The sequence below is a fragment of the Rosa chinensis genome, chromosome 2 (genome assembly GCF_002994745.2).
Source record: "Rosa chinensis cultivar Old Blush chromosome 2, RchiOBHm-V2, whole genome shotgun sequence".
NCBI lineage: Eukaryota > Viridiplantae > Streptophyta > Magnoliopsida > Rosales > Rosaceae > Rosa > Rosa chinensis.
The window spans coordinates 29,230,143-29,292,835 of NC_037089.1; the positions used below are offsets into that span (position 1 = coordinate 29,230,143).

Sequence of the window (62,693 nt, forward strand, 5' to 3'; positions counted from 1 at the left end):
TGAGCACGAACCCCCACAGTTCGGCTTTTTGGTCTCCCCTATGAAAAAGAAAATGGGGGTAGAAGAAGGGAGGTTGCAAGTCCCCGCGAAAAAAAAAAAAAAAAAAGAATGAAAAACTTCAAAAACAGGAACTTTAATCTTAAAAACTTACTTATTGATTTGAGGCTTGAGAACACGCGTGTGTTGATGCAGGCGTGCTGGAAAACAGGCTGCGTGGATGTGTGTGGCAGGCGAGCTTTGGGTGAGGCTAGCTGAACGCGGGAGCTGCGGGGGTAAACGGCGGGTGCTGCAGGGGCTGCAAGGCTACAGGGCGCGCACGCAGGGAGCAACGAGTGTAGGGGGCGTAGGAGCTGCAGGGGCAGCGAGTGAGCGTAGGGCTGCGGGGGCAGCAGATGCAGGGTGGGCTCGCAAAGAGTAACGAGCGCAGGGGCGCGAATGAGCTGCGTGGGATTTGGTGAGAAGGGTTTTAGGGTTTTGGTTTTTAGGGCTAGGGTTAGGGCTCGTGCTGATAATGTGTTATAGAGAAACGGGAAATGAGAGAGAATTGCTGTGTGTTCTCATTGATAATATGGGCCTCTTCATATAGAGAATTATAATGTATAGAATCTGAATTGTACAAGGAAAGGTAATTATACAATCAATGAATATCTCTAAGATTCTCTGAGATTATCTTTAATTAAAACCCTATTACCACTAGGTTAAGTAACCTAAAGTTTGGGCTAAACACAAAGTAGAGATTTACTTAAACAATCCTCAATTTATCCTGAATTCTAAGTGTCAAACCTCAACACTCTTCCTAATTCCATATTAATTTCATAACTACCTTACAAGTCGATGTCTAAATCCCTCTATTCAACTATTGGGGCACGACATAAAACGACATCACCTAATACTCATGCGGGTACAATCGGAATTTCGATATTTTCAAGGTTTCATTGTCGGGTCAAGGCTACTTGTTGTAAGGCCCGTCTGCGAGGCCCAAAGTTCCACTCCAATAAGACTCTCATAAATTATAAGAACATAGAAACCCTAGAACCAGCTCCCTCTTTGCGCCGCGAGAAGAAGAAAGAAACACAGAGAGACTCCATTTTCTTCAGGTATTCGCTTTCTTTCTCTTCTCCTCTGTTTTGCTTCTCAATCGAATCGCTGCTTCATCCTTCTCTGTCTTCGTTTCACCTCTGTTCCCTCACTCCGTATTTCTCAAACCCTTCATGAACTTACTGTATGAACTTTCAAAAATTGCATACTGAAAAAGATTGAATTCGATGTAAAGGAAGAATCTTTTGGTCTTCATATGGATTGCAACTGATAAAGTACAGAGAAATTAACCCCATTTATCTATTTTTCGAAGATAATTTACTCAAGACCATAATTTGTTATTTTGATTTTCCGAGCTGATTGTTCATCTCAATTTAATATCTAGATATTGGAATTCGAAATGGACATGCTTGAGATTAAAATGAATTTTTTTTTTTTTTTTGGCATTGTTTGCTGATGTGAGTAGTTTAACAGGTAAGCCATGGTGAAGCACAACAATGTTATTCCCGGGGAGCACTTCAGGAAGCACTGGCAGAACTATGTCAAGACCTGGTTTAACCAACCCGCAAGGAAGACCAGGAGGAGAAATGGTGAGTAGCGGGCTTTGTTATATTGCATTTTTCTGTAATTTGATGCATCTGTTATTTGGCTGAATTTAATTTGTTGTTATTGTAATATCACCAGCTCGCCAGACAAAAGCTGTGAAAATCTTTCCTAGGCCTACTGCCGGACCTCTCCGTCCAGTTGTTCGCGGACAGACATTGAAGTATAACATGAAAGTCAGGGCTGGTCGCGGATTCACTTTGGAAGAGTTGAAGGTTAGTTTCCCTGACCTATTCGGATTCTGCATTGAATTAAGTGTAGAGATTCTGGGCCATCGTTAACCACTGTTGCAATTCAGTTCTCTTAGTGGTTGCTTATTTTGTGTTAGTGGAGACTTCTACTTTTATATCAGAATGCCCATGAAGTCACTGAAAAGTTTCTTGCGTATTGTCTACTCACCCTTTACAGCGATTGGATGTTGTTGACCTGAAATAGGATGTATGTGTGATTTTCAATATGAGTCTTCTAGAACTGGAACTTGTGTTTCTTGTTTGTATTATACCCCAAAAGTGGATAAATCTGATTGTTACTGTATAAGATATAATAGGATTTCCATTGACCTGCATGAAAGCTGCTTTTGTTCTGTATTTGCCACTTTAGTATTGCAGAGATTAGGTGGTGTTGTACTTAGTTTGTATATTAAGTCTTCTAAAGATTGTTTTGTATTGCCATTTCTCTCACTTCTTCTGAAAAAGTGATAGTTCGATTGACCTTTATTTTTGAAGTACCTCCTGTTCTATTGATGGTTATGCAATTGATAAAACAGTTTTCAGTCTTAAAATAAGTTTTCCTTAGTTTTGGTGTATTTAGTATTTGCTCCTGATCTCATCACAAGCATTTTTGTGTTATGGGATTTAACAAACCCTTCTTATATCAGGCTGCTGGTATCCCAAGGAAACTTGCACCAACCATTGGAATCTCAGTTGATCATCGTAGGAAGAATCGTTCTCTTGAGGGGTTTCAAGTTAATGTGCTTCGTCTGAAGACATACAAGCAAAAATTAGTTGTCTTCCCAAGGCGTGCTGGCAAGTTTAAGGTAATGTAATTGGTTGAAGTGGATTAGTTCAAGAATGATTGTTGGCTAAGTGTGTGATTTCTCAACTATGTATGTACTTGCTTTGCTACAGGCTGGTGACTCTGCAGCAGAGGAACTTGCAAATGCAACCCAGGTCCAAGGTCCTCTGTTGCCCATCCAACGCGAGAAACCAACTGTTGAGCTCGTGAAGGTTACTAAAGATTTGACTGCAGTCAAGGCATATGACAAGCTTCGTGTGGAACGTGTGAATGTACGTCATGTTGGGGCCAGAGCAAAGAAGGCAGCTGAGGCTGAAAAGGAAGAGAAGAAGTAGAAATCCTTTTTTTAATATTTTGCAAGGTTTGGTTATGTTTTGCAAGATTTTGCAATTTAAGCTTTGACCTATTTACTGTGGATCCATAAGTTTAGAATTTTGTAATGTCATCTTTTGAGTTTTTATTTGAAAATATGATGAGAAATTAGACGTTGATCTTTTTGGTGATAAAATTCAGGCCATTTGCAAAAATCATAGTTCTTCCAAACTGAAAACCAAGTCATCCCAAATCAGGAAAAAGGAAAGAATAATGCTCAGTGATTGGTTTCCAATAATTGAATAGGACAGGCAGAATTTCATTTTCTGTCGTCAACATTTGTAAGACAATTTGTTTTCATATTTTACCATATAATTCAATTCCAAATCCAATTCCAACGTATAAAACACAGCATGCAGACATTCTGTGAGATTTTAGACAAGCATTTCGACGTTAAGGAATCAAAGGTGTTGGACACCTTCAAAATTGTTCTATGATACGGGGCGCACCTTGCAAAGTGCTTACCGACGAATGGATTACATGCCTGAAGATGCTACTATAGTACAACTTGAGACGGAAAATGTAATTTGGAATGTCTAAAATAGAATCAGACAAATGTGAAGGTTACTTTGTAGCCTAAAATGACGTGAAATATTTCGCCCTGATGCAAGACAACTACGTTGATTCATGAATCAGCAAAACGTTAAACCAAGTAAAGATCAAGTTATTCAGCAAGAGTACACAAAAGACAGTTCCAAATAAAACATGCCAGATAGTTTCTACTCTTTTCTTAATATTAGAAACATGAAAATCCTATGGATAGAAATGGCGATTCAAAAACCAAATTGGATAGGTTAGGCGCATTCACCTCTAGGATTAGAAATGGAAATTCATAAACAGACTTGAAAGGTTATGTATCAACACATTCTACCTAGTCTGCTTCTTTGGACACAATTTTTCTCAGTATGTCATCCTTGCACTGGTTGGCCGTCATGTCAATAAAGATGGCATCTGAACAACATAACTTTGAACAATCCCGCCTAAAACTTGCAATTACCAAATCATTATCAACCTTCTTGAGAGCTGCAGCAAGTGCATTCACATTTGAACTCAGAGAATTATGAGGTGTACAACTACAATCCTGCCTAAAACTTGCAAACACCGAATCATTATCATCCTTCTTGAGAGCTGCAGCAAGTGCACTCACATTTGAAATCGGAGAATTATCCCTCCTAAGGGAATCATGACTCCACCCCCTCCTAAGGGTGTCAACAAAGTCACAAGGCAACTGCTCAGCGACATAGCTCCTCCCCAGAAAGTCAAAGAGTGTATCCAAAGACAAACCAAAGTTCACATAAAGCAAACATAACAGAACAACCAATCGAAGGATGTATAGCGGATAATGCTTCTTCCAGTTTTTGTCAGACTTTTCAAGCCATTCAATCATATCCTTCTTTTCCGATATACAGTCATTAATCGTAAGTTCAAGGATGCCTTCGAGAGAAGGTGATCGATCTTCTTCCACAATGAAATTTAAGCGGCTATCTTCATCCTGGGATATCAGCCATTCAATAAAGCAAGAACTTGTAGTAAGAACATAACCTTGAGTAAGAGCTGCCCAAATCAGAAGGCGTTCCAGAATATACAAGAAGCAACCAGGTGACATGTAGTCATAAATAACCCTCCCGTTGACTTTAACTTCCTTACGGAATGGCAACATAATACTCACGTAAATAATTTCCCCACGTCCAAAAGTCTCGCAAAGAAAAATAATGAAGGCCCTCAAATTTGAGTGGGAGTCTAGCTTTTTGAGAAGCTTAGCATATAGTTCGCTATTCAGCTTACCAGTCCCGAGAATGATCATTGCAATCCTTCCAATATCCCCAAAAGACGGCTTGTTCTTTGACCGGGTATATTCAAATACTACTTGTCTCAGAGCATTCTTTAAAGCATCAGTTCTTCTAAGAGAAATCATACTCTCTCTCAATGAGTTCCTCCCATCTAAAGGAAACATGTAAGACACCAAACTCTCAGTTGAAAAAGTTACAAACCTCTGTAGTGTTATGGTATCTTGATGCCTAGGCTTCAGACATTTGGAATCCACAAGATACACTGCAACATCATAGATCAAGGTAAGGGACTTGCTTTGGAAGAAGGCTGAATCAGAATTCTTGACAGGGAACTTGTAAAGAGCTTCAAGCTTTTCCAAAACCTTGATTCCAACAGAGATCATTTCTGAACTCCAATATTTCTGCGCAGCTGAAATGAGCTGCTGACCATCAATGGAGACCAACTTCCCGTGATTTTGGAATTGTCTTCTTTCCAGACATCTTACCCAATCAGCACGAGGGAGGAGCAACACATAGACTGGATTCAGATCATGATATAGCCTACACACACCTAAGCAAGTTAAACAACACTCTACATATCCCTTGCATTCTGGAGTTTCCAAACATCGCACAGATTCATATATGTGAAGAATCTTCTCCTTCCAAAAATTCCAAAAGTATACCAGTGAATCAATGGAAACCTGATTTTTAGATATTTTCTCTTCTGACTCCTCTACAAGATCACCAATCAATTCTTTTTCCCATATATACTTATCAGTTCTTTGAGAAAGATGTGCATCCAAAATTTTTCGAGCAGATAAAACTTCCCCTCTGATACTCTGGTGTCTCTGAGAAGAATTCAATTGATTTTTCAGCACAGCCAAGTTATCCTGCCTATTTAATAAAATATCAACCTCAGTGCAAACCAACTCATGAAAGTTGTCTGTCTCATTCTTGGCGCTTTTGCCAAGAGGGCCTCCTGTTGTGGAAACTTCTTCAGAGGCCAGCCCTTGCTGCCAGATGACCAAAGAGACATGGCAAGTACGTAGAATATTATTTTCAATGAGGCTTCTTTGAACTTACCTGCCTTTCCAAGGAAATCAGATTCAAGTAGAATTTCACCTTTAAGCTGTGCGATGTTTGCAGCTTCCAGATAATTTCCAAATTCTTCCTCCAACAACAAAAGCTCATCAAGGCTATCCAACCTCTTCAAAAAGTCCCGCACCAAAGTTATAGAAGGAAAAGCTTTAATAAACTTAATCATGGATCTGTTATCATTCAAATCATAATAGTGAAGTGCACAGCTCTCTAAAAATTCAAGCTGCATTCTATTTATTCCTTTTCCTCTAGTAGTCATAGCAGTGTCCTCTTCTGCATGCTGTTTCCAGTTATTGATGTACTGCAAACCCAGTTCAAATAGTTTTCCCTTTTCACAAATAGTGAGACACTCTGCGAAAAAATTACCCTTAGCATAGACATCTGCTGCCTCCTTATATCGTCCTGCTAGAGAAAAACATTCCGCGGCTCTCTTCAGTTCAGACTCCCCACATTTCAAATATATTCTAGCTGCACCAATTAAAGACACAAATTAAGAAAATAAAATTGATTTAACCTTAATTCAGAACAAAAATTCCCTAGAGATTTCAACATTAAATGGGAGTACACAGCCATGCAAACATGGAATCAAGATTTTCAATTATACAATACAATGAATACAAAAATCCAAGGAACAAAGGATAAAACTAACAGAACCACAAGAATACTACGATTTGAAAACATGAGGCAGACTAAGCAAAACAGATGTAAATTGTCTTACCAGCTTTTTCATACTCCGGAAACCAAAAACCAACAGAACCACTAGAATACTACGAATCAAAAACAGGAGGCAGACTAAGAAAAACTGATTTTAAATAGTCTTACCAGCTCTTTCATACTCCCCCAGATCAGAAAAACATCTGGCAGCAGAATCTGCCTTGCCTATAGCGTTAAATATTTCAGCAGCTTCCCTGAGAATAGATTTAGCCTCTTCAGGATTTGACGTTCGTATATGGGCAGCAAGTGCTTTAAGGCCAGCTGCTTTAGACCTTCTTTCCCAGTAAGTGTCACCTGCTCTTTCAAAGCACATTGTGGCCATTTCGTAGTTGTGTTCATGATATAGCTGCAACAAACAAAAGAACGAATTAGGAAAGTATAATTGAAAATACTGGTATTTGAACTGTAATAAGTACTACTACTACTACCACCACTACTACTACAGGAAAAACAATTTCTGTTATAGTTAATCTCTCCTCTTCATCATTACTATTTTCTCATTGTTGTACAGAAAGATTAAGCAAACCTTAATGCCACGTGACTTCCACTCCTCAGGACTGCTTGCAACTTGCATTTCATGTGCAAGGGAATCATCCAGTTGCTTAACTTGCACAAGACATTTCTTCTTCCAGTAGTCAAACATTGGTTTGGACAGCTCTTCCATATTTTCACAAATCCACAATCTCTGCCTCGTGCGAGTAACGGCCACATATAGTTGCTTCAGTTCAGAGCATAAGATATTGTGTTTGGCTACATCGAAACCAGGAAAGCCCCTGGGTAAACTGTGGTCGAGTAAATCTAGCTCATTCATGTAATCATATATAACCCTCCACTGGTTTTTTGAAGGTGATGAGCCAAAAAAGTTGTATAAGAGGACATCCTATACAGTGGATAGACAAATGTTAGGACTTTTTCAACATTTGAAAAATCGCGGCAACTAATAACAATCATATTCTGATCCAAAACCAATATATAACAGGAATTCCATTGGAAAATGTAGCGAGGAAAAATTCTTCAATGGAAACAAAAGGAAAGGGGAAAAAAAGATTCATGCCATAGCAGAGCCATACCTAAGGATCACGATAGGTTAAAAAACAAAAATAAAAGTACTAAATTAAAAACAGTGATTACTTCTGTGCAACTAAAGAAGTTAACAGATACGGTAATCACCTGAAACTCAAGGCCCTTGCACTCCACAATTGTTAGAACAAGAGCATGCTTCCCTATAAATTTGGATATCTCTTTTCGAGCACTATCATCTCGGACCAAAATTACCTGCTCTGCACCAAATCCAACTATATTCCCAGTATTTCCAAAAATCTTTACGATTGCATTTTCATTTTCTTCAGATTCAAGCAATACCGGAGCTTCCCCAAATATCAAACTACTTTCAGGTTTTAAGACATCAATGGAAAGGGGAAAGAAATGATATAGTAGGTCAATAATGCTTTGTGATAGCTTGAGGATTCCATCATGGGTACGAAAGTTTTGAGTCAAGTGAAGAATTTCCGAGACTTGGCCTTTTTCCTTACTTTCATCGTGCTTATTGGTTCTTGACTCCAACACAAACTTCTTGTAGAACAGATGTCGTAATTCTTGAAACCTGAAATCAATACCCCTTGCAATTGTTTGTGCAGTGTCACCGGAAAAAACAAAACCATCTTCAACATTGTGGCACATATGTTTAAACAAGGCAATTTGACTCATTGTTAGATCTTGAACCTCATCAACATAAACAAAGTCCATATGATCCCCCTCATACTTTTCATGCATCAGTCGATGGTGAAGATCAATTACAAAATCAGTAAGATCAAATTCCCCATTTTCCATCTTCATTTTTTCATACATCTGAAAAATATCATATATAACTTCTCTCTCTTGCCTGGTTAGAATGGAAACTCGGATCTCTGACAGTTGTACATAATCCTCTCGACTGAGTTTACCATCACATGCTTCTATAGCTCCCAAGCCACCTTTTATATGGGAAATAATCTCTGTAAAGACTCTTGAAGCATCAAGCCTCTTTGTTAAATCGGTATTAAAATGCGGCCAGTATAATGAACTAAACCTCTCATAACTGACTTCCTTTGTTCTTATAAAAGTCTGCAAGGCAGCTGATCTTGAATTCCGTAGATGACCATGAGTAAGCTCAGTTGCATCAAGGAATCTTTCAAAGTATGAGTTGCTCAGTGTTCCATCAAGCATAATCAAGAACTTATGAAATGTGATGAAAAGAGGGTAAGAATGGGGAGGAATTTCATGAAATGAATCTTGGATATCGTTGAATTGAGCTTCATCCTCATCAAAATCAATCATATCAATCAAACTGCTTTCAGTCGAATGACTTCCACCACATGCAAAACTGTGGACACAAGGAAAAAAAGTCAGAATATATGAAAGAAACTCTTGAGCAACAGAGATCATATACTAGAGCACAATTTCATCCTGAACTAAAATTCTAAAGATTCTATTATGTTAAAATAAGAATCCGGTCATTAAAACCAAACCATGCAGATGAGTTAAAGCAGGAACAGAATTAATTCGAAAACTATGTACTGAGAGCAACTGTGCATTCTAACTACAGTTCTAAACCCATTGAACCTATTTAATTCAATCTCAAGTTTAGTATATTTGAGAAAAAGTTTAAGCTTTGAGTGACTTATAAGCCAAGATACCACAGTTTTTCGACAAGAAAGATGTCATTTTATAATTCACGATACAGTACTTTTCACATGTTAAGAAAATAATAGGCAGAAAATAAATGAATAATCGTCGCACCTTTTCAAGTGTAAGACATGTTGCTTGATGGCATAACACAGCTTAGGACTCACTGTAACGAAAAGCTGGTGTAGAACTTTCTCCTCAGTAGCTGCTGAACTCTTTTCAATCTTGCTGCTTTGACTAGTATAGTATCCTTGCACTGCCAACTGGTGCCACTGTTCTTTCTGAAATAATTTCATTGTCAAAACAGTGGTTTTCCCAGTTCCTGACCTTCCAACTATGAAGGAACTTCTATGATGAAGGATAATCTCCATTTCTTGGTCCGTAACTTCAAATGGAAGATCCAGTTCTCTACCCTCACAATCAGACAGCAAGTGGTTTACTACCCCAGATGATAATGAGTAGAACTTCATCAGCAACAAACTTTCGCTAACCCGTGAATTCTCAGCGTAACTTCTACCATCACATGTGTCACCAACAAAATCATTCTGGATTTTAGTGAAGCTAAAATCCTTAAACCGCAAAAATTCCAAAGAAGGTGGCCAGCTCTTTGGAATTTCCAAATCACTGATCACAAAACAAAAACAAAGAAACCAATAATTAATATGAAGAACAATTTGTACAATTATATCATTTCAATGAGAAGAGTTGCTACTTTTTTTGTTCAATCAGAATACAAAGCTTTATTGTTCATCTTGTGAGCGTCCCGTTATTCATCTAAAGGGAGAGTAGGTGCTATGACTTGGATTATAAAATCATACATAATTAGGAAAACAAGAAGATAAATGACATACCCCTCAAGACATTTCTCCTTACAGAGATTAATGAAAGCATCAGTATATTTGTTCATTATACGGTCCAGGCGATTGACCAAAGTTGGGACATCCCCTATGGGCAATATGTCCCAAATCTTCAATACTTGAATGTATCTTGAGTCCTTTGCAATGTCTGTTGTACAAACAACATACAGATTTTCAACCTTAAATTTCTTCAAGATCAGTGAAGAGCTACCACAAATCATTTCTGAACTCTTCTTCTTTGGTCTCCAGCCACTGGCAAGTTTCAGTAGAACATTTAGTACCGACCTCTTCAAACGGACTGATGTCAGTTTCTTGAATGACTTAAAAAAGTTATCACTAAAAAGCACCTGAAGATAATGTAAGAGATGATCCAATTAAACTTTTGAACAGTTGCAATTAAGTTCTTGGAAAATTAAGAGGAAGGATATGTTGTTGGCATTAAGGTAATCAAGATGTAATAACAAGAGCTTTAATTACCTTCCATCTAGCACTTCTGAAAAGTATACTGTCAGCATCAAGCAAATCATCTAGTTGGTCGTACTGTTTCTTAACCTCCAATATGGCCTTGGCTAGATCCTTGTCTTCATCCACATTAAAAAAGCAATGGCGATTTTTGGCATCAAGGACCACGGCCTTCCAAACAGACTCATTATGACATAGAATTTTTTCATTCCCCAAAATCCATAGACAGTGCCTAAAATCATCAGAGGATCAGCAGCTATTTCCACCAACCTACTAAACAAGGATGCAGAAGCATACAAATTTATGTAAAACATACCTAGCCCTTGTAAGAGCAACATTAATTCTTTGCGGTTTTGAAACAAACTCAAGTGACCGCTGATAATTGGATCGTACAGTGGACAATATAATGATGTCCTCTTCCCCACCCTGGAACCCGTCAACTGTCTTTACCTTCACTTTAAAGCCATCAAGATTGTTATACTTCTGTGCAAGTTTGTCCTCGATTGCGACTACTTGAGCAGCATATGGAGATACTATACCAATACTGAGTTTCTGCTTTGATTCAACCCATTCTGTATACAAAGTGAAAGACAAAAGTGAATATCAATCTTTATGAAATAAGCTACACAGTTTAGATCTAACAAATGAATGATCCTTTATACATGTCACCCAAATTGCATTTATGTAACAATGATACTGTTTACAGAATGCATAAGAAAATTACACGATGCTAATATATACAAAGAAAACATTAGCTGAAGGGAATTACTGAGGCAATGTAAACTTTCAAATTAAAGTATATGCATATGCCAAGACCATTTGAATACACTGACAACAATGCTACTGTATCAGAAACTAAAGTAAACTATCACATAAAAACAAAATCAATTAAGCAGACAATTATTTAAAATATCGATATGAGCACATAAAGAAGAATGCAGCTAGACATACTTTTGTAGAGATTCCGCAGTATTTGTGAAACAATAGCAACCTCCACCATATTCTTTCGACTACGTCCATCCTCATCCTTCTCTTCTCGTCCACCAATTACGTTGATGAAAGAATAAGGACCAAACATTGACCCTTTAAGATAGTGTTTCTTCTGGCTTCTACTTTTAAGATTTGGAGCATCCAGGATCATGTTATTGTAGAATCTAGAATTTGGGAAGAAACTTATTGATGGATGCATCCTGTATTGCATATTTAGAAGGTGTTTCGAGCGACCAAATGAGCTTAACCTCTCGAACAAACTTCTTGCAAAACCTGCTTCATCAGATACCTACAGAAGAAAAGAAAGGAGAAATAAAATGCACACAAATAAGAAGTGGAATAAAAACTTATAAAGAGGAGTAAATATTGTTTATAACAAAGTGGCATCAGCTTACAATGCTCTTCACTGTAGCTGGTAACTGACATTCATCCCCAACTAGAACAGCATGCTTCACACCCCATAGTTGAAGGGGGATTGTTGATTCAGACTCTTTCAATTGTGCAGCTTCATCAATAACAACAACGTTCAACGGCTCCATTGCCACTTTATGCAACTTATATGAGCTGGATGCAGTGCAAAATATCAAGGAGGCATTTTGAAAACAAAATTCCATTAGAGACTCTTGCTTCACAAAATTCGGAATGTGAAGTTCACTAAGGGAGTCAAACAGAGTGTGCAAGACTTTAAGGCATTCTCTTCTATTCATGAATAGATGAAATGAGTTATCAGCATATGTCTCCCATATGTCGTCAATGTCAGAACAAGAGAAAATGTCTTCAAGTGCTTCAGAAGCAACATTATCTTGAAACAACAATGATTCAAAGGAATCAACCAAGTTGATAAGCATAATCATGTTTTGGACATTATCTCCACAAATGTAATTTTTCGCCATGTGGGTACATAAGATAGCAATACAATTTCTTAGAGGTGATGCATTAGAAACAAATCTGTCTCTAATAAATTCCAGAAATGATTTGCACTTCTCCTCGCCAACTTGAGTGTCACACTTGCTTTCTTTTCCTTTCATTTGACCTAAGGTCTTTGGTTCCTTCTCTATGGTTAACTCATTTACCAAAAAGTTATGGTAGTGAGAAACACAATCTTCAAGAAAATCTATCATGGAAGCAAAGCAATGCCTCCAGCCAGTCTGTGGTCCTAAGCACTCGGCAAGCCTTTTGAGACGGTAATCTAGATATATCTCTTCAATATCTGAGCCAACTCTGAGTCGCTCCTTATTCCCAAATAGAAGAACTTCTCCGAAAGAACAAAACAAAGAACTGGACTGTACTTCAGTCAACATCTTTACAACACGAGAAGCAACTTCAGTTATTGCAACATTTGTTGGGGCACAAACAAGAGTCCTACAATTCATCTGTAACAAGGTTACAAGTAGAGTCGCAATTGTTTTAGTTTTTCCAGTACCAGGAGGACCCCAAATTAGTTCAACAGCAGACTTCTCACGACAATGCAGCATTTCAAGGCAGGCTAAAACAGTCCCTGTTTGGGATTCATTCAGACCAGATGATAAACTCTGAACTAACCCCTTATTCACGATGTCATTATTCTTTTCAGAGCAGAGATTTTCATGAGCCTGTAATCAATCATAATATCTTCAGTCAGTTCCAGCAATAAAACAAAGGATTCATCTTACATATTTTGATACACAAGTAGATAGAGTTGAAGAACATCAGATATGTGATAAAATCTTCATGAGCCTGTAATCATATGGAATAATTAAATAGAGTTGAAGACCATCAGATATGTTATTTAGATCAGTCAAAGAATCCATCTTACATATTTTGATATGCAAGTATTAAGGTTAAACCAGGGAGGAAAGATTTGTCATATTTCTTCATGAACTTTAACCAGGAAGAAATTGTCTTAATATTAATATGGTATATCATCAAGTGATATAGTAAAGGTTATTTAGCTGTGAAAAAAGCTAAAAACACTGAGTACTTACTAAGATGTTGGGCCAGTATTACATTACATTATAGTTCATGTACCACAAATAGTTCCTATGTTAGTGAACGTAATTCTAACTCAACCAAACAAAATATACATACTAATTACAATCACAAATCTCTTACCACAGAATCAGTGCACAGAACTTCCTTGATAATGTTCAGGTTTTTGGACATGTGCAAAGCTTTCCATATTCTTCCATTCGGGATTAAGTTCACTAGAAAAACCATAAACAGTGATGCCGAACCCTTTACAACTTCAAGTTCTTTGGAAGCCTTGATTTTAAAATAAAGAGAAGTACTTTCATCCTCGTTCTCATTTTCTGAGACTTTAGTGACTGATGCAAAAGCCCATGACCTCCCTACCCTTTGTAAATCTGAAAAACTTTCAGGTTTAGCATTTGCCAAAACAAAAAGATCACCTGGCAAAGTTTCATATGGCTCTTTGCCACGGTCATTTAACCTGTTTCGCCAATAATCAACCTTGATATCATATAGCTTTGTTCCATATGGCTTCACTTTTTCAAAAGCAACTACTTTAGCAAATGGTGCTCTGTAAATAGTTTCCATACTTGCATGGACCTGCGCTCTTGTTTCTTCCAATAAAGGATACAGATAACACCCGAGGTAATGCTCCACAGAGTGAAATGATTCAGGAATCTTTTCCACCTAGAATAACAAAGACTTGCTGTAAGTACGCCTCATTTGATTCAAACCTCAAACAAATTGTATTCAATGTAAACAACTGCGGAATTCACTAAAACATACAGAAGGATGCAAGGAGAGAGTATTACATTACAATTTCAATCTGATATTTCTGATAAATAGACGTCTTCAGATTATACTTTTAAAACGTTGGATCCAAACTTATTTTGTAAAAGCATGAATTTTTTTTAACCAATCCTAAAGGTGTTTTTTAGCCTGAAGTGAATCTAAATTGGACATGTATAAGAAATTTTAAATTACCATAGCTTTACCCGAATAGAATATACATAATTGAAACATAGCCATTTGCTCATTTCTTTTTTTAAGTGAAGAAACTACTGTATATCTACTCTCTTTTGAACAGTCACGAGTGAACCTAAATTGAACAAAGTGCATATTTTGTATCGTGGTCTCACTAGCAACAATCAAGTCTATAAGACAACTACTACAGATCCATGACCGATCATCATCGATGCATCTGCATTTCCCACCTTAACACTTCAGTCACAAAACAGAACGGATATCTATTGCCATCTAAGATAGAAATAAATGATATCCATTGACAACAATTCATCACACTCTCCGCAATACCAGATCTCAGTGGTCACACTATTGCCATATATTTGCTCATATTTGAGTACCAGATGAAAGAAAGAAAAGAAAAAGTGAAGAAGATGAGTGAGAGCAAAGCATGAGGAATAATTAGCAAACTGAAATGGTAGGCTTAAAAATTAGACATTTTCGAGTCAAGGCCACCGAAGAAAAACTAAAAAATTTGCTACAACAATAAAGCCACCTTCTCTTGTAACAGTCATCAAAATTCACCACAAAAACCTTTACTATTTCACTTATTTACTAGCAGAGCAACAAGAAAGATGACAATGGAATATAAAGACCGTACCTTTCTTCAATAATAACAAGAAAGATCAAGACTTTCTAACAAGAAAGATCAAGACTTTCCAAGTAAAAGTGGAGGCTACCCTTCTAAAGATTATTATTTCACTTATTTCTTAACAGAGCAACGAGAAAGATAACAAAGAAACATAAAGCCGCTACCTTTCTTCAATAAAAGATCAAAAACACAAAAAGATAAAGACTTTACAAATAAAACTGGAAGCTAGCCACAAAATACCTTGTTCTTGAAGAGACGTTCATTGAAAATGTTATCAAGGGACCAAGAAAACACAGTCTCAGCCAAAAGGTTGGGCTTTTTAGGCTTTTTCTTGTGTGAACCTTCCATCATCTCCTTGTCTAACTCAAAACTCCCTTGCTTTTGTTATCTGCATTCAAAACAAAGCATATATTACCATGAGAATTATCACAGAAAACCCACTTCCTCACCACAACTTTATGTGAAGGAAATGAAAAAAGAGAGAGGGATTTTGAAAAGAGAGATAGAACAATCTGTAACAAAAGGCAAGATACATTACATTTCAACTCTTTGGGCTTAGAATTATCATCCAGATATTCAAGAGAGAGGTAAAATTTCTGACCAGAACCCTTGAGAGAGTGAATGCAAATAGAAAAGGTTTGTGCTTGGAGGGGACGTTCTTCTCCCCTTAGACCATTTGACCTCTCTATAAAGGTGTTGTCTTTTATGCTTTAAATAAAAAATGAAGATTTATTCGGACAGGTTTTCTTTTTTCGTTTTTGCTGAAGGAGGTCATTGGGAGTCGGACAGGTTTCCCCCACAAAATCATGATTTTCTTCATTAATGTCTAGTTCGTTCTTAACCCATTTTCGTGAAAAATATTGAATGTACTAAACCACAGCTACCACCTAACACCTTTTTTATGTACATAGTCACTTTAACCTTGTATTTGAATAACACTTTTTTTTTCCTTTTCTCATTTGCAATAAATTAAGTTCAAATAAGATGATTTTGAGATCAAATTCTTGTTTAACATATCGTGTCATTTCATATTCGCATTATATTTGAATTGAATATAATAAAAAAGTAAGTATTATGTCTGTGCCTGGTTGCATTTGTGTTGTGTGAAAATATCTCGAAGGGTCATCATTAGAATTCTACTGAATACTTGTTAACTATTTTATTGTATGTATAAAACGAATGATATAGTGTACATATTTTCTATAAACACAAGCAATATGCAGTGCATCTATTTACACATTACTAGCTAATTCATGCCTAATTATTTGCTTTTAAAGATTATAAACAACTCGTAGGTTGAACAGTGCCGAAAGTCTTTCCGATTGCATTTGTACAATACGATTCCACCACTTGATTCCGACAAGCCAAATTTACGTTTTCAAGTCTTATCCCACTGCATGGATTTGCTGCACTACAAGTGAATTTTACTGCAACCGCTGTTGCTGATGTTCCTCGAATGTTTTGATACAATACATCACTAATTTTCACACCTGATACCTATTGAATCGAGATAGAAGTGTGCATTAGTACTTAGATTATTGAACTTAATTTGGGCACATGATAATCAAGTTCAATCAATTCTCACCTGAGCAGGGCAGTTAAGGTTGTGTGGGCAGTAATTTTGGTCAATTACAATAGGGTTTTGGACATCAATCATTTCAACGTCAAGAAATTGGACACCTTGGACAAACCCGTTGCTACGTCTCGCCCAAGATTTTATCCTCACACCATTCTGGGTGCCCTTAAAAATCGCATTTTTGACCGTTACATTTTGTACCCCTTCCTCTTCCAAGTCCTTGGCTAGGCTCCCAATGCTGCGATCACCAAACACATGCATTAGGCCATTAGCTAGCTAACATCAACATTATAAGAGGTTTAATTTAATATGATGAACCTGTAACCTTGAAACTTTGACATACCTAATGCCATGGCCAGGTCCGCATGATATGTGTTCCATCCATAAGTCCTTGGTGCCGGGGCCAATAGAGACACAATCGTCCCCAGTTTTGATGGAGGTGTCGAAGATTACAACTTCGAGAACTGGACATGGATGCCATCGCTGTTTGGGCTATTGCCAGCAGCAATGACTTTGACGCCTTGAATGAGAACGTCTTGGCAGCCGTTTATGACAATGTGGTACATGTGGCTGTTCAATGACATTAGCCCCTCGACTCTAATGTTTTTGGAGTTCGTAAAACTCAAACCCTGCAATTACACATAGACAAGAGTTTAAATTAAATATCAATACTAAATAGAAATGTACAGTACGTAGCAGATGATTCTAGTTCATATACTAACCGTGGCGCCATCAGGACAATTGGAGGCTTTGGTGCTCAATTTGCAAGCCCACAATGCAGAACCCTTGGCGTCAAGTGTTCCTCCAATAATGGTTACCCCGCTGACTCCTTCAAAACCGAGCCAATTGTTGGCTTGGCCTAGGACTCGGTAATCAGGTGAAGCTACAAGCGTTCCATCAATCTGGAAAGTAATCTGTGGGCTCTTGCAGTCACCTTTAAAGGTAATAGAGTTAAGCAAATACCTCCCTTTTGGTACATTTATCTAGGCTGAATCTGGGGAGGCACAGGCAGCAGCCCATGCATCAAGAAAAGCTTGGGTTGAATCAGTTACGCCATTGCGTTTAGCTCCAAAGCTTAAGACATTGTAAACAGTTGTGGACTTGTGGTCTCATCAGCAGCAGAAGCAGACGACTGGTATAAAATATGTAGAACAAGCAATACAGCTGCGTAAGAACAATGTGTATGCTGCACCATTTTTTCTTCCTTTTCTGTATGAGATTTTGGGAGAGAGAAGAACTAACAGAGATATATTAAGATCAAGATCAGCGAGTATGAAGTTGAATGTGGAGGGAAATGACGCGCGAGTTGAAGATAATGGTAAGCCTAGCCTGGGTATTTAACTATTTATATATGGTTGAATGGTTTGTAGGATACACGTAAATGGATTATGGTACATGCATGAAAGTAACTGGGTTGATAAGCATATATAAAGGAATATATATGCATGCATATACATGGAAATCATACTAAGAAAGCAAACTGCGCAGGAAATTTACACACTAGTTGGTGGCCACTCTTCTCTTTTTGGTTTTATTATATATGCCAAGCACTAGTCAAGGGAGTCTTCGAATGAATGCTCCCATCATTTGATTGCTTGCTGCTTAATGAAGTAATATTTGAAACTTATATATGACTAATATTCTCATCCTTAGAACCCCAGAAATTGTACATCGACATTTAATATTGACACAAAGTTAGGAAGAGGCCGTTGACTTGTTTTTGAATTCATCTCTCACGCGCTTCAATTGGATCACTAGCTAGGTTGCTTCAAGTTCAAGTACAGTCTATAACGGCCGGTAGCTTAGGTGTGAGATTAACGCCACTGTGAAGTGCTAACAAAGTTGCAAAAAATAAGGGTGTCTCATTGATTTCAAACTCGGACCGTTCTAATTTCATGTGACTTTAGGATCCTAATTTAGCTGTAGGCCTGTAGCAACCAAATTGGACATTGAAAATCAAGTGAAAGGCGGATATGGCCTCTTCATAAATTTTTTGATTTGACAATAAGATATTTCTGTATAATTCATTAATTCCTCAACATTGAACCTCTCTAATTTCTTGAGGAGACGTTTTTTTTTTTGAAATAGAAGTTGATTTCATTAGATCAACAGCCAATAGGCTAGAGTCTACCATAACTTACATAAGCAAACTCGGCAAGAAAATCCGAACTAAACTATCTAAGCTAGAGCAGATCATTAAAATCTCTGGGACGCTCACATTTAAGCGAGCCTATACAAGAATAGAACAAACCTCGCCTCCTACGGAAAGGAAATCATTCAACTAGCCCTAACTTGCCAAGCACGCAATTGTGGTACAAACTAGAAACTAGAAACGTCATAGAAGACTCATAGAAGCTTGTCCTCGCTCACATAGGCTCATACCCAACAGAAATAAATTAGTAAATAACAAGCTCCTCCCTTTTCGAGTTGGAGCTCATACCAGCAAATACCCTCTTCACTTTCCCCTTCTTGGAAGCTTGTTTCATAGAGACCAAGGCCTTCTGCCCCATCAGCCCAAAGTTGAGCCCAGGCCCAGATACCCAGGCCCAACCCCAAGCCCACGAGGAAGACCTAGCAGAAGCCCAGCTCCTCTGCTGCCACTTCGCCGCCATCAATTCCGGCGGCCTTCCTGCCCATCTCATCAAACCGTCCACCGACGTCTGGATGAAAACAGCCGGCTGAAAATCGCCGTGAGTCACCGCCTGAAAACCACCGCCCTCCAAGAATAGCCTCGATCGACGTCTCAGAACGGTGACGTCCAGATCGAAACATCCCTCTACATAACCCAGCCACCGGCCTTGACTACTGCCGCGCTCAGAGCCGACAACCACCGTCGACGATGTACGGCGCTCGAAGACCGGATCCAATCCAGCAAAAAACACGGTCAGCGAGGCCTCCAACCCAGAAACCTCGCGCTGCACCGCACGATCAACGCCGAGACCCCGCCCCGCGCCATCGCATCTTTGCCCTCCACGATCGCCGCCTTGCCTGAGGAAAGATTGCCTTGCCTGAGGGAAGCTCGCCGCCGCCAAATCGAAACCTAGGTTGCGAAAACCCAAGTCGCTCCGAGAAACTCGGAGACGCCTCATTCTGCTTTTTTTTAGGAGACGTTGAACATGGAGAAAATTCATAAAACTAAGAGGAGTTAAATTTGCATTCCCCAAATTACAAACCACACTCCCTTCATAACATTAAAATATTATCTCAATCAAATTTTATTGAACTTCCAAGTTTACCCGTCCTAAACATATTTTTGTCCTCATCAAATCTTACGTCTTCGTCTTCTAAAGCTTCTTTAGAATTGCAATCATTATCATCTATGCAAATCCTCCTTCCATCAATCAATTATAGACATTTACTCATGAACCCAGCATCTCCAACATTGACCAAATTTAATCAAAGAAAATTCAACAAAAGGTATGAGGGAGATGGGAGTTGATTTGAGCTTGAGAAGCATTTCCTTTTGTTTTGTGTTTAATTTGTGTTTCTGGGTTTGGAAAGAGAGAAGACAGAGAGAGTAAGGTAAGCATAAAGCAAGATTTGGGAGCAGGCAACAAAAATAACCTTTCTTCGAAAATCTCATATGGAATTGAGATCTATAAGAACTTTAAATTGCTAGTTCGATCATTCCAAGAATCAATTTTTCTGGAAAATTTAGTTGCAGAAGCTAATAAGATCGATGGCAACGGAGCTGCCAAATTTTGCGAGGTCGATGAACAGGGTATCGCAACTATCTCGAGTTGATGGCAATGGAGCCGCCGAATTTGCAAGCGATGAGGTAATAAGACATGGTCTTCAACTAGGTCTTGAATATTTGGTTGGTGGGGGGTAATTTGAATACTGGGTTTTGTAATCTTGACTCTGTTTACTGAGAAAACAAGGATATTCTGGGATTTGAGTGAAGAAGGGTGATGGTACCAGTACCAGTGGTGAGGGATGGAATGTGAAGCACCCATTACCCCTTTAAAGCGGCTTTATACATAAAACTATAGGAGCCTCTGGTTTGCCGATGGCAAATTGGCAACTCTATTGGATTGTACTACGATTGTTTGGTTATTGGTAGTACAAATACTCTGCTGGAAATACATGGAGGGTAAATTTGAGAACTTCAAATTAGAAACCTTGAGAAATAATATAAAAATATAAAGGGAGTATGGTTTGTAATTTGAGGAGTGCAAATTTCACTCTCCAAAACGAATCACATTAATTTTCTCGACCCGGAGTGCTCACTTTTGTTCAATTTCTTAATTGTAATTGTTGGAAAAGGTTTCCATTGCCACACCCCATTATTTTCTTTACTCACCCTACTTGCTCATTACACCATATATTTTAATTTCAATTATTAAATTTAGTTATCTAACCCATTTCTCTTTCCAAAAATATCCTTATATAACATATACAATTAATAACTAAATATTTTTAACGAAAATATCTTATTTAATTTAAACCGATAAAAAAGTTAAAATATATTAAAATCTCATAATAAAATCATAATCTAATTTATTTCTAATTTTTTAAATTTTTTTTCTTTCAATTTCAATGTTCTCTTTTTCAATCCATGTAAAAGGATTAGTAAATTTACAACTATAGGCAAGAAAGAAGAGATTGTTTTAGGGAATCAGAAATTGAGAGATAATCGCTGTGTATTCTCATTGATAATAGGGGCCTCTTTATATAGAGGATTATAATGCATAGAGTTAGAATCATACAAGGAAAGATAATCTCTAGATTCTTCTAATTAAACCTTATTACCACTAGGTCAAGTAACCTAGAGTTTGGGCCAAACACAAATAGAGATATCCTTAAACACTCCCCCTTGTGTTGTCCAAACGCGGTGCTTCTCTCGTTGCCTCATTAAAAACCTTGCCGAGTAACAAAAACCCAGTGGGACAAAAATAACCTCGGTCGAAGGGGAAAAAGAGCACAACACACCCTTCACGTTTCGAGATGAACATATAGACATCTCCCCCTGATGACTACGATCATGGGAGTTCAGATAATTTCCGCAAGTCAATTCTTGCCACATGTTTCTCGAACGTGGATTTGGGCAATGACTTAGTAAACAAGTCTGCCTCACTGTCCTCATATCGAGCCTAGTTCACTTTGATCTCGAGGAGAGTCTGTTGTTGCTGATTATGCTTGGTGTTATCGCTTTTGATGTAGCCTTGCCTCATTTGTTCAAAACAAGCAGCATTATCCTAAATGCTCGTAGGCTCATCTGTGGTAGACTTCAAACCACAATTGTTCGAACAGGCGTAATTATGAATCCAATCCATATTCATTCACGAACCACTTCATGAAGAGCAATGATCTCTGCATTGTTCGAAGATATAGCGATTAAAGTCTATTCTGTAGACCTCCAAGATATCGCGGTCTTTCCCATGGTAAAAACATAACCAGTTTGGGAGCGACCTTTGTGTGGGTCAGAGAGATACCCAGCATCAGCAAAACCTTCCAAAACACATGTTGTTTTGGGATAGGGATAGTGGACACAGGCCAGTGTTGGCAGCGTACCTGGTGTGTGATGGGTCCGAATCCATCATCTCTTTATAAGGATAAAACAAGCCCATATCAATCATACATCTCAAATATCGAAAGATATCTTTTACACCAATCCAATGGCGTCGCGTTGGCGCAGAGCTATATCTAGCTAACAAGTTCACAATATATGAGATGTCCGGTCTTATGCATTGGGATAAGTACAATAATGCGCCTATTGTACTAAGTAAGGCACTTCTGCCTCTAGCACATCTTCGTCATCATCCTTTCGACGAAGAGGATCATTTTCAAGATCAAGACTACGGACGATCATGGGGGTGCTTGAAGGCTTGACCTTGTCAAAATGTCTAAGCATCTATCGACACGATGCTCAAGTTCTAAACCGAGACATAATCGTGTTCTCCCAAAATCCTTTATCTCAAACTTCGGATTTCAAGTGTTCAGCGGTTTCCCTTAACTCTTTAAGAGCTTCTAATGAAGATCATGTCCAACATGAACCGCGATAGAATCCGAAACTTGTTATGGAAAAGCGTGGGCATATCCCCTCCCAATCAAATAGTCATTTTAGTGAGCATTTCAATCTCTTTGAAAACGCGCTCCATGGTCTAGAGCCATTTGACTTGGGTAAATGAAGTTCACCATGAACCTTCATGTATAGTCCGTATTTAGATCCCTATAGAGATACGTAGTGACCACATTTGTAAGCTGCATGTTCAGTTATTCGGAAACTACCAAACTGATAGGGTAGTGGAGTACAATGACATCCATTACGAGAAAATGTGTCTCATCGTAGTCGATTCCATGGCATTTTTGTGAGAAGCCTTGCGTCATAAGGCGAGATTGCCATCTCTTTTTCTCATCACGCTTTCTAACGAAGACCCATTAGTCAATAAGTTTTATTTTAGGAGATGTTGGCATCACTGGCTCAAAAATCTTCCTCTTAGCCAGAGAATCCAACTTAACCTGGATCGCATCTTTCCATTTAGGCCAAATCTCTCTACGTTGGCATTCATTCATCAACGGAGCGTGGTTCGATATCATTAGACTCAACAAACTTATGCGTAACGAAATGCGCAACTACATCATCAATCATGATGGAGTTTTTATCCAACGTCTCATGTACACTAGTGTAAGTTTCATAGAGCTCTATATTCTCAGGAATAGGTTCTAACGTTGAGGCGTCCCCCAACGATAACCATAACCCGGAAGATACTCATGAGACGGATTCTGAGTCTTAATGATCAAAGGATTGGAATGTGCCAAAGTATCCTTCGAACCTACGGGCCTCCCACGCATCCTAGCTGGGGCCATGGCCTGTAACGCCAAAGTGCCACTCTCTTTGGCGTTGGCGCCATGCCTACCTCCGTGTAGGGTGACGCTACGTCCTCTCGTAGGGACGTACGTCCTTGCAAGCATGTTTGCAGCATATTTGTGTGATCTCGTCACTTTAACAAGGATCGAGATGAGACATAGTGGGGACAGACTACGACAATTCCTGTCGTTCCTGATAAACATCCGTGTTCTTATCTCCCTCTAATGATGGGAAGACTGTCTTATCAAATTGATAACCCGCAAATCTAGCGGTAATGAGATCGCCTTGCAAGGGCTTTAAGTGGCGGACGATTGTTGGAGTCTCAAATCCAATTGAGTTGCCCATTAGTCTGTAAGGACCCATCAGAGAGCGCTGTGGCGGCGCAATCGGCACATAAATGGCTCACTCAAATATGCGTAAGTACGATACTTGTACCCAGTCACTAGCTGTAATGCAAAGGTATATTGAGTAGCGGTGGGTCGTAGACGAATTAGCATAGCTGCATGCGATATTGCATCACCCCAAGCGGATATAGGAAGATTGGTGCACATTACCAATGTTCAGACTACCATCGTAGTCGTTTCTGCGAGACCAATTGGGTGTGTTCCTGGGAATATAATGTCCAACATTAGTCCCAATGCAATAACCATTGAAAGTCTTCGATGTAAACTCTCTAGCAATGTCAAATCCAATTGACTGAATAGGATGATTCGGGGAGTGGGCCCGTTGTTTGTATGATATGTGCTAGGAGTGTAGCATAAGAAACATTTATATGTGGACAATGGCACAACACGTGACCAGCGTGTTTGCGTGTCAACCAACATCATGAGATATTTAAACGTCCGCAAGTTGGTTGAATCAGTCCACAAAATCCCTACGGATTCGTTGTAAGAACAGAATGAGTAGTGACATATCCTTTGCATAGGACGGTCTCAGTCCTAATTACCTTAAGGAATGGGCTTTGTAAAACGAGCGAAAGGCTTTAGAAGCAACCAATGAGGATTTTGGTTGGGCCTAAGCGTCTGTAGCGCTATTAGAAGCAAAATGTGTGACTACATCTCCCATTATAGCGTTGGGGCCATAGGAATGAGTATGTATGGCGTCATTGCCATTGGGAGGAACAACCATGGCGTCATGCTCATGGTTGGCGCCTTTTATGGCGTCATCACGAGGGACTTGGGCGGCCCTATGGCGTCCCAAGATAGCTGCAGCGCCAGATGCTGCGGTGGCTGCTGTCTTACTAAGTCCAGGAATTAATTTTCGATTCTTGCTTCTTCTCACTCTGAAGAATGGATGTCCGTGTGAAGTCTTTAGTATAAGGATCATCATATTATGACTAGGATGACCTATCCTGTCGTGACAAAGCCAATATATGTCTAAATCCAAGAGATATTCTCTCATAACTTCATTGGATTTAATAGCTCGAATAGTGACATAGAGTCCACTAGAGAGACACATAAACTTCTCTAAGATGCACCTTTATTTGCAATCGTTAGAGGCATTTGCAAAGGAACTCATTTTCGTTCTCTACATGCGTTTTCGCATGGAATCCATTGACTATTCATAGGTGCAATTTGCTCTAGAAGCGTAGAGAGTTTATGTGACAATAATCAAGGTGCTATTTAGCAAGGGGAACTTGGGCTATTCCATGTCCTTGAATTCATATTGATGGCTTAGCCATCGTATTCACAAAGAATAAAAATGGAGTCATAATGAAAGGAACTCAAAATTTTATTCATAAGCCAACGGAGTTACATCATTGTCTCTTTGACCAAAAAAAATCTAATCCAAAAACTAGCTAATGCAAAACAATGGTAGTCATCTAACTTCTTTCGGTAATTCCAACGCATATGTGACCAGGTGAGTAGAGGGATGTCAGTGGAGCAAAGCTCTCTCAAGTACCACTAATCTCAAAACCTTCCTAGACATCACATTTGTATTGAGTATGCCTACTAATACCATTGGCATCTACTACAAAATAATATGGCAATTGCCTATTACATCTCTTGGAAAATAAAAAGACTTAATCAAAATCGCCAGTCTCTGGATCTTGGCCTTTGAAGTCTTCAACCCTTAGAGCGAGATCGTCATCTTGATCTTCTTGCTCCATGTAATTTGCTTCCCTTGCTTCACGATACGTCTTGTACGCGTTAGCAACATTCTGGGGTGCATTACATACTTTAGCCCAATGTCCGGACGCTCCACACCGAAGACAAGCATCATTGTGGTCAGGTTCCCTTGATCGAGGCGCTTTAGGAGCGCTTTGGGGATGGCTATTCCATTTGGTGGCGTCACCACCATAGCCAGAGGCTTGGCCTCTCTCTCTCTTCACACGTTTACCTCTACGGTTCCGTGCACGCCTATCTTGGCGATTTCCTTCCTCTTTGGGGCGAGATTATGGACCAGAACTTCCAGAATAATCATTTTCCTTAGGGTTTTGCTCCTTGCGCACTCCTTTAGGGGCGCGACTATAATTAGACTCCGGAATTGGCTTTTCTCCCACGGGTCTAGAGTTATAGTTCTTCACAAGTATGTTGTCGTGCTTTTCAGCTACGTTCACGGCTCCAATAAGCTCATGAAATCTTGTGATGCGTCTAGCATTGACATCAATCCGATGGTTTTTAGCTACCATCAATGCAGAGACAGGGAAGGTGGAGAGAGTTTTCTCGATCAACATCGTATCAGTGATTTTCTGTCCATAGAATTTCATCAAAGACTTGATACGAAGTGCTTCTGAATTGTAGTCAAGTACAGACTTGAAATCACAGAAGCGGAGGCTATGCCATCTCACTTCTAAGTCTGAAAGCAGGGAATCACGGACGTTGCCAAAACGCTGCTCGAGTTCTACCCATAGTTTTCTTAGGTCTTCCTCATTGAGGTACTCATTTTGGAGCGCGTCATTCATGTGCCTTTTCATGAGAATGATGCCTTTTGCTTCATTAGCCTCTCTCGTAGCTCTATTTGCTTCAAAAGCAGCAGCTTGTTGAGGAGTAAGCACGTCCTGAATTGGCTCTTGGATCGTACTCAGGATCCCATTAGCCTTCAGATGCTGGCGCACATCACGGACCCACTTGTGGTATCCTACGCCTGTTGTCTCTAGTGGAGCGAAGCTCAACTTGTTCAGGTTACTCATCCTGAAAAACAACAAGAAAGTAGGGTTAGTTTCAGAGCAAAATAAGCTACCACGAAAGCAAAAAATCTCTGAGCGTAGTCGCTTCCAAGAAATTAGGAATTTCCGAGCGTAGTCGCTTCCAAGAAATTCAATTCCAAGAGGGGTTGGATTAGATCGAGACAATGATGTTTGTGGTCGATCGTATTCTTCTCAACAAACTCTAAGTTTGGAGGACTCTACAAGCTCTAAGGTTGGAGTGAGCACGAACCCCCACAGTTCAGCTTTTGGTCTCCCCTATGAAGAAGAAAGGGGGGTAGAAGAAGGGAGGTTTCAAGTCCCCGAGAAAAGAAGAAAGGAATGAAAAAAAACTTCAAAAAATGGGAACTTTTAGAAAAGTTTACCTTGAAAATTGGCCGAAAATTTTGACCGGAAAAGTTACTGTAGATGGCCTGAAAATTTTGCCGGAGGTCGCCGGAAAAGTGGTGGTCTGACGGTGGTCGCCGGTGGCCGGAGCTGAGGTGGTGGTGGCTGTAAGCGGAGGTGGCAGAGCCTTGTAGGGCTTGTGCGGAGCTTCTGCAGGGCTGCTGCGCGGCTCCTGGAGGTGCTAGGCAAGGGCTGTCGGCAGCTGTCGATGGCGTGCAGGGGATCTGTCAGCAGATGTTGACAAATGCTCGGCAGGTGTGAGCGGGGGCTCGGCAGGTGTGTGCGGGGCTGTCAGCAGGGGCAGGCACACGTCTCGGCAAGTGTCGGCGGGTGCGCGCTGGGCTTCTCGGCAGATGTCGGCAGCACTCGGCAGGAAGCGTGCAGGGCTCTCGGCAGATGCCTGCAAGGCTGTCGACAGAGGCTCGGCAGCACTCGTCAGATCTCGGCAGGGGCGTGCAGGGACCTCGGCAGGTGCCTGCTGGGGGTAGGGGCCGGTCCGATTTTTCCGACGGCATGTTCAGGGACTTTCCGGCCGGTTCCGGTGGTTCCGCCACCGGTTCTAGGTTCCTTGAGGCTAGGGCTTCAATATGTGGGGCGATGGATGTTGGAATTTGAGGGCAACGAAATTAGGGTTTCAGGGTTAGAGTTTCGTACTGATAACGTGTTTTAGGGAATCAGAAATTGAGAGATAATCGCTGTGTATTCTCATAGATAATAGGGGCATCTTTATATAGAGGATTACAATGCATAGAGTTAGAATCATACAAGGAAAGATAATCTCTAGATTCTTCTAATTAAACTTTATTACCACTAGGTCAAGTAACCTAGAGTTTGGGCCAAACACAAATAGAGATATCCTTAAACAGAGATTGATTTTTGATTTTGATTTTTTTTCTTTTCGTGTTTTAAATTTTTACTTTTAGTGTTCACAAAAGGTATTGCAAAGACTTTGATGAAGTTAACACTAATGATTTTGTGAAATTTTTTTTTTATATCAAAAGGGATGATTCATTCATTATCCTTATGTATTTATTTTTTCTTACATATTTGAATTTTAGAAAATTAGTGTACTTATTAGTCATTTTGCACTTGGGTAATATAGTCTTTAATAATTCAAATGTTTGTAAAGTGAACTAAGAAAATGTAGGGTGGCAATAGCCGCACCCTTCCCATATATTTACTTTTGATTTCTTATCTATCTGTACTATATATTATTAAGAGAATATGCTTTGTCAGTCAAAATAGAAAAAATGTATCAAAATAACCCTGAAATATTAAAAACTTTACTATTCACCTAATGGTTAGGATAATATAGGCAAATTACAATATAAATAGAAAATAGAAGAAATAAATAATGGTGAAAATGAGAACATATAAGTGTGGCGAAAAAACTACAAACTCCCATGAAAAACTGCTTAATTACTTCTCTGAAGATGGAATCAAGCAATTACAAATCACAGCTCAATCATCATTTAGTATCATCAATGTAATTGATATTTCCGTTGTAATCCTATCCCTATATAAAGGGGTTATGAATGAAATGAGTATACCAATTCCAATTGTCATTTTACTTTAACACGTTATCAGCACGCTCAGAGCCAATAGCCAAAAGAAAAATTCTAGCTTCAAAAAAAAAAAAAAAAAAAACCGATCCAGATCTGCCTAGTCCACGCCTGTAGCACAGCTGGTGAGGCTTGCAGCAGCACAGCCCAACCAAGCAGCAACCTGCGCCGATCCCAGCAGCAGCTGCCCAGCCAGACCGGCCTCAGCCTCCAGACTTGGCTCCGGCCTCTCACCAGCCCAGCGTGCCGGCACCTGCACAGCAGCCCACCGCTACACGGGCCTCACCTGCGCAGCCCAGCCCTGCCCCGCGCAGACCCCTCCTCCCATCTGCCCCAGCGCCGTCGCTGCTCAGCCTCCTCCCCTCCTTGCAGTAGCCCGACTCCAACAATCTGCCCAGCCTACGCGCCCTTCTCCGCAACCCCATCGCTGCGGTCACCCAGCCAATTGCTCACCGCACCCATCTATAATTCCCATCGCTGCTACCAGCCAAGCGACACCCAGCAGCCCCGGCTAGACCTGTAAATGGACCGGATTTTGATCCGGACCCGCTCCAGATCCGTAGCTATTAAACGGGTTTGGATCGAACATTTTGATCCGTTGATCCGTTAATGATCCGAATCCGTTAACCCATTTAATAAACGGATCGGATTTGGATTTAGGTCGATCCGATCCGTTAATGATCCGACCCGTTTTAGTAATAAAAAAAATATTATTTTTTATTAATATATTATTATTTTTTAAAAATATAAAATATAAAATATTAAAGATTTCTAATATTACTTTTTTGCAGAAATCTAAGAGGCAGTCTTCGTAATTTTATTTTTGGTGATACTCTTCATATAGATCATGTTATTTTAATATTTTATTAATATCTTATGAGATATTATGATATAAATTTAATATTACTATTTAAAATTTAAAAATATTTGAAATTATAAACGGATCGGATTAGCGGATCGGGTATCCGTTAATCCGACGGATACGGATTTGGATCGAGGTATCAATGATCCGCCGGGTTAACGGAGCGGGTTTGGATCGAATTTTTTTTAGTAAACGGATTTGGATTTAGGTCGATCCGATCCGAACCCGGTCCAATTACAGGCCTAGCCCTGGCGTTCGATCATCCTTCCAGTAGCCCCCGCGCGCCCACAGCCGCAACAGCAACAATCCACCGCGAGCAGCAATGCAATCCCTACATTCCCGCGACCCCTCGTCTGCGCAGATCCCCGTGCCGGTGCACCACAGCGAAGCCTCACCTAGCAAACCACCGCCTCGCTTAGTCAACTGTGGTTGTCTGCAAACCAGAAAAAGAGAAAGAAGAAAACCAGAAAAAGAGAAAGAAGAAGAGAGAGAAAAAAAAAAAAAAGGAGTGTGACCCGGCCAAAGAAAAGAGCCGACCCAAAAAAAAACAAACAACAAATTAAGCCCTGTGACCCAGAGAAAAAAACCAGATAAAAAAAAAAGGAAACAAGGCCTGCGGCCCAGAAAAGAAAAAAAAGGGCAAGCTAAGAAAAAGAAAGAAAAAAAAATGCCCCGTGGCCCACTGCTGAAAAGAAAGAGGAAGCGGCCCAGTTTTTTTTCTCAAGCCCAAAAACATCGCTACACACGTCTGCATCAACACGCGCGTGTGCTAGGATTGTTTTATTTGCTCGACAACAAGTATGTTCTGTTTTATTTATTTAATTTCATACTATGGTATATTTAATTATTTGTAATTAGAATTTTTTTGAGCATGCTATTTTATTGCTTGTTATATATGTGATATATATTCATGAAATTTTGAGCATGTTTTATTTTATTTATGCTTACATAATTATTTCTAAGCATGTCTTTATGCTATTGTTTATATTTTATTTTTACACATGATATATGTAGCATATATTTTGTTGTATATTTGTGCAATTTGAGCATGCCATGCAATTTATTTTTGGGTCCTTGACCCAAAGCACCAAAATAAAAGAAAATTATCCCACTTACCCCAGCAAGAGATTTTTGTTCTCACCTACACAATTTAATGAGAAAAGACCATTTTGCCCAAAGCTTAATTATCAAACTACAACATTAGCACTCTCTTTCCACTCTCCTCCCTCTCTCACACCAGATTCTCTCTCTCTCTCTCTCTCTCTCTCTCTCTCTCTCTCTCTCTCTCTCTCTCTCTCTCTCTCTCTCTCTCTCTCTCTCTCTCTCCTCTCTCTGTCGCCGAGATATCAACGCCGGAGCTCCGGCAAAACCACAATGGTATCATTACAAACCAAAAAGACGCCATGGCAAACTTTATGAGCTCGCCAGCGCCGTTGAAGAAGAAGACGACGGTCAAAGATGTTGTTTGAGACGAAGGTGTGGCTGGGCTTCGCCGTGGCGGTGATCGTCTCTCTGCGAATCTCTTTCGGTTCCTCCGACGAACCACGCCGTCCGATTCAGACCAGATGATTTGCAGAACGGCGGCAGGGCTCTGTCGACGACACCGAGCGCCCCACAGTATTCCTCTTCCTAGGCCTCGATCTCAACCAGATCGACGTTATCGGCGGTGACGATAAGCACCTGGCCATAGAGAAGCTGGCAGAGCTTGGTGTCGTATCTTCTTCCCGGCCTTGGAGAGCTTGCCCATTGGCTTCTGGTTCCGATTCCGAAGAGAAAGATGGATAAGAGCTTTTCGGACTCTCTCCACTGCTATACCTGCAGCGACTCTGACCGGGTCCTTGATTGGGTCGGGTCTGTTGGTGCTTGACCCAAATCAGTTTCTTTCTTTCTTTTTTCTTTTTTTTTTTGTTGGTGGTAAAATATGGCAGAAGCCCAGAAAGAAAGAAAAAAAGGGTTTTATTGGGGCCAATAGACGTTTATTGCCTCCCAATAGACGTCTATTGCCTCCCAATAGAAGTCTATTGCCGGGCAATAGATGTTTTAAATTGATGTAATCTCTTCGTTTTTTTTTCTTTAATCAAATTTTTATCTATCTAATTTTAGAAATATCAGTTTTCATTCTGCAAACGAAAGTTCTATTGGGGGCAATAGACGACTATTGGGGGGCAATACATTGCTGATAGTCGTCTATTGGGGGGCAATACATGGCTGATAGTCGTCTATTGGAGGGCAATAGACGTCTATTAGGGGGCAATAGACGTCTGTTGGGGGGAAATAGGGGCAATAGATGTCTATTGGGGGCAAAAAAAACCTTTCCGGTGATATTTTCAGCAAATTCCGGTGGGCGGCGGCCGGTGACCGGAATCCTGCGAAAGTTAGCCGGTGACCGGATTCCGGCGGCCGGTGATGGGCTCCGGCGAAGTCTCCTATGGTTTCTCTCTCTTCCATTTTTTTTTTCTCTCTCTCTAAGTAACAAAGGGGTGAGGGGTAAAATGGTATTAAAAAAATTAAAAACAAAAAAAAAATCTTAATGGGGTATTAGGGAAGACTCCCTTAGAGTGTATTGGGTAAGAAAGAATTAAAAAAACTTAATGGGGTAAGTGGGAAAAAAATCCCTAGAAATGGGGTAAATGGACAAAAACCCTTTATTTTTTATACATGCTATGTTTTATTCTTTATTACGTGCTATGATTATTCTTTATTTAGAATGCTATACAAACAATTGATTTTGCCATGATAATGAAGGTTCAAGCGCATTATAAATACACACTTACCGTGATAAAGCATTTTCACGTAGCATCGAAAAAAATGTGACCATTACGAATCTTGGTTCTTGAAATCTAATTCATAATTTTGGAAAATAATTTACGTGGATGTCTTTATGACTGCATAATTTATATCTTCTCTCTTGTTTATATAGATGGCTGATCCAACTCGACCTGAATTTGACATCTTGGACTCAGAAGGACTTGAGTACCACCGTTGGGTTTCTGGCAAAAGACTACATTGCCACCATTACCGACCCCAAAGATGATGAACCATCTAATAAGGTGAAAGCAAATGCCTTAATGTTTATGAGGCGACATATTGATCCTAGCCTACGCTGGGAGTACCTTCAGTTGAAGACACCCAAAGAACTGTGGGATGCCCTTAAGGGACATTTTGGGAACATTCATGACATTTTGCTCCCAGAACTGGCCGTTCAGTGGAATGGAATCCGCTTGCTTGACTACAAAAGGGTCAATGACTTCAACAAGGACATGTTGCGCCTTAACTCAAGTCTCAATTTCTGTGGAAGGGAAATCACAGAAGATGATATGATCTACAAGACTCTTACCACCTTTCCTACTTCAGCATTTATACTAGCGAACCAGTATAAGTTGGAGTATGACAACAAAAGAATCACAACTTTCAATAAGTTAATAAGCCTACTGCAAGTGGCTGAGAGACATAATGAGGTTCTCTTGAATAATAATGTCAAGCCCATTGGGACAAAGAAAATTCCTGAGGCTAATTATGAAAAAATGAAAGGTGGAAATAACTCCAATGCAAGGGGGTTTAGACATGTTGATCCCTACCCATGTGGCAACAATGCACCACATAGAAAGGGACATGGGGATCATGGAAACAAGATGCAAAAGGAAAGAGTTGACAATGAACCATGCTATAAGTGTGGATTCATTGGGCATTGGTACAAGAACAGCTAAGCAAACAACAGAGTAGTAGCCACTTACAAGAGGTATAGAGAGTCTAAAGAACAAGAGACTCACTATATGGAAGAAGGAGGTCATGACCTAGATGTCAACCTTACAATTGCAGACTTCAATGGCAAAGAGGAACTCGTTAAGTCAATGGATGCTCTCAATCTTGACTAATCTGTTTTTTTTGCCAAAGACAGTGTTGTGAAGGCATAATGCCTCACTTTTAATTAGACTTTTGTTGGTCTTAAAGTTTATTTTCAATCATGGATTGATAAATAAGATTTCTGAACAAGACCTTGATTTGATTATCGTTGGCTTATTAATAAATTTTGAATTTTATTCTGAAGCACTGAATTTATTCAAATTTATTTACTATACACATATTTACATGGTTCGACATAGCACTATAAAGATGTAAAGCAATACATCTAGAGAAAAATTATTAGAATGAAAAGAATACCATTCTACGTAAATAGAAATACTCTAAAGAATATGAGTTATATTTTCTAAATACCTCCCATTTATTTGTAGGAATGAATGGAGGAGAACTTGAGTGCTTAGATGATAGTGGGACTACCCACACAATATTAAGAAACAAGCAATTATTCATTGAACTAATAGCTTATAATTCCTCTGTGACTACGATGATTGGATTATCACAACTAATAAAAGGGCGAGGAACTGCCAAAATTTTTTGCTGCCTAATGGCACAACATTTAAAGTCACAGACGCTCTATATGCACCAAGAGCTAATCAAACCTTATTAAAGTTTCAAATATATTCGTGCCAACAGTTATCATGTAAAAACACACTGTGAGAATGGAACTGAATACCTTGATATTACATCTAATAACTGTGGAAGGAAACACATATTAGAGAAAATTATGAGTCAATTTAGTGGACTGTACCTCACTACGATTCGGATCATTGAATCCTATATTGTCACCAACAATGAAATGTGGGACACTGACTCATACAGACTTTTGCATGACCGTCTATGGCACCGAGGTCGTGACATGATGATCCGTATTTTTAAAGAACTCACATGGACATCCCTTCTTTCGAGTGAAAAATGGGAGAAAAATCCGCCACACTGCAAGGTGTCGGTTCTAGTATTGCTCAAATGCAGTCATTGCCTTCTGAAGTACCAGAAGCACTACCTCCCTCCCATTATGCCTCATTGACTATTTCAAAGGCACATCACTCGTTTTGCAAAGCCTGCTCTTTAGCAAAAACAGGATCGAGACCTTCCTATGCTAAAGATACAAAACAAAACATTCCATTCTTACAAAGGATACAAAGAGATGTCTGTGGACCTATCCATCCAGAATGCAGACCATTCAAGTACTTTATGGTTCTGGTGGATGATTCGACAATCTGGTCACATGTCGTTTTATTGTCCACAAGAAATGCTGCAATACTCCTAGCACATATTATACGTTTAAGGGCTCACCACCCTGATCACCCTATCAAGTCTATAAGGCTTGATAATGCTGGAGAGTTTACATCAAAAGCATTTGATGGTTATTGCATATCTATTTGGATCGATGTAGAGCATCTTGTACCCCATGTGCATACACAAAATGGTCTCGCATAAGCCACCATCAAAAGGCTACATATGGTGGCTAGGGCATTGGTTATGCGCACCAACCTGCCTATATCTGCATGGGGTTATGCAATATTGCACATAGCTTTACTTATTCGTTTCAGACCCACAACTAGCTAACCATTTTCTGCGTACCAGTTGGTAACTGGATATGAGCCTGACATTTCACACTTACACATATTTGGTTGAGCAATATATATGCCTATTGCACCCCCACATCGCACCAAAATGGGTTCTCAGAGACGATTAAGTATTTATGTTGGATACGAATCCCCAATAATTATCGGTTATTTGGAAACCCTTGACAGGCGATCTCTTTACCGCTAGATTTGCGGATTGTCACTTTGATGAGACAGTCTTCCCATCGTTAGGGGGAGATAGGAAAAAGGATTTTCCAAGGGAACGACAGGAATTGTCGTGGTCTGTCCCCACTCTGTCTCATTTTGATCCCCGCACTTCACAAAGTGAAAGTGAAGTCAAAAGAATAATCGATCTTCAGAACGTAGCAGATTCGATGCCTGATGAGTTTACTGATATTGCAAAAGTAATGAGATCACATATACCAGCTGCAAATGTGCCTGCAAGGTTAGAAGTCCCCAACAAGGGGCATGGTGCCGTAGATAGAGGCACTGCAACCGCACTTAGTGGAGGTGTGGTTGAGGCCGTGGCTCCCCAAAGGAAGAGGGGGAGGCCACTTGGTTCGATTGACACTCACCCAAGGAAGAAGAGGGCGAGTAAGGCACAAACCAATCATCAATGTATAGAATCCCTCTCATGAGATTGTCTCTTATTATAGTTATGACCATGAATCAATACTGGAGGACGCTCCGATGTTTGAAATGATTCCAGAGAACAAAGAAATCTCAAAGGATTATGAGAGTGCGTATGAGTTGATAAAAAGATCTTCCATACACATTGATGATATATATATACTGTTGCTCAAGGAATCATGGAGCACGATGATATCGAACCACGCTATGTTGAAAAATGTCAACAAAGAGCAGATTGGCCTAAATGGAAAGAATCAATCCAGGTAGAATTAGATTCTCTAACAAAGAGACGGGTATTTGGTCAGGTAGTGCTAACCCCACCAAGTGTAAAGCCTGTAGGACATAAATGAGTCTTTGTTAGAAAGCGTAATGAGAAGAATGAAGTCCTGAGGTATAAGGCTCGCCTTGTGGCCCAAGGTTTCTCATAACGCCCTGGAATTGACTACGAGGAGACATACTTTCTCGTAATGGACGTTATAACGTTCCGCTACTTAGTTAGCTTGGTAATTTCCGAAGGACTGGAAATGCAGCTCATGGATGTGGTTACTGCATATCTCTATGGGGATCTAGATTCAGAGATATATATGAAAGTGCCTAATGGCCTTACATTACCCAAGTCAAGTGACTCTAAACCACGGAGTGCGTTTGCAATTAGGTTGAAACGCTCACTTTACGGATTGAAACAATCCGGGCGGATGTAGTATACCCGTCTAAGTGACTACTTGATTGAGAAGGGATATAAGAACGATGAATTATGCTCCTGCATATTCATAAAGAAAACAAGTTCCGGATTTGCAATTGAAGCAGTATATGTCGATGATATGAACATAATAGGTACTCTTGATGAAATAAGAGAAACCGCGAGCTACTTGAAATCCGAATTTGAGATGAAGGATCTTGGGAAAACTCGATTCTATCTAGGCCTTGAACTAGAACACCGAGTTTGTGGAATACTAATCCACCAGTCTGCGTATGTCCAAAAGTCAGGCGATATAACATGGACAAAGAGCATCCTACTAGCACTCCCATGATCGGTCAAAGCTTGGATGCAAGGAAAGATCCATTTTCGTCCAAAGGAAGATGACGAAGAGGTGTTGGGAGCTGAAATTCCCTATCTAAGTGCAATAGGCGCATTATTGTACTTAGGCATGTACTCGACCAGACATTGCACTCTCAATGAACTTGTTAGCTATATTTAGCTTAGCGCCAACGCAGCGTCATTGGAATGGTATCAAGAACATTTTCCGATACCTAAAAGGAACCATTGACTTGTGACTATTCTTTTCCTACAGAGAGACAAGAGGGACCGTATATGGAACTGCAATCCCTAAAGGAAATGTTGATGGCGAAAGCGCCACTCACTACACTGAAACACCAAATGACGTTTTGGTTGGTTTTGCTGATACTAGGTACCTCTCTGACCCACATAAAGGTCGTTCCCAAAATGGTTATGTATTCACCATTGGGAACACGGTGATATCTTGGAGATCAACCAAGCAAACCCTTGTGGCTACCTCCTCGAACCACTCAGAGATCATCGCTCTACATGAGGCGGTCCTTGTGTGTGTATGGTTAAGAGCTATCATCACACATATTCGAGGGACTAGTGGTTTGAGTTCTACCACTGAAGAGCCTACTTGCATTTATGAAGATAATGCAGCTTGCATCAAACAGATGAAGCTAGGATATATCAAGGGTGATAATACAAAACACATATCGCCAAAGTTTTTCTACAATCAGCAACAACAGGCCCTCCTCAAGATTTAAGTGAATCAAGTAAGGTCTGAGGAGAATGTGGCAGATTTGTTCACCAAATCATTGCCTAAGGCCATATTTGAGAAACATGTGAAAAGCATAGGAATGCGAAGACTTTCCAAGCTCCCCTGATTAATGTAAGTATCAGGGGGAGGTGTAGACGTCAGGGGGAGTCTAACACACACATGTCATACTCAAATGTAAAAGGTGCGTTGTGCTCTTTTCCTTCGACCAAGGTGTATTTTTGTCCCACAGGGTTTTTATTGTTACTTGGCAAGGTTTTTAGTGAGGCAACAACTCATGCACCATTTCGTCTTTGACTTGGCACAAGGGGGAGTGTTAAAGGGAAAGCACATTATGAGCCTTCGTCAAAGAAACAGACGAAGAGGGAATCAAGCAATTACAAATCACAGCTCAATCAGCATTTAGTATCATCAATCTAATTGATATTTCCGTTGTAATCTTATCCCTATATAAAGGGGTTATGAATGAAATGAGTAGACCAATTCCAATTGTTATTTTACTTTAACACTGAAATATTAAAAACTTTACTATTCACCAAATGGTTAGGATAATATAGGCAAATTACAATATAAATAGAAAATAGAAGAAATAAATAATGGTGAAAATGAGAACATATAAGTGTGGCGAAAAAACTACAAACTCCCATGAAAAACTGCTTAATTACTTCTCTGAAAAACTTCTTACTCCATGTTTATAAAAAATAAAAATAAAAATCTTTTCTTACACACAGTGTGTAAGGCCCGTCAAGTTATTATTAACAGGATGACCTAGCCGCTCGCTCTGCTAGGGTTTTCGTAGAAATTTTCTTCGACCAAAATCTCCAAAACTTTTGTCTGGACTCTATGATGCAGACTCCTACTGGTACTATGGCTGTTCGTCCTCCTTCTGATTCCGCCAGGGTGTCTTTGGGCGAGGCGGGGCGGGTAGCATTGCAAGACAACAACTGGTATATGGTTGGGCGACTGCTAGGATCGAAGTTGTGGTTTCCTAGGTTCAAGGGCACCATTGCTTCGATCTGGCGTCTCAAGTCCGGTCTCTCTGTTCATGATGCCGGAGATCGATTCCTTTTCCAATTCACTCATGAAGCTGATCGTAATAGAGCGCTGCATGGCGGGCCGTGGTTCTATAGGAACACGATGTTGTTGGTAGGGGATTATGATGGCGTTGGCTCAGTGGAGAGGGTTCCCTTGTGGAAGATGGAGACCTGGATTGCGGTCCAGGGTTTGCCATTGGCCCTTCACAACAAGCATGCCTTAACCCTAATTGGATATGCGGTTGGTCAGGTTATTCGATTTGATCAATCGGCTCTTCGTAGGAAGGAGGATGAGCAGAGGATCCGATTGGTGTTGGATACGCGTCGGAGGGTGCGTACTTGGATGCTCTTTGAATTCTCTCCCACGGTGCAGCCTGAGATTACTCTCATTTATGAGAAAGTTAAGGGATTCTGTAGGGACTGCGGTTTATTTGAGCATGAGGCTTCAGGGTGTGATGGCTTTTTGTTGAAAGAGAAGGCAGAGATTCAGAATGGGCCTCCAGTAGCGGCGATGGTCGGGTTGTCATTAGACGTGGGTGTTCTCCCTCTGGAACCAATGCCAGCTCCTATGACGGAACCGATGCCTTCTGCTGAGGTTGGGGGAATGGTTATGGAACTGGAGGTGAAACCTGATGGTAAGTTGCATGGTTCCCATTTGTTGGGAGTGGTGGAAGCCCATGCGTTTCAAGGTAGTGACGTGCTGCATGGCTCCGAGATTGATGGAAGTACAATATGTGCATCCTTAGGTTTGATTGAGAACAATGGTGTCGGCTGGTTCAAGAATTGGCAGAAGCTACTCCCAAATGGTGCTAAGTCAGCCACCCTGCCAACCAACGTTTGGACCACAGTGAAGAAAGGCCTTCTGAAGCCGGGGGTTGATTTGGGTTCGACTGGTATAGTTGCTGCTGGTACCAAGAGAAAAGCGAACTATGATTTGCTCAAAGCAGGTAAGAAGATGTTGTCGCTTCCAGCTCCTACTCTTAGGGTGGATGAAAACATCGCTTTGGTATTACAACATAAGAATGGGCAGATTATAATCTCGCCCAAGAAAAAGAAGAAGTTGGGTCGTCCTAGAGGTAGCAAGAATAAGCCGAAGGCTGCTAGGACTTTGGATCCGGGGCTGCCTGAGAGCAAATCTCGCAAATGGAAGAGTCATCTTGACTCTGGTGCTGCGCATGAGTCCGCAGGTAGCTTGTCCAAGGACCCGGTTATTGCTGAGGCTGAGGCATTGGATACAGAAGGTGATGGAGTTGAGGGTGAATTTTCATCCTCTTCTCCTAGTACTCTTTAATTTCTTCTTCAGGTCGCAGGAGCTATTAACTCTGTTGTTCTTTTAATCCTTCGGAGTTCTTAGTTCTTATTTAGAATAAAAGTGCGTAACTTTAAAAGGTGGGTATACTTGGGGTATTTGTTTTCTTATTCTATCTTTAGAGTACTCTGTAAACGACGTTTTATGTCGACCCTTAGGGGTACGTCGTTTTTGTACTGCTTGCTAAATTATAATGAATGGATGACCTTTTTACTAAAAAAAAAAAAAAAAGAGTTATTATTAACAGTGTTGGAGAGTGAAAAGACATATAAACTTGGAGGTGGATCCGTGGCATCACAAATTATAGTTAAAATTATTCTTCAATTGCCAACCATTAGATTAAAAGACAATCAATGGATGAGATAAGTCATAAAGAATAAAGCATTGTCTATCATTTTTCTTTCCTTTTTAATTAATTAATCAAATCTCTTTATTATTTTGCTCTCTCACTTAATTAATTTAATCACAACTAAAACTCATTAATTAAAGAAAAATAAAGAAAGACAAATCTTCAGAGAAATTATTTTCTCTTCTTCAATGATGTCTCTCTCCATGCTGTTAGCCAATTAAACACAAGAACATTCTCCTTTAACGCCTTTCACTTTCATAGCTATCTCTATGTTGTGTTCAAAATCCTCTAACTAAAAATAAAGAGTGATATTCCAATTATTCAATACAACCCGATTTCCCAGATTCAAGAGAAGTTCTTCTATATCTAATATTAGGTCTATTGCTTCATCAATCGATCTCCAAAAATATATTTTCTTCTAAGTAATACCACTCTGTCAAAGGAAAATCAAGAGCCGCCATGAGCTGTAGTTGGGTCGTTTGCAAAGTTTGATTGTATTTTCATTCGAGTAGGAGGTAATGATATTTTGGCGATGAACTGATGTAACCGAATAGTCTTCTATTTTCAAAGCTAAGAATTACTCTGTTTTGGAATATCAATAATTACCAAAATTAGTAATTTCACCAATATACGTCTACACCGTCAAAATAAATTAAAATTGTTCAAATAAAAAGTCATACAAAGTCCTAGAGAGAGAAAAAAAAATTAAGGGTAATGATATTGGAGATTTGCATTAGAATATGATGAATCTTGATTGTGCTCTGCCATATTGATGAGGAAAGAGGTAGAGAAGAGATTGAAACTCAATCAATTTTCATCGTTCTCTATCAAGGACCTCATCTGATCAATTCGTTTTTCTTTTTTCAGTAGTAGATGAGTTCCAATAGAAAAACAATTGAAAGATTTGATTCCTTAATTGTATTCCAAATCAGAGTAGCAATTATTCATTTTTATTATGTCACAATAAAGAATTTTGATTAATTAATTAAAAAGAAAAGAATAATTTATTCTTTATGACTCATCTCATCCATTGATAGTCTTTAATCTAATGGTTAGCAATTAAAGTATACTTTTAACTATAATTTGTGATGCCATGGATCCGCCCCCTATAATCTTTTATACCATATACTAATATAAAATTATATTATATTTATTGGCTAAAAAAAACTATATTATGTTTAAGGGATAATAATGTAAATAATAAAACCACACCATATAAATGCTGAGAAATTCCCTCCATAAATAAGTACATTTTCAAATAACTTCTCATGAGCTCCACTAAATTTGCACGTGTCATCTGCACTAATTTGCCCCACATCATTTCCCATGCCCATAGAAAGTGCGTGATTTTTCCAATTTGCTAAGTTGTAGTACATATTGAGAGTTTTTGTAATTTTAATTTCCTCTAATATTTTATCTTTACGTTGAAAGATGTAGTGCTTATATATGTATGGTAATTTAATTGAAATCGATCACAAAAAGAAGAGCTAATTGAGAAAACTTTACAATAATGTTGATGAAATTTGAAGGATACAATTAGTCTATATAAAGGTGAACCCTCAGTTTTCCTTTTTATTGTCTCTTCAATAAACAATACATGAAAGTAATATGATCCGAACTAAACATTCGATGCAAGTGAAAAGATGACAATGAACAAGTAATGTTGCAATATTAGACATGTGAAATGCGCCAACTCAATATGTTCTTAAAAAAAAAATGATGATTTCATTTTACTATTTTTTAAAAATCTCAGTCATATATATTTAATTTAAAAACTGAAATTATAACAATTTAAAACCATGCATATACCCAAACTAAATAAAACAACCTTAGATATAAACTAGGGGTGCTAACCTAAAGAGGTGAGCCTTTAGGGTTTTGGGCGGAGTATGGTAGGTGAAAACTTAAGTCCCTAAAAAAGAGACGGTAACGAAATATATTAAAATATTATTTGGAGCACATGGATTTACATCATCTTAAGCCCCTAAATTCTGAAGGCAAGCCCGGTCTTGGCATAGGGTTCTAAACTTCTAACTACTACTTGTTACCAACCTAAGAAGCTAACTAGGGTGAGTTAGGGCGGCAATAAAGCAGAGGTCCGAAGTAAGAATGAGGCTTATGCTAGCCTAGACTCGAAGGAGTCTTTGTGCCGCACGGTCAAATTTTATAAAAGGAAAAATTCATGAATAGTACCTGAAGTATGGCCCACTATTAATTTCAGTACACCAAGTTTCAAAACATAAACTTTGGTACATGAGGTTTCAAAACTGACCAAGTATACATACACGACGTCAATGGCGCCGTTAGTTTGGTGACAGCTGTCTTATTTTAAGGGGTAAAACGGTCTCTTCACATTTTTTACTCTGAGCACCCAGCTATCTCTCTTCTTTTGTTTTGGGCACCCCCCCCCCCCCCTTCTCCCTCTCAATTGGAAATCTGAAGCAAGTTCAAGGATCTTATGCTACCATTGGCAGCGGACCACTACTCGGCTACAAAGGAGGAGTTTTGGCTCCATAAGCTTCCTTCACTCTAACTCCACCACGAAACTCCAACTGACGCTCCTTCCTTGACAGGACCCGCCCCAAACTTCACCTTGAAATCCGGAGTGGCCCTGCGGGGCCCACCTTAGAAGAAATTCTACCAAAAATTTGGCAGAACTTCCTCTAAAAGTGGACTACCCAAAATCCTGTAGGAAGACAGTTACACTTCTAAAATAATCCACCCTTATTCTTCTGGAGCCACCCTGCTCCCTATATCACAACATCTCCCATTTCACAAACAATTCTGAACTTAATAATATTAATCTCATAGGTTATCAGAGCAATCTAATGTACATGCGTACAAAAGAATCTAATACAAAATAAATGACCGATACTTTTATAATGCGGAAGCTTTGACAGCTATGCCTCAACCCCATATACGCTCGACCTCAAGCTAAACTGGCCTGCAAACTGGGCATTTAAAACTGAAGGGCCCAGGGGAAAACATTTAAAAACCGTTAGAGTGAGTGGACGAAAAATAAGTAATTTCGAATGTATAAGTAAAACTTAATGCTTTCCCAAGTTATTCTCTAAAATCTCGCATGCAGTAACAATCTTGAAAACACTCTTAATCATCCTCTTTACTGAAATCTCAATCACGTAACAAGAACATCTTGAAACCTCTTAAAATCTCATCCTCAATCCTTATAAAAACATCCTTTTCATGAGGCTCGTTTGATGACTAGAAAGGACTGCTGTCTAGTCATCTCATGCCATCTAGGAGGGACTGCCACCCAGATGACGCATCGGAAGGGACTGCCAACTGGAATAGGAGGCGGTGGATAGAAGGGACTGCCAACTAGCCACAGGTAGTAGACGAGACTGCCGACTAACCACAGGTAGTAGACGGGACTGCCGACTAACTACCTCATGTCATCTGGAAGGGACTGCCAACCAGGTGATGCATCGGATGGGACTGCCAACCGAGCTGTAGTCTGGAAGGGACTGCCAACCAGACTATTACCTAGAAGGGACTGCCAACTAGGTAAGATACGCATGCGCCAAAACTGGCCTCCTTAATAAACTGAATAGCCTCCTCAAGAAACTGAAAATAACCTCAAAATCTCAATAAATCCTCGAAAGCATCCTCGAAAGCATAAAATCAAATACTCTGTAAATCAATAAATGCTTTCGGAAAGAAAACTCAATCTAACTTCAAGGATGATAAGTACGAAGCTCAAAGCTCAATAAATCTCGATAATTCAATCATGCTCAAAAATTCAATGAAACATTCGTACTCGTGAATCCTCATAAAAACCGATATTCGAAATCCATAATTCTCATAATATTTTCTGAATCAGTCACTTCCCGAAAATCATTCCTCAACTCAATAACTCATGAATGACTATCTCAAAAATCTACTAAAAGCCCTCGAGAAGGAATTTCAATACTAGTCTCGTAATTCATAAATAAATCTCGATAAACTAAATCTCATAAAACCATAAAACTCAATAATTCAAATTATAAATGAAATCTCAATCGGAAAAATGCTAATATACTGCATGCACAATTAATTTAAAATAAATGTCCACTCACAGTACTATTTAGGCGACCACGCTACCGGTTTCCTACGTCGAGCAGTAGCTCGGCATGTCGCCCTATACACAATTATAATTCGCGAATAACAATCCGGAAATTAAATACAATTCCCACATCAAATCCTCATAAATCAACATTTTCATTTCTTCTCCAATTTAACTCAAACTTCACCATTAGTACCAATTCATTAATTGAAGGTTTCTAGGGCAAAACTGAGAGAAATCCGATAGTGGAATTTCTCATAAACCAATAACCAAACTATTGAACTTTGGAAATTCTGATTAATATCCAAACCTCCTCCAATTTCCACCAAACACATATCCATAAATTCATAACAATATATACTAGTCAATAGACCAAAACAACTCACCAGGATCGGCCGGACGCGCCCTCACGCGCCTCCACAGGCAGCTGCGCCTGGCCCACGCGCTGCCGGTCAACCACCATATCTGGCTACCAAATTTTACCAGCATCAACAACTCAATATTCTAAGAATCTTTCATAACTGTGGCCAAGTCAGAAAATACCTCTAAGTGGCCGAACAATTAAGCAAACCGAAGTAGAGTAAAATTTTCTAATTATGCTTTCTTCCTCCACGCTGCAAATCGCTTCAAGATATTTGGGGAGCTTCAAGTACGCCTCAAGACGCTTCTAAAAAGCCTGGCTTTGTCGTCGGAGGTGGCCGGAATTGAGGTCAACGGACACTTGCTACAGTAAACTTCTCGGCCTTGGTGCGCCATTTTCCGGCCAAGACGTCGTGATCTACCACCGTGGCAAGGTTGGGTATGGGCAGAGGAGTCCAACAGTGCCCGCCTCACGTTCCCAGGTGGCCGGAGGAGGAAGTTGCAGGGGTGAGGCCGAAGAGAGAGAGTGATGCGAGAGAAGAGAGTGAAAACGCGGGGAAGGAGAGAGAGAAAGAAAAAGAAAAGTTACCGGCCAACAGTAGAAATTCAAATATATACTACTTACTGTGAACAGTAACTTTCACATTTTCGCGTATAACTTTCGCATACGAACTCCGATTTTTACGTACCACATATGCACACGCTCGGTTTAACGTCCACTACAACTTTCATGAAGGAAATTTTCTCAAATTTTGACCCGAACAAAAAGTCAACTTTTAGGGCCCCCTAAAATGTCAAAACAGAGCCAAAAATTAAATGTAAATGTCGTTTACCCATCGAAAGACTTGTAAACTGGTAAATTTAGGTTCGGGACGTCACATTCCTTCCCCCTCTCCCCTCCTTCTCTCGCTTTCATACTCTCCTGACCAGACCCGCCATGCTATGGCCGTGGCCTCCACCTCCCCGGACAGGATCGAAGTCACGCTGCAATAGCAGCAGCACCCCGTCATCGAACCCTCGCTGTCCAGATCCTCCACCGACTCTGACGCCGCCTCGTCCTCACCACTCGTCTCCTGCTCCGCCGACATACCTGATCATACTGATCCTTCGTTTGCTTCTCCCAACGCCGATCAGGTCCTCCTAGTCTTCTTCTTCTTCTTAATTCACAGTGTTCTTGTTTTGGAAACTTCGTGTTTGGAAATTTATGCTTTCCAATCCAATTGGATTTTTCACACACTTGGGGCCGTCGAGGAAGTGGCATAGCAAAGCTCAATTCTTGTTCACTCTCCGCATCAAATTCTCACTACCAGTCACAAATGAGTGAGAAGCTGTGCGTAGCTATTAAGCAGAATTATTAGACTTCCGTTTGGTCTCAGAGTGAACAACCTACACCATCAATCAATGGCTGAACCCAAAACCAAATACGATTGTCAGCTTAGGTACTTACTCTCTCTCTCTCTCTCCTCTCCGTTTTGCCCTTCACCATTCTCACGGCTCTGCTCTCCTCCGAGCTTTTCAGTTCGTTTTCGCCTTAAAAATTCATATATGTTGCCCTAGGGTTTTGACTCCCGTTGATTTTGCAGAATCTGGGGCGAGCAAAGCCAAACAGCGCTCGAGTAAGCCAGCGTTTGCTTACTCAATTGTGGCCCTACTGGCTCCAAAACCCTCAAGAAGAGAGAGGAAACATGTTGACAAACGAAAAACCAATTTTGCCCTTCATTATGTGCGTAATGGCATGTGGACTGACAGAGTCATTGACGTCGTGTACGTATATTGGGTCGGGTTTCATATTTGATGTACCAAAGTTTATATTTTGGAACGATGTTATACTCGACCACAAAGTTCTGTAGATTATATCAGATCCGCACAAGTCGGAGCGTTTTAGGGTTTGGGTAAAACAGAGTCTCTCGTCGCGCTTGTCTGGTGGCACCCTCACGACGACGACTGCTCCTTGCCTAGTCGGAGTGAGATGGGTGTAGCCGGACGGGCTATGGTGATGTTGGTTCGTAGTTCTCGGTGGAAGATGCGGTGCCTCTGTCTCTTGTCTTCTCAGGCAAAATCGATGGCGGCTTCAAAGAGATCGTGGTGGTGGGTTGGTGTTCTATGGCAGATCGCTAGACCATGGTTGAGGGTTCTTCAGTATCTGAGTCAGATCAGGTCAATCTCTACGATTTTGGGTGGATCTGGGTTTGGATTATTGGGGACAATCTTCAAGGGCTGGATTAATATGCGAAGGCGATACTGGAATTGGCAGCGGTGGGCACGGTGGTTGGCGGTGCACAGCGTCGTGGTCTACAATTGTTGGTTTGCTCTGATATCTTCAGGCGATGTGTGGTGGTCTGCTATTGGAGGGGATGTGCAAAAGTTTTTTGTACTACAGCGGCGGCCTTGCCTTTGGGCAACGCTGTGTAGTTATGTGATTATGGGCACCAACCTCACTATGTGTTGTTCTTCTTGGCCGGAGTCAGAACTTTGGCTATGGAAGATGAAGGCTGATGCCGGCATCGACTCCTGCTATCTTTTAATTGTTTTTTGTTTTTTTAGGTTTTCTTCTTTAGTTTTTTGGCTAGGTCTTTTGAGTCCCTACTCTATCGAGCAAGGGTTTGGGATTATTAGTGGTATGGTTGTGTTATCATGGTGTCACTCTCAGAGACTATTGGAATTATTCTCGGTATCATCTTATGGTCGAGGTATTGGGGAAGAGCTCCTGCACGTGGTTTGGCGGTTTTGGGTCACGGTGTTGAAGGGAGTCATTTTCTTCTTGAGATTGGCTATGAGGAGGTATGGAGACTTCTGGGTTGGTTTATCTGATGAGCTATTGTTACGACGTTACTTCCGAGGACTATATGTGATATTATCGGTGGTTTCTGGTGGTCAATATGGCGGCGATTTATCCTTGTACGTGGTCTGGATACTTTGGGACACGGTATGGAGGAGGATGACATGGTTGTTCTTAGTATTGGCGGCGAGATTTTATCGTGACTCTCGGGATTGGTATTGTTATGTAGTCCGAGGAAATGGGCGATTAGTTTGGTTAGGGGTTGGGCCCATTTGGCTCATGGATGTCATGGTTGTTGACGGACCCGTAACTGAGGTTGTTCTTAGGGAGGAGAGTGGGGAACTTATGTCCACCACCGGTCAGTCCCGTTTTATGTAATCTATCTTGGAATAAAAGTTTTTTCATTCTCAAAAAAAAAAATATTTTGGAACTTGATGTACTGAAATGCATAGTGAGCCTTACTTTGGGTACCATTCATGAAATTTTCCCTTTTATAAATGCTTGAAAATATAGCACGGTGACTATTGGTATCACAGCTCGATCATTTTCATGGTGGGAATGGTTCTAGAGCGAGAGAGGTGATGAATAAGGTGGATATCTTTGCCTTTATGTTGAAAGCCTAGTGCTGATATAATTGGATATCATTGAAGCTCTATCATTGCGTCACTACGTACTGAATCGTGAATACTTGTTCACTTTTTTATTAATTGTATGTATAAAAAGAATGATTTAATGTACATATTTTCTATAATCGATCACTTGCTATCTGCAGTGGATCTATATGTACTAGCCAACTCATGCCTAATCTGTTTCTGAATCCTACAAACAACTGTTTGGTTGAACAGTGCCGTAAGCCTTTCCGATTGCATTCGTACAATATGATTGCACAGCTTGATTACGGCAAGCCAGATTCACGTTTTTGAGTCTTATCCCACTGCAAGGATTTGCTGCACTACAAGCAAATTTTACTGCGACTGCTGTTGCTGATGTTCCTCGAATGTTTTGATACAATACATCACTAATTTTCACGCCTGATACCTATTGAATCGAGATAGAAGTGTGCATTAGTACTTGGATTATTGAACTTAATTTGAGCACATGATAATCAAGTTCAATCAATTCTCACCTGAGCAGGGCAGTTAAGGTTGTGTGGGCAGTAATTTTGGTCAATTACAATAGGGTTTTGAACATCAACCATTTCAACGTCAAGAAATTGGACACCTTGGACAAACCCGTTGCTACGTCTCGCCCAAGACTTTATCCTCACACCATTTTGGGTGCCCTTAAAAATCGCATTTTTGACCGTTACATTTTGTACCCCTTCCTCTTCCAAGTCCTTGGCTAGGCTCCCAATGCTGCAATCACGAAACACATGCATTAGCTAACACCAACATTATAAGAGGTTTAATATGATGAACATGTAATCTTGAAACTTTGACATACCTAATGCCGTGGCCAGGACCGCATGATATGTGTTCCATCCATAAGTCCTTGGTGCCGGGACCAATAGAGACACAATCGTCCCCAGTTTTGATGGAGGTGTTGAAGATTGCAACATTTTTCGAGAACTGGACATGGATGCCATCGGTGTTTGGGCTATTGCCAGCAGCAATGACTTTGACGCCTTGAATGAGAACATCTTGGCAGCCGTTTATGACAATGTGGTACATCTGGCTGTTCAATGACATTAGCCCCTCGACTCTAATGTTTTTGGAGTTCGTAAAACTCAAACTCTGCAATTACACATAGACAAGAGTTTAAATTAAATATCAATACTGAATAGAAATGTACAGTAGCAGATGATTCTAGTTCATATACTAACCGTGGCGCCATCAGGACAATTGGAGGCTTTGGAGCTCAATTTGCAAGCCCACAATGCAGAACCCTTGGCGTCAAGTGTTCCTCCGATAATGGTTACCCCGCTGACTCCTTCAAAACCAAGCCAATTGTTGGCTTGGCCTAGGACTCGGTAATCAGGTGAAGCTACAAGCGTTCCATCAATCCGGAAAGTAATCTGTGCGCTCTTGCAGTCACCTTTAAAGGTCATAGAGTTGAGCAAATACCTCCCTTTTGGTACATTTATCTCGGCTGAATCTAGGGAGGCACAGGCAGCAGCCCATGCATCAAGAAAAGCTTGGGTTGAATCAGTTACTCCATTGCGTTTAGCTCCAAAGCTTAAGACACTGTAAATAGTTGCGGTCTCATCAGCAGCAGCAGCGATAGATGGCTGGTATAGGATATGTAGAAGAATGAATGCAAGTGTGCAAAAACAACTTGTTAGCTGCACCATTTTTTCTTCGTGTTCTCACTGTTCTGTATGAAAGTTTGGGAGTACGTGAGAGAAGGATTGACAGAGAGATTATAATCACTGAAGCAATCGAGGTTGAATGTGGGAGGGAATTGATGAGTTGAATAGGATTGTATAGGCCAGGGTATTTATACATGGTTTAATAGTTTCTGGTACATGCATATAGTAACTGGGTTTATAAGCGTAAAAGGGATATGGATGAATGTACATGGGAATCTTACTAACAAAGCAACTGCGCCTGAAATAAACTCTAATTTGGTTGCCACTCTTCTCTTTTCTGTGTTATCATATATGCTAAACAGTAGTCAAGGGAGTCTCTCACTACCCAAATTAGTACAAACAGAAAGGAATGCGCCCATCATTTGATTGCTTGCTGCTTAATGAAGCATACTTGGAACTTATAATACTCTCACCCTGAACTGTACGTCAACATTTAAATATTAATACAAAGTTATGAAGCATGAATGCTCAGCCAAAGTACTTTGGATTTCCTTTTGGTGCCGTTGACTTGTTTGCAAATTCATCTCTTACACGCATTTGATAACTGGGTTTCTTCAAGAATAGTCTAAACGGGGTATGTTACAAAACGGTGTAATGATCCCAAACCTTCCCAATCCTAGCCGCCCGCCTAGAAGTGGTGAAAGCAGAAGGCTGCAGACAGGAACCCACACCAGCCAGAAGGCTGCAAGCGGTGTAATGACCCCAAACCCTTCCCAATCCTCAGCAACATCATCTTCACCGTTGCCCACCAAATCCACCGTTGCAAGCGGTATAACTAAGAGTACTCCTAGTGCATTGAGGTATAAAGCTATAACTAAGAGTAATCCTCAACATAAATGCACTAGGTGTGAAGTTGTATTCAGGGAGGCAATAAGGGCATTTGTTAAGTAGCACAACGCCACATTACCAGAAAAATTAAACTCTATTCTCACAGAAACCAAAGGAAAAAAAATTACAAGATAAGCAAAAATACATAATACACAACCACCTAGTTCAAAACCTTGATACTTTCTCCCTACATACTACCTTTTGGTCCTTTGACCCATTCCTGTACTTTCATCATGTCACCATTATTTCATTGTCACTTTTCCTACAAATGCCAGACCACTTGAGAAGAATAACACTTGTACACATCCAGAAAGCAGCAGGAAATCTAATTCTATCTCAAATAGAGGCCAACCGCGCTTCCTTGTCTGAAAAACTTCTTCAATTCCTTCCCCCACAGCACCCAAGTAGAGGGCAAAACTACACAACACTAAAGGGCAAAGGCTAATAGCTCTCTGAGTCTCTTCTTATCCCCCCAGACCCAAAAAAAACTTCACCAAAGAGTAAGTTACAATTCCTTGAGAAAATGCACTGCAAGCTGAATGGTTGCTATATCTACCCAGATGGTGATACACAATAGGACCAAGACAAACTTAGGTGCTCAAAAGATTCACTGGCTGCCTTAAACAACGCACATCCATATCAGAAATATGAATTTTACCAAGAGACACCAACCAAGCAAGAAATTGAACATTACTAAGTACGAGTAGTTAATACTTAATACAACATTAAAAAAAAAAGATTACTAACTAGACCCTCAATTTCAATTGATAAAAGTAACAAGAAAAAAGAAGTGAATTCAAGGTTCAGAGCAGGTCAAAAATGACTGACTGCTCATAACTCATAAGGCAGATAAAAATACCAATTCAAAAAAGATTTAAAAGGAAAATAAAAAAACCCAGACTGGAGGAAGGAAAGATACAGAAAGGTAACTTCATCCCCCTTGGAACCATAATATTTTCGTTGTACATCACAAGACCCAGTATAGCTATATGAAGTGTCTTTTCCATCCTGAAAAAGGCTGAATTGATGCCCTGAAAACTCCAAACATGAACTTTGATAGAAAAGTGTGCAAGAATGCAATCAGTTGCGCAAAAAGTAACTTTCTTAAGCTACATAAAAGAGAAAGTCATCTACTTTCACTTAAATTATGCAAGATTGATAAACACATATTGTCTCAAGATCTCATCTGCTGGCTCTCACTTGATAAAACAAACACAAATGTTATGATGCTTTGCATCTATATATTGCAGTTAGAAAATTTCTGTATAAACTAACCACACTATATGAGTATGAGAGTCTAACAGAAAAAACAAATTCCAGTTATGAGATAAGCGAATGAAATTCCAAGAAAATGGTTAATATTATCAATAATACCTGTATCCAAACCATGTTATAGGGCAATAACCATCATCAAAGTGAATCCATAACATGCAAGCATGGAATATAATTCTTTCAATATCTACAGCCATTAAATCGGATAACCTGCCAATGTCATCCAGTACAGATGGTACATGTCCTATTAATTAATTCTAGTGCACTTTCACAATTACCAACTCTGGAAGTTGTTGTGATAGAAAGACAACATCCACACGTAGACAGCCAATAAAAATCCCAAAACAAGTAATAATAAATTTGGAACAAATACTGCCAGCTAATCGACTACCCAAGTCTCAATAACAGCTGAGTCATGTTTTCTGCAAACCTTAAAAACCTTAAGAAACTACAGGAAAATGCAACGCTTAGAGCAAAAATAAAGAACACTGTCATGTATACAAACTTCAGCTTCCCAATATCCTCACTGGTATGGGACGTATAAGATGTCAATCGGTAAAACCAATCCAATGGTATAAACCTAGCAATTACAATAGATGACTGTTATAATAGTTATTTGGAGAAATACTCTGAATAGATAACCAGTCAAAACAAAATAATCCACCAAGGATGAGTAATCAAAACCTAATTTGATGTAATTAAATCCTTAACACCCATATTACCTTAGTTGAACCAGCATATTATACAATGTTAAGATGTAGAAAGTGATATTTTGATGTCTCGATGTTTTACAAAAGTACACATATATAGCAGTGAGATACTGCTGTTACAATGCAACCATTAAACTCTATTTACAGCTATAATCAAAACTGATATGCAATTATAGCAGAATCAAAACAGCCTATGTATTCAATGGAGGAGAATCATATGGCTGGAGTTTAGGAGAAGGTTTAGTAGGGTAGAAGAGGACCAAACATCACTATGAAGAATTTGAAAAGGAAAAGTTGTGCATTCTTGATTATATTGAAAAGGCAATTGATGAGATTTGCTAAGTGCACAATCTCTGCAAAAAGAGCGAAAAGATAACTTAGAACCAATGCTAGACCCTAAACGAGCTAAGACATTTGAAGGGGGTGACCCAAACGGTTGTGCCAGATGGCGGAGTGAGTGGAGGCAAGTGCATAGGGAGTAGTGGACACGCTGGATAGATTGAGAGGATAGAGACCATCTTTACAAGGGCCTTGAAACAAGAGACGGACAGTGAGTAAACAATAAATTTGATAGAAATCAGGAGCAAAGAGGAAAAACACACGATTATCTTTAGTGATCCGTGCAACCGACAATAGATTTTTACGAATGGAAGGAATGCGGAAGACATCAGATAAAGAGAATTGAGAGGAGCCTAAGGACAAAGGAAGAGTGCTGGTATGAGAAACGGGCATGGAATCCCCATTATCCATATACACGTTGTGTGGACCACCATAAGGTTGAGAATTGTTGAGAGGCATAGCAGTCATGTGGTGAGTGGCACCCGTATCAGGATACCAATTGGGATCAGCAACAAAATGAGCTCCAGCAAAGGGTGTAGCTGTGGATGTGCCAGGAAATCGATAGAGGACAGTGGTGCAGCGAATGAGGACTTGTGTGGCAACTGGGACACCAATTGGGAGGTGAAGAACGCACAGCCCAAACAGGAGGAGTGAAAGGCCCAAAGGGCTGAGCTAGCCGCTGTTGCGCAACGGTGGAAGTCGATAGAGACAGAAACTGACGACCACCATAGGAGGAGTTTGGTGAAGGATTGGAGTTGGTGGCAGCCATGGAAGAGGGGTGACAAGGACAGATAACAGATGAAAGAGGATCAATATGGGGAGAACCTAAACTACTGATACCATGTAGAAAGTGATATTTCGATGTCTTGATGTTTTACAAACGTACACATATATAGCAGTGAGATACTGCTGTTACAATGCAACCATTAAACTCTATTTACAGCTATAATCAAAACTGACATGCAATTATAGCAGAATCAAAACAGCCTATGTATTCAATGGAGGAGAATCATATGGCTGGAGTTTAGGAGAAGATTTAGTTTCTCTAACATAAGATCTACAGCAACATGAACCATAAACTGACATTTTATTCAAAATTTAGTTCTTCTGTATATACCTTCTCTGTAAATCAACCGTAGTTACATCCTCCTCTATCCTTCTTCTATCTCTTGTGTAAAAACCTCAATTTGGTTATGTCTTGAGATATACCTGTTCTTTGTGGGATGCATATCACACGTCCTTCCAAGTGCTGCTCCTAAGAATGATAACATATTCGGCTCCACTGCCTATTTGGAGCACAGGATTATTATGAGTCTATGTCCCACTGAACATAGTGTAATCAGATGTGTCCCTTCACATGTTTCTATTATAATTAACTGCAATCAAATTTCTTTGAAAGCAAAGAACTCACCTTTATGGCACCCTATGAAGTTAACTTACTACTTTTGGACAATGAAAAAATTAAAAATTGAAACCATGATGTATAAATAGACTAAATATACAAACAAAAAACAGATACTTGTGCAAGTGTATTGTATTGTTTAGTTTGTTTATGTACAGAATTCTCAAAAGCTAATAAAATGACAGATAAAGCTAGTGCCCTCTAGCAATCAAAACCACAATCATTGGATGTACAAATCTAATGCCCTCTAGCAAGTGTATTGTATTGTTTAGTTTGTCTGTACACAGTTCTCAAAAGCTTATAAAATGAAAGATAAAACTAATCCCCTTTAGCAATCAAAACTACAAATATTGGATGTACAAATCCACTGCCTCCAATATAAACCAAAACCGCAGTCTTTCCCCCTCTCTTTCTTTCTCATTTTGAAAGTTACATCCAAATTAAAACAAAAATGCTTCTTCAAGCTATAAGAAAATGATGAATTCAACTCGAGACTAGAAAACAAAAGCTGCAGCTCTCCCTCTACCTCAGTAGACAAATTCACTTGCAGATACAATTGAACGAAGCTGCAGATATATAAAAGCAAACAAAACCTAGTCTGATTTGCGGTATACTCTGATATCTAAAGGCTTTCAAATTAGCTAATAAATATTTAATAAAAATTAAACATATATAACCAGCTTGTGTTATTTAAATGCTCAACCTACTTTTGACATGCTGTGCTAGACAAAACCACTTTACCATGTCTAATAATTGTCCATAATCTACTTATATTAAAATGCAACAAAGTACATGGATTCTTCTTTCCTTTTCATTATTGTTTTAGCCTTCAACTTTTTTACAACAGAGAAGGTTGCAGTGATCTCCAATTACAATTGAGAAGCCATGAATTCATATGGATTTGAGATAGGGTAAAAGCAAGAACCTATGGACATGAGCAAATAAGATAAATGAAGATACTTAATATCCCAAACCTAACTTCGAGCTTTCTAACTTTCAGGACATTGATGTTAGAGTTTATCTATGGTGATAGAACATAGGGCATTCAGTAAAAGATGGTATCTTGATCATTATGGGAGTCCGTGAAATTGATGGAGGTTCAATAACACACAGTTTAAAGGTTAATGATGCAGTAACCAAACTACTGCAGGGTGAAATAGGGATCAAGGTTTTCAATAGAACCTAAAGTTGTACTTGATAATACAGAGAAAACTTCGATGTAAATCAAACTAGAAGAAATGTAAAGTAGAAATAAATACCCGCAAAGTTGACATATCCCACTGGATGATCCGTGGTTCTAGACAGGTTAAAGATAACCACAAAATCATTGCAACAATGTCAGGGAAAAGAAGCAATCTTGCCCTTACCCTTAGTGTGCTTTCTTCTACTTTTACTACATTTATATAGTTAAGCATATATCCATTTTGTAGTTGCAACTGATGACATTTTCTAGTAGAGATCAGCTATATTTTGGGCAAAATAATTGGAAACACCATTTATAGACCGTAAACTTTAATATCTTCTATCAGAGAGTTAAGCTATAGGGTTCACACAGGACTTGAGGTTTTCCAAAGCAAACTATCAAAATTGCACCAAATGGAATGTTAATACTCTTACTACAACATTAACCGAACAGAAAAAAGTCATTGCATTTCATTTCCATTCAATTGAAGAATTCATAACAAATTGCACCACTTAAGCACTAATGTCAATAATTCATAACAAAGAAGCAATCTTGCCCTTACCCTTAGTGTGCTTTCTTCTACTGTTACTACATCTATCTAGTTAAGCATAGATCCGCTTTGTAGTTGCAACTGATGACATTATCTAATAGAGATCAATGTGGAATGTAGAAAGTTGATACGAGAAGCTATATTTTGGGCAAAATAATTGGAAACACCATTTACAGACACTAAACTTTAATCCCTTCTATCACAGCCTCAGAGGGTTAAGCAGTAGGGTTCGCACAGGGTTAAGCAGTAGGTTTTCCAAAAGCAAACTATCAAAATTGCACCAAACAGGATGTTAAATATGCTCTTACTACAACAGTAAGACCATACATGCAAAATCTAATAGACAAAGTCATTGCATTTCATTTCCTTTCAACTGAAGAATTCATAACAAACTGCACCACTTACACACTAATGTCAATAGTTCGACCAACAAAGTAAAAGGATTTAACGAAAATTTAACTATCACTAGAAGATTCGTGACTTACTGTAACAAACGGCCTCCAAACTCCAGCCAAAACCATTCATATCCAATCCTCCTCTTGAAGTTTGAGGGGCAAATACACCTCGGACAAGTATTGAAAACCAAAATTGCTCAAAGCCTGAATTTCTGCCTTCTGCCTACTCTTCACCATCAGAGTCAGCTCCTCAACCCATTTCGGATTCTTTTTAACAAAATCCTCCTCCAACATATCCTTCCCTGTCTTAATATCCTGGTCAGTCATAGGCAACCTGCACTGCTCCGGTATCTTGTACTTATCCAAATCACTCGGCCTGATCCCCAACCACTTAATATCCGGCGTGGTCAAGTTAGCACTATCATATGACATATTCTTCGAACCACAGCCATACACGGACAAAATCTTCAGCCCGTAAGGATCACTATCCACCAATGCCAACACAGGAAGCTTCAATTCCATCTTCATCTTCCTCAAGAACAGCCTGGTTGCGACATCCGGCTGGCCCTTAGCAGTCACAATGATGCAAGGAAACCGATTATAGAACCGATCCTCGGCCAATCTCATATAAGCAGCATCTTTCTCAACAAGCAAGATGAACAATGCATCACTCTGCATATCACCAACTCTGTTTATATTCGGCGGGATAGCTTTCCCGCCCATCCCCATCTTAGTACAATCGATCACATCGCCGTCGTCACTGAAGATCAGACGGCCGACAACCACCCCTTTCTCCGCCGCGACGACGTTCAAGCTGGACCTGGTGCAGCCGATCATACACGACACATCGTCGAGGATGGTATCGGACTGGGACTGGTCCTGGAAGAGCTTGACGTCGGTGTAGAAGAGGTCACGCTTGGTGACGTGGATGTCCTTGATGGTGAGCTCGTGGATGAGCTGGAGGATCCGGGCGGTGACGGTGGCCTTGCGGACGGTGGAGACGTTAGCGTAGGGCCGGAGGGAGGATTTGTCTTTGAGGACGATTCGGTCGAGTTCGGGGACGTAGAGCTGGTTGGCGGCGGCGCGTGAGGGGACGTCGAAGGCGAAGCCCTTGCCGTCGAGGATGGAGTGGAGGACTTTGAGCATGAGGGATTCGATCTCGGACTGGACGGAGGAGATGGGGAGTTCGCGGACCTCGCGGCAGGAGGAGATGGAGAGGTCGGCTAGGGTTAGGGCTTTGGAGGAGGACGACGAGGAGGCGGCGGAGGAGGAGCGGAGGGAGGCGGTGAGTTTGTGGATGGAGCGGAGGATGGAGGAGTCGGGTTTGAGAATGTTCTTGAATGGGAGGGAGTCGTCGTCGTCGGAGGTTGGCTCGGTACGGCGGCGTTTCTTCTTCTTGTCGGCCATGGTTGGGAATTGGGAAAAGGAGATTAGGGTGAAAGAGGCGGGAAGTGATGGTCTATTTTTTCAGTGGTACCACTACCCGCCTACCCCTCCCCTTCTGCTTCAAATATGGGAAAATGTCCGTTTACCTAAATTTGAGCTGCACTGATCTCATTTACCCAAACATCTTATAAGATTATTCACTTACCCAACAAATTACATATTTTTTACCCCAATATCCAATTAACTATTTGTTTAATGTTTTTTGTTTATTTTTGAGACAATTTGCCCCCCCCCCCCCCATTTATCACTTAAAAATAGAAGTCATCGGAGACTTCATCGGTCTCCAGACTCCGGCCACTGGTCACCGGACTCCGTTTATTGGTCGTTGGAAACCTTGCCGGAGATCCTCAAAAAAGTCGTCGAAGATCTCATAAGTCACTGGAGAATATTATTGCCCCCTAATAATAAATTTATTGCCTCCCAATAAAAAGTTTATTGCCCCCTAATAAGAAATTTATTGCCTCCCAATAAAAAGTTTATTGCCCCCAATAAAAAGTTTATTTCCCTCCAATAAAATGTTTATTGTCCCCCAATAAAAAGTTTATTACCTCCCAATAAAGAGTTTATTTCCCTCCAATAAAATGTTTATTGTCCCCCAATAAAAAGTTTATTACCCCCAAATAAAATGTTTATTGCCCCAGCAAAACAATTTTTCAGTAAACCCATTCGTAGAGTTAGTCATGAATTTATAAAATCCACAAAACAGATGTTATTCTAGTACATAACTAGAATTAAAACATCATTTTTACATACTTTTCGATACCACCACAGAAGAAGTAAAACGTTAGAGCTGAATTGTAGTCAGATGCCAACACATATACAACAATATATTAGTCGATCTGATGCCAACTCATTAAAAAGTTCATCAAAACAAACAATAACCTCTACTGAGTTGGCATCAGAGGCAGACCGACCTTGAAAACAGACTGACACCTCCATCAATTAAGTCTAGCCTTTATTGAGTCTATACCAGCAATTATTGCTGACACCTCCATCCCGGAAAACAGACCGGCCACGGCACCGGAGGCAGCTTTTTCATTGCCAATCCGATTGCGAATCAGGATTCCGAGTCCGAAGAAATTGGCCATTTTTCTGAAGACTTTGAAGTTGATCAGGATTCTGACTCCGATTTGCCAGTTTTCGGTGGGTTTGGCGTTTTCACTGCGAATAAAATGACGGTTAGATGTTGTGAAATTTTAATTAAAACTCGCAAACGCACGAATCGTCGTTAGTATAGTGTGCAAGTACGAGGTCGTTCCAACTGAGGATTGATAATCAATTTAAATCCTAACCTAATTAATCCAAACACAAAAACACATAAACAATCAAACTAAAGAAGATATGGTTTTGAGGTTTTCGACTAAACAAATAATGTGAAAATTAAAGAAAGAAAGAAAGAAACAAATAATGATAAAACCTAGGGTTTTAGAATCAACCACTAACAATCCTATTTATGTTTCGATGCAATTAACATATTCTTTTATTTCTTTTGATGACAATTCCCGTATCTAAGTCCAGGTACGGCACTTAGACCATAATTTTCCTTAAGTGTATGATTCTCTCCAGGTACGGCAGAGGTCGTATATCCTAACATGCAGTTTATCCAGGTACGGCATAAATTTAACACTTAGGACTCATTACGTACTAGAAAACAAGAGAATCATGCAAACCATTACTTCAGGTACGACAATAATGTAATTCACAACTCTTAATCACAAGAAGCTAATTTGAATTATATTGCAGGTACGCCTCAAATTCATCTTCTAATTACTAGATGCAAAGCCCTAAGGTGATCAATCAAAGAACTTAAACATAAAGCATTAATTCAAATAGTGACTAAGAATTCATCATAAAGAAACTATAAATCCATCAATATAATATCAAAGTACATAAACAATCATGATAGAGCATCATCTTAACCCTAGAAAAAGGTTTAGCAAAAGATAACTAAATAAAACATAGGAAAGACATAAAAAGAATGGAAGGGGAAAAGAAAGGGAAGATGGATGAGTCGTCTCCGCTCCTTAGGCATCTTCAATGTGCTCTGAGACTCCCCCCTCATGTAAATTCGTGCTCCCTTATATAGGAAAGATTTCTGCTCATCTTTGGCTTCATGTTTCCTTGTAAAACTTGGGTTTAGATTCCTTTCTTCATTTGGAATGGGAAAACCTTGAAATATCTCTTGTAGAAGTAGGAATAGGTTCATCATCTAATCCTCATCTGAATTAACTTCCTTGAAACATTAGGATTGATGATCTTGTGCCACAAAACTTGAGTTCTCCACGAATGGTTGTAAATTCCCGAGCAGATTTTCTGTCTGACCTATCTTCACTCAAATAATCATAAATTTCTCTTGAAATATCGAAATCGAGATCCGTAAAATTCTGCAGAAAGTAGACATCCGTAGCTTTCCATGCATATAAGGATCATTGTCTGATTCGATCTGGTACTTTCCCAGTAATTCGGCGAAGTTGGATGTTCTGCACAGACAGATTCTGGAACCTGGGCGTCTTTCAATCCTAGTTAGCTCATTTTAGCTTATTTTCTTCTCTTTATGAGACAAACCTACAAAAACACTATAACAACATAAATGACTAGAAATAAAGAGGACTAAACATAAATACTAAGATTAAGAGGCAAAGAAATATATGAAAATATGAGCGCATCAAATACCCCCACACTTAGACTTTGCTTGTCCTCGAGCAAAACAACAAAAAACTAACAACTCAAAGACACAAAACAAAACAAACAAAAACACACGGAAGCCTTTCAACGTTCTAAAAAAATCTCATACTTTCTTGGCATCAAGATTAGCACAACAACCAAGAATCAATCCAACATTTATTCAAGAGTCAACAAAAATATATAACTTAACATATAAACATGTAGGACATGGGGGCAACATTGGTGATATTAATCTCAGCATGCGTCAAACAAGTTATGACTCAAATCCTCACCGGTTAACCCTCTTTCTTCTCTCAGATTCACGGCTCATGCAAAAGCATATATTCACTCAAGTTATATGTGAGAGAGATAATATATAAGACAAACAAATAGCACGAAGAACTCCGTCAAAGAAATCCAACACACTCGAGCAACCAAATCTTGATGAATTCTGTCGAAGACCTGAGCAACCCAATGCATCTAGATTCCGTCGGAGAAGCCGAGCAAACCGAACCATTGGAATTGCACCGGAGAACTATCGCTGCTATCAACTGCCATCTGAGAAGAAGAAGAAGATCACGACCATTTGTTGCAACAAACTACACAACTACTGGAGAAACAAACCAGCCCGTCCGGCAGCACCGTAGCCACATTGACGAGGCCGGAAACCAACGCCAGCGTAGAGGTACCGCCATACAAGGAGAGAAACCAATTTGTTAACTGCCTGTTTCCTGTTTTTACAGAGCGAAAGAAAGCAGGGAGATGTCGTGAGAAACGAACTAATTTACTTGATGTATTAGCACATTAATAAATCGTAGACATACCCAATTTCTAAATCCTATTTTACGTTTCTTAAGTCCTATTCTACGTTTCTTAAAATAATAGAATTGAGTGCATATTGTAATGTAAGGGGTTGTTTGGGTCTGGTGGTCAGATAGGGCCGGCGACTCTTTACGATGGTGTAGTGCTGTTTCCTCAGGCTGGGATCCGGACTGAGGATCCGGGTCTGATTTGGATCAGGTCGACCTTGGGTTTGGGCCTGGATTAGGATCTGGCATATGGACTGGATCCTAGTCTGGGTGGCTACTTGGGCCTGGGCCATTTTGGAGCTTTTTTTGCTTTCATTTGGTTTTGTTTTTTGTTATTTAGGCAAGGTCAGTGACCGATGGTTACCCGCTACTCGACGCATTTCAGTGTGTGGAAGGATGGTGCACCATATCGTTGGTACTTTATTTGGCTTCTTCAACAGGGTTGGTGACGGAAGGTTACCCGCTACTCGTCGCATATCTTTGCGTGGAGGGATGGTGCACCATATCATCAGTACCTTTTTACATAGCCTGGGTTCTATCTAGTGCTAGCTTCCTCAAATGCTTAATTGCATCCCTTTGCGTTACTTTTCATACTATTTCTAGTATTTCTCAATTCGAGTAGCTTCTACAGCTATTGATTGTTATTCTTTTTTAATAAAGACTTATCAGTTTGCTTCAAAAAAAAATTCACTCTCATTATTTATTTCTATTTCTTTGTTTCTCGATATATTATACGAACCAAAGAGACAAAAATTCACTCTCATTATTTATTTCTATTTCTTTGTTTCTCGATATATTATATGAACCAAAGAGACAAAAAATTGAGCTACAAATCAAACAAAAATAGAAAACCAATTAAAAAAATGAACCAAAGTTCAAAAAAATAGAATTGAATATAATGAGGTTAATTGAATTGGTTTCCAATTCTATAGTCCAAAATTGAATTGAAACAAACTTAACCAAAGCTCTGCATTAGGAGTGATATCGACAATTCTGATTGTAGGTATATAAAGGAAGGAACCTACAATTTTGGGAAGGGGGAAACCCTTTGTTTCTTGGGTTGTATGGTGATAGACTCAACTTAGGGAAACAAGGGAAATTAACAAAGAAAACTCAAAGAAACTAATACTTCACTAGCTTTAAAAGAGGATAGCAATACAAAATATATAGGAGGATTACAAGATCAGCTCATGATCTGGATGGCTACTGCCAGCTGTCATGAACAGTTGCTGGATCTTGTAATGGGCTATTCCACTATTACAAAATATTGGGCCAATACAGTAAGGATTAGAGATAAATTGGGAATGGAACCTATTAAGTCCCTCCCCCTTGAGAACAGGCTTGACCTCAGGCACTGAAGTCTGGGAAGCACTGTTTGATGGTGTGAGCGTCCTCCCATGTGGCGTCCTCAGTCGGTAGACCAATCCATTTGATCAACCATTGGGTGACACATTTCTTTTCTTCTTGCGCACGGAAACCATATCAAGGACTGATTCAGGACACTATAGTAACTCACCATGTTCATCAAAGTCAGGGAAAGAAGTTGTGA

General features: G+C 39.8%; 4 protein-coding genes and 1 pseudogene across 5 annotated transcripts; 1 reads left to right on the top strand and 4 right to left on the bottom strand.

Annotated features, from left to right (window-relative positions):
• The first annotated feature begins 964 nt into the window (after window positions 1–964).
• Window positions 965–3,148, top strand: LOC112184411 (60S ribosomal protein L13-1). 2 transcript variants are annotated; one of them, XM_024322667.2, is made up of 5 exons: window positions 965–1,097; window positions 1,513–1,628; window positions 1,723–1,856; window positions 2,519–2,677; window positions 2,769–3,148. In XM_024322667.2, exons 2-5 carry the CDS (start codon window positions 1,520–1,522, stop codon window positions 2,988–2,990), a joined length of 624 nt encoding a protein of 207 aa, XP_024178435.1. In that variant the 5' UTR covers window positions 965–1,097; window positions 1,513–1,519; the 3' UTR covers window positions 2,991–3,148. The 2 variants fall into 2 exon arrangements, with proteins under 2 accessions (XP_024178435.1, XP_024178436.1); XM_024322668.2 differs by having other exon boundaries at window positions 1,027–1,097; window positions 1,505–1,628.
• A 2,518-nt stretch (window positions 3,149–5,666) lies between these two features.
• On the bottom strand, window positions 5,667–15,814 carry LOC112184069. Its single transcript, XM_040513859.1, has 13 exons — window positions 15,682–15,814; window positions 15,384–15,531; window positions 13,673–14,215; window positions 11,977–13,173; window positions 11,543–11,870; window positions 10,908–11,163; window positions 10,607–10,823; window positions 10,124–10,476; window positions 9,387–9,896; window positions 7,779–8,970; window positions 7,135–7,488; window positions 6,717–6,954; window positions 5,667–6,362 (listed from the first exon to the last, which is right to left on the bottom strand). The coding sequence occupies exons 2-13, from the start codon at window positions 15,492–15,494 to the stop codon at window positions 5,695–5,697; spliced, it is 5,967 nt and encodes a 1,988-aa protein (XP_040369793.1). The 5' UTR covers window positions 15,495–15,531; window positions 15,682–15,814; the 3' UTR covers window positions 5,667–5,694.
• Window positions 15,815–16,421: 607 nt separating this feature from the next.
• LOC112184071 lies at window positions 16,422–19,808 on the bottom strand (annotated as a pseudogene).
• Window positions 19,809–47,949: 28,141 nt separating this feature from the next.
• Window positions 47,950–49,528, bottom strand: LOC112184072 (polygalacturonase). The gene is made up of 4 exons (XM_024322363.2): window positions 49,061–49,528; window positions 48,682–48,971; window positions 48,365–48,593; window positions 47,950–48,276 (listed from the first exon to the last, which is right to left on the bottom strand). The coding sequence occupies exons 1-4, from the start codon at window positions 49,526–49,528 to the stop codon at window positions 48,058–48,060; spliced, it is 1,206 nt and encodes a 401-aa protein (XP_024178131.1). The 3' UTR covers window positions 47,950–48,057.
• Window positions 49,529–53,833: 4,305 nt separating this feature from the next.
• Window positions 53,834–57,731, bottom strand: LOC112187660 (DNA topoisomerase 6 subunit A). Its single transcript, XM_024326542.2, has 2 exons — window positions 56,316–57,731; window positions 53,834–53,981 (listed from the first exon to the last, which is right to left on the bottom strand). The coding sequence occupies exon 1, from the start codon at window positions 57,630–57,632 to the stop codon at window positions 56,352–56,354; it is 1,281 nt and encodes a 426-aa protein (XP_024182310.1). The 5' UTR covers window positions 57,633–57,731; the 3' UTR covers window positions 53,834–53,981; window positions 56,316–56,351.
• Window positions 57,732–62,693: the final 4,962 nt, after the last annotated feature.

Excerpts from the sequence above, each read along its gene's own strand:
- LOC112184411 (XM_024322667.2), top strand. The coding sequence starts at position 1,520 with ATGGTGAAGCACAACAATGTTATTCCCGGGGAGCACTTCAGGAAGCAC. Across the intron at positions 1,629-1,722 it reads GAAGACCAGGAGGAGAAATG|CTCGCCAGACAAAAGCTGTG; the intron begins GTGAGTAGCGGG and ends TAATATCACCAG. Across the intron at positions 2,678-2,768 it reads GGCGTGCTGGCAAGTTTAAG|GCTGGTGACTCTGCAGCAGA; the intron begins GTAATGTAATTG and ends GCTTTGCTACAG.
- LOC112184069 (XM_040513859.1), bottom strand. The coding sequence starts at position 15,494 with ATGATGGAAGGTTCACACAAGAAAAAGCCTAAAAAGCCCAACCTTTTG. Across the intron at positions 10,824-10,907 it reads GTTGCTCTTACAAGGGCTAG|GCACTGTCTATGGATTTTGG; the intron begins GTATGTTTTACA and ends TGATGATTTTAG. Across the intron at positions 6,955-7,134 it reads GGAAGTCACGTGGCATTAAG|CTATATCATGAACACAACTA; the intron begins GTTTGCTTAATC and ends TGTTTGTTGCAG.
- LOC112184072 (XM_024322363.2), bottom strand. The coding sequence starts at position 49,528 with ATGGTGCAGCTAACAAGTTGTTTTTGCACACTTGCATTCATTCTTCTA. Across the intron at positions 48,972-49,060 it reads ATTGTCCTGATGGCGCCACG|AGTTTGAGTTTTACGAACTC; the intron begins GTTAGTATATGA and ends GTGTAATTGCAG. Across the intron at positions 48,277-48,364 it reads ACCTTAACTGCCCTGCTCAG|GTATCAGGCGTGAAAATTAG; the intron begins GTGAGAATTGAT and ends TCGATTCAATAG.
- LOC112187660 (XM_024326542.2), bottom strand. The coding sequence starts at position 57,632 with ATGGCCGACAAGAAGAAGAAACGCCGCCGTACCGAGCCAACCTCCGAC.